Source organism: Lactuca sativa, chromosome 7 (assembly GCF_002870075.4).
Source record: "Lactuca sativa cultivar Salinas chromosome 7, Lsat_Salinas_v11, whole genome shotgun sequence".
NCBI lineage: Eukaryota > Viridiplantae > Streptophyta > Magnoliopsida > Asterales > Asteraceae > Lactuca > Lactuca sativa.
In genome coordinates, this window is record NC_056629.2 from 188,778,751 (window position 1) to 188,850,839 (window position 72,089).

General features: G+C 36.1%; 3 protein-coding genes across 3 annotated transcripts; all 3 read left to right on the plus strand.

Annotated features, from left to right (window-relative positions):
- Nucleotides 1-20,986: 20,986 nt before the first annotated feature.
- LOC128127394 (putative F-box protein At3g16210) lies at nucleotides 20,987-22,414 on the plus strand. The gene is made up of 2 exons (XM_052765875.1): nucleotides 20,987-21,168; nucleotides 21,940-22,414. The coding sequence occupies exons 1-2, from the start codon at nucleotides 20,987-20,989 to the stop codon at nucleotides 22,412-22,414; spliced, it is 657 nt and encodes a 218-aa protein (XP_052621835.1).
- Nucleotides 22,415-30,913: 8,499 nt separating this feature from the next.
- On the plus strand, nucleotides 30,914-32,008 carry LOC128127395 (putative F-box protein At3g16210). The gene has a single exon (XM_052765876.1). The coding sequence runs from the start codon at nucleotides 30,914-30,916 to the stop codon at nucleotides 32,006-32,008; it is 1,095 nt and encodes a 364-aa protein (XP_052621836.1).
- A 15,772-nt stretch (nucleotides 32,009-47,780) lies between these two features.
- Nucleotides 47,781-48,890, plus strand: LOC111898436 (putative F-box protein At3g16210). Its single transcript, XM_023894347.1, has one exon. The coding sequence runs from the start codon at nucleotides 47,781-47,783 to the stop codon at nucleotides 48,888-48,890; it is 1,110 nt and encodes a 369-aa protein (XP_023750115.1).
- The last annotated feature ends 23,199 nt before the right edge of the window (nucleotides 48,891-72,089 follow it).

Here is a 72,089-nt window from a genome sequence, read left to right on the forward strand (position 1 = left end):
ATAACATTTTTTTATGTATAAAGGTACAAATACATACACAATGTTTTCATCGGTAAATTATATATATATATATATATATATATATATATATATATATATATATATATATATATATATATATATATATATATAGAATTTACCTACTAGGTGACCGACTCTAGCAGGTAAAATTTGGCTAATTCGACAATGCTGAGAATGAGTTTTGGAGATGAAGCTAACCTGATATCCATGCTTTCATTATTCGCGTTTTTTCGCTTCGCTCTTCAAAATATCATCGATTCATGATTTTGGAGGTTAGATTTTTGGTAGCAAAGAACACAATAACAAATATTATGAAAGGAAAAATTAGGAATCTTTTGAGCAATTCCTGAACGACATCTAGAATTTGAGCGGTAAAAGAAAAAAATGGTAGCCTAAGAAGATGACATTTCCGTATGCTAAGGAATTTCTCTTGACCGGAGTGTCGAGCCCCTGTGTCCCCTCTTTATGTGTTCCTAAAGTACTTCTCCATTGAGGTATGGGGTGTTTTATGATTGTAAACCAGCGATAGAGAGACCTACTATATGTAAGTCTTTAGTCGTCATAAATGGTGTTCTTTCGTTGTGATGCTACCATTTTCTTGAGAAGAGAAAAAGGTAGCAATGGTGGTTTTGACAAGAGAGAGAGAGAGAGGGCCAACGACTGAAGAGCGGCTGGATTAGGGTTTCAAATTGACGAGCTGCTGTCTCTCGACGATAACGAATGAATAAGAGGCACAAAGGGTTGTTTCGGAAAATTACATAAGTATTTTAGGTGGGATAAATTGTTGGGCAAGGGGGGGGGGGGGGGGGGGGGGGGGGCTAATAAAATGCCATGTGACAAATTTGTTATTATTTATTAGAATAGGGGATAGGTTGGGAAAAATGAAAGCAATCGTTTATATACATATAATATTGGTCTTGGTGAAAAAATCAAGGGCTATGGCCCTTAAGAGGATCTGACACAATTAGCATTTAAACAAGTGTCATTGTATGTAATTATTTATTTTTGTCAAACATTCTTATAATAAATAAAAACTATAGCTTCCAACTACCTGTAACTTGCTACCTACTACCGGTTAGACGGAGACATGGAGCGGTAATTAATGAAAATTGCAAAGCCTTTTCCAATAATGCGAGATAAAAATACCCCTTTAATATAAAATTCACAAATCCTAAACCGTGATCTATCTAAAGTTTTATAAAATGCCACAAAAATAGAGGAAAGAGGAAAACATGTCTCAAAACTTACCAAAAAGAAAAGCCTTTTCTAATGCGAGATTAAAATACTCCTTTAATAGAAAATCCACAAATCCTAAACATTATCGTGTGATCTATCTAAAGGTTTATAAAATGCCACAAAAATATAGAAAAGGGGAAAACAAGTCTCAAAACTCACCAAAAAGATAAAAAAAACCTTTAAATCCTACTCTCCTTACAACGTCAGGCCGTCACCACCGGACACCACCATTCCCCGTCACCGTTGCCCCTGCTATGTGCAGCCTCCGGTCTTAGTTGACAACCGTTAAAACCCCAATAGTCGATGCTGAATGCCATCCCTGAACTTATGCCTATCGACAGGTTTCGTCTCACAACCTTAATCTATCTCACGTCTTCTATTTGGCCATACGTAAAAATTTGTGATAATAAAGAGAAATGATGCTTCTACAGTTCTACCCAATATCCAAATAGGATACGCTACATATGACTATGAGAACTCTTATCTTAGTTTGTTGTTATGTTTATTTGTATATATATCTTGTGAACTTGTTAATTATTTGGCATTGGGACTCTTAAATCTGTAATACAAAATATCTAAAATGTCATAAATAAATAGATATTCTTGTTCATTAGTTACACCGTCAATCTTAGTTGATGAACATCTGGTGCATCCATTTACAAAATAACATGAATATATATATTGACAAGAATTCTAAACTTATTCAAACAGAGAAGAATTTTAATTGCACCTTATTACAACTGACTTTTATATTGTTGGAAAAATGCAGATGTCAGATTATTTATGCCAAGAGTTGATTGTTGAAATTTTTACAAGACTACCACCCAAATCCCTCCTTCGATTTAGATCACTCTCTAAATCGTTATATACCTGTATTTCTAGTCCCGGGTTCATACGCTTGCACACATTCCGATCCCCACAAAAAAATCCGCTTCACGCATGAAAATATTGACAATAATAAAATAGCAGAAGTCGTTTATACATTACACGGAGAAGACGAATTGCCCTTGTGTTTGTGTCCCAAACGTGGATATATTGGTATAACAACAACAATTCCGTTTCCTTGTAGCAATAGGTTCGGAACTGTTGGTTCATGTAATGGAACTTTCTGTTTGAAGACTAAAAATGGTTTGACTCTATGGAACCCTTCAATCAGACGCAAAGTAAGAGTGCTTGAATGTCCTCGGAGTTCTGAACTCGCTTCGGGAGGTATTGGGTTTGGATTTGACCCAATCAGTGACGATTACAAAATTGTTTGGATATCATATGAAAAAGACACTTCATTTGTTTATGCGGTGAAGACGGGCACTTGGTGTGAGATTGCTTCCCCTAAACCTGAGTTTACTTATGTGCGACGTGAGGCCTTTTTATTCAAAGGAGTATTGCATTGGGAGGTAAATCGTTTTGACTTAGACTTTTCTTGTATACTGACATTCGATTTGAGCACTCATGTTTTTGGTATGATTCCATTTCCTGGATCGGCTCTGGACCGGTTGACAACAAGACTAACAACCATCCAAGATTCTCTAGCTTTGATTTCTTATCGTATGGATGTTGATGATACTTGGATTCGGGTATGGAGAGATGCTTCTTGGTCTGTGGTTTTTAAATTGGGAACAGGTAAACTTCCAGTTGATGGAGCTTTTCAATTCCAACCACAACCGCAAACGACCAACGAGTGTAATTTGTTGCTCATTACTTATGGGGATGGGTTCCAAATTTATAATTCCAAGACAGGGGTGCAATCAGGAGTACTTGGATTCAATGCTTCTGCTAGTTTAATAGACTTTCGGGAGTGTGTCGAAACAATTCATTTGTTAGACATGGGGGAGGCTGCTTGCGAAACAACTCAACTATGAGGAAAAAATTTACAACATTTGGGTTTTTGATGCTTTTTGATTACCATTTTAGTCTTTATCATTGGTACAAAAGAGTTGATGTTACTTACTAATTCCTTCATTCTATTAATAAAAAACCGAATATGTAATTTCCCACTTCTTTGCCAATAAAATGAGATCTTATTGAGGCTGTTTTAACGGCTAGACTTTATATAAATTGAACTTCAAGAAGCAGGAATTACATTGTACAATATAGAAGGTTGTTGGCCCATGAGTTCCATATCAAATTCCTACACCTTTTAGCTTTATTTTTAAGCCATAAAATGCTCAAAGTCTTGACCTCATAACTTAGAGTAGACAATATCTACACTTTGCTATTGAAAATCATACCATGCCTATACGTCTATATGGTCAATAATAGCACCCTTGAAATCGCTTCAAAAATATATTGAGACCTGTTTTCACACCATAAGTAGAGTTTTCCCACACTATAAGTATATTATATCCCTAGGAAGACATCAAAGGAGTCGTTCAATATAAGAGTCCATGAAAGAATTGCAAAGCGGACACATGGTGCATGCGATGATTACCCCCTATGTGCGAGGTTGAACCTGGTGGACAATCTACCGAGTCTCAACCGCTAAATGAGGACATTTATTTTTTTCGGAAACTATCTTAGACCAATGAGGCAAAGTTGTTCATTGTTAACGGTCAAAAGGTAATAAAATTATGTTGCATTTGTTATAATAATGTCTTTTTGTCATCTTGATTCTAGGGGCCGTTGGCCCTAATGATTTCTAAAGTATTGTGGAAATAATTGTTTTTTTGCTACCTGTATTCTTGTAAATTAAATTACCAAATGGCTTCTAGCACAGCGGTATCCGGTATTCCCTCCCTCCTTGAGGTTAAATGTTCAAGTCTCGTCGTAGGCATAGATGGAATTAAGAGGTATTTTAGAAGTAGATAGGTTATATTATATTTTATGTTCAAAAAAGAAAAAGAAAAAAAAACTTAAAAGTAATGCAAATGATTTAGGATATTATTTCATTTTGCTACCTCATATTTCCAACCATTAGACTTTTTTAATCTGGCCTGTCTCATTCAATTTAACGAGTACTTGATGTGCATTAATGGTCTTATTTTGATTGTATGTTATTCATGCAGGCAAGCTCCAATCTAATGTGCGTCGTACAGATTAGAAGTTGGATTCTCTAACTATAGGACCACATGATTGATCGGTTATATCTATGACGAACATGAGAGAGAGATTTATTACTTCTTGTCATAAAAGGCTATTTCGTACAATACATTAGGATTACAATAAATGAGACTATTTATAGAGTGGTTGAGGGCAAAAAACGTCATGGGCCGAAGTTAGTGTTGGCAAAATTGGTCACAGTGCGAGTCAAAACTTGCTCTAAAAGAAAACATGCAATGCTGCTTGAGCATTTGTTGCACGCTTAAGGAATGTTAAGTTGGCTGCTGACTCATAAATAACCTACTCCTGCTAACAGGTGCGGAGCTTCTAAAGGGCCAGGGGGCCATGGCCCACTGATTTTGGACCTCCTTAATACTGATTTTATATATAAAAGATTGGTTTTATTTGTTGACTAACCATTTGACCCCATGTTCATGATATACGCATTTTTATATATGCATAAATAACTAATTGTAAAACAGAAACACCATCTATACAACAACGTATTTTTGCCCCAGAGACGCATCAATAATCAGAGACAAAAAATAGTAAGCTTATGTTATATTTTTTTTCAAGAATCTTTTCAAATTTCAAATTCGGGCCATATGATGTTTTTGAAAGTCAAGGGCATAATTGTAATTTGACAAATGTTAATTTTGGTTGTAGTAGCGTGCAACTGACTGTTAAATCTAAATTCGAGTATAATAAAATCAAATTGTATGCTTTATTGTTATTATCCCTATTACTCTCAGTTTCTAATTGGAATTCCCCATCTTTGCAGTGAACTGATTGTGTCACATATAAATAAAAAGAAAGGTGTGTAATTTATTTGTAATTTTGATTAAATTTTCTTTTTTTATCCATTTTCGTGGAATCTCCATTGTAATTAAAGGTGTGTATTCTATTTGTAATTTTGATAAAAGTATCCTTTTAATCCATTCTAATATTAGATTTAAGTTCAGTTAATGTTTCAGGCATAAGAAACATGACATGTTTATTGAAGCCTATGGTTACATATGCTAGGTATTTTAAAAAAGAAAAAGGATTTGATGCATGACATTTTAGGGAGTAGGGTAACCCCACCATCTTGCTTTACTGTGGACATCATTTGTGGGCTGAAAGGTCAAAAGCCTTATATAAAAAAGTGTCATCCTAAAAAATAGTGGTTATGTATATCATCATTTATGTTGTTACTCTTAAAATTCGTTTATTTTTATGTAGTTTTTGTTTGTTTTCATTTAAAAAAAAATAGACAAATAAACATGATTCGAAGATTGATGTAATTATTGTTTTACCCTTCAAGGATGGTTCAAGGTCACACATTTTGAATCTCATTTTTTTTCAGTCTGCAACTGCTGTCGTAGGAGGTGGAATTTTGTGAAAATGGGCTAGCAATGACTATCGGTGATCTGCATATGCTGATCTTCAACATAAGCTTGTTAAGAGGTGATATTTTGAATGAACGACATGCTGCTTGAAGTGTAAGTACGTTTCCATTATCAGTAAATGAATATAAATATCTTTTTATTATGAGTAAAGAGTAAAGTAGATTGTCTATATTGGTAAAAGGAGTAAATCATGTTTTTATTTCTCACAATTTGCCCAATAGGAACTAATATTTAATGTTTGTAATTTACTATTGAAAACATTATCATAAGTTGAAATGTTTTTTTGGGAAAGGATCCAACGATTCTTTTAGGATGAACTTCAAAATGTTTATTTTACCATTTTCTTTATTTTCTCTAGATTGCACAATAACCTTTTTGTGCCTCCTTTTGCATTTAAACGACTAAACTATTTTATGTTGTTATCAGTATCCTATTTGCTTCAAAAGTCAACATATTTTACTTTTAATTGAGGAACTAATGCATTGTTTTTCGGCTTCAAGGTATGATATTTAAAGTTGATTTTAAAAAAGACGAGAAATCCTTTCAACTTAAGGAAGGTCATTGGATGACCATAACCACAAATTACATAAATAAAGGAGATGTAGAGACTGTATCAACGAGCTACAAAAAAAGTTCAAGTGACTTTTAAAGCTAGGAAACAACATTGAACCATCCTCAAATTTAATGGTAGCCCTTCACTTGATTGACGTTGCACTTTTCATCAAGATATGTGTAGTCAAGTAAAGATGGGTAGAGTTAGCATGATCCTTCATTTTCACTGCAAAATCAGTTGATTTTTGTGACCTTTCTTGAAAAATGTTAAGTTTATGATGTTGATCCTATGTGACAAAATGGAACAATTTAAAAAATTACTTCATGAGACTTTTATATTAGAATCTTAGCATATGTTTGGTTGATCATAATATCTCAATTGTCGCAAACAGGGCTCAAGAGATCTCAACTGGTTTATGTCAACCTAATGTTTAGCATATGTAACTATGTCTAGGCATCTGAACATAGTTAAATTAATTTTCTCACTCCCATTAATTTTAAGACAATATGTATATGGTCATAGCATTTACATATAATTAAGCCATATATGTCCATATGAATATATGATGCATGCAGTTGCAATTATGAATATAATCCTGATTTATAAATCATATATGCTTCATTTAAAAATTAGCAAACACAAAAATTGAATGGATTTTTATTTTTATTTTTATTTTTTGTTTTCATGTTAGTGTTAGGGTTGGATACTTCTAACCTAGCATAACACAAAATCGAAAAATTATTGGCAAATGATGACATCAAATGGAATTTGACATTTCTTGTATTTAACCCATGATTTTTAGAAAATTCAACCAATGTTTTTTACACAAACTAAAAAGGTACGTACGATTCATTAGAATTGTGTAGAATTGCGTAAATATGGATGATAGTTTAACTTTGTTACCTAACCATTTTTTATTTTTTTTATTTTTTTATTTTTTTTGCTTTTTACTATTTTTTAGAAATTTTAATGATGAGTTATAAAAACTCTTTGATCGATTAGATCTTCGTAACAGGTAAGTAAAGAACGTAAAAAACAAGGAAATAAAACACAAGTATGGATCACAATGAGTCGAATGATTAGATTACTCAATCCTCAGCGGAGCTCGACTAAGAACTTCCGTTGTAGAGGACTTCTAGGGTTACAAAATAAGAACGATGAATATGCTGAACAATACTTTTCTAATCGTTTCTAATCATTTCGTTCTAGGATGCATGCAAGCATCTATTTATATTAAACCCTACAAAACTCACGGATGGACAGCCCATACCGGAGATAAACATGGACTAGCTAACGATCCCAATAGACGCAACACAATACTGGACCTAACAATCTCCCCCTTTGCGTCAATTTGGAGCGAGACTACTGTTTCTTCTTGCTTGGACCAGCAGCGGGAGCCTTCTTTGTTGTATCAAACAGACGTGAGATAAGTGCAAGGATAGTCTGTCTGAAGCGAATGTACCATTGAATCATATCATCAAAGTACTTTATATCATCCGCTGTGTTCTGCTTGCACCGATGGAAGATCCCTAAGACATGTTCCAAACAAGCAGTGGTATAGAGATGTTTGTCTGCCAAGGCGAAAAGACATTTCTGTCCTTCGTTTCTGGTAAACATGACGGGGTTTCTCTTTGGGTCAATCTTCCCCATCTGCATCTTGTTGAGATCACTGGCAGAGCCAACAAGAGATATGGTAGGCTTTTTCTTGAATACGCTCGCTATCTCCTGATCCATCAGGGCAACTTCCATGACATAGCATACAAGCATCCTCTTAAAGTAGTCGATGATCGGACCATATTCAGCTTCATTTGTAAGAAGGATGTTGTGTAAGATAATCCAGTCATGGGGATTAAGGTTGGGAAGATCTGCAAGTGAGATGGCATGTTCGGTCTTGGCAGATCCTCGTAGTATCTTGAACCGAATGTTGGTGAAGTTGCCTTCCCTGTACGGCTTTAGAACCCGAACATTGATAATCTTCTGAGCGCTCCATGTTTGCTACTGTGGTTGAGCGGCCCTCAGATAGAAATCAACTAAGTCCCTATCAATTTTTGGATGAGAATGAGGGAACTCAGCAATGTTGGCAAAGGCATGAAAGATAAACGCCTTTCGGGTCAGTGGCATATCGAAATAAGAGTCGACAGTGTTAGAACGATCTAAAGAGATCACGGGTTCTAGCCACAAGATACTGGGTGTTTCGATGGCTTCTTTAATCAGTTTCTTAAGAGTCCAAGGAGGAAAAAGGGTTTTCCTGCTCTCGAGAAGGTCATGGGCTTCTTTCTGTCTCCTTTCGGCTTCTTCGACCTCTCTAGCCACACGAGCGCTGATGTCAGCCTCTTTATCTCGACCCTGTCACTTCAAAAGGTCGGAAATTGTCTCCTTATCATCATCATCACTCTCCTCAGCAATTTTCTTGCCTTTGTCTTTCACACCGGAACATGAGGCTTGGCCTACTGGAGAAGGTTCGGTTGTGTGTGTTGCTGTTGAAGTAGGAGGCGGTTGAGACACCTTCTCTTTTTCTCCCCCTTGTTTCGGAATGGACACGAAATCAAGGAGCCCTTCAATTTTGCTCAGTAGAGAGAGGGCGGGAGCAAGCTTCTCTGCAAGGTCACGCCTCACAGAATAATTGAGGATCGGGTCATGTGCTTCAAGGATGTTTGAGATAGCTGAGTGGACATCCGAAACACACGATTTAACCACCTCTCTTTCAGATCGAAGAGACTCAATCTACTGTTGAGAGTTGAATACTCTTGACCTTCAGAGCAGTAGTCTTCCTTGCGAGAGCATCCATGAGGGTGTTCTCAGCAGCTAAGTCTTCTTGAAGCTTGGCAAGGCGCTCCTCAATGGTTGTTCTGAAAGCTGAGTTGTCGTCAGAAATAGTTTGACGAAGTGAAGCGAACGACTTCAGCTCCGATGCAACTGTTGCAGCCAACTGGTTGACAATTGGTTCCAGCGTTGTTTTGGTGGCTGCAGCAGTTTCTTGTAGAGATTGTAACAGGGTAGAAGCATCAGTAAATAGTTTATCGACTTTTTCGGTCGCTGCCTCACAAGCTTTGGTTGAGGCATCAATGGCGTCAGTGGCGGAATCAAGGGAAACTTGATGAGCTTTGGAAAAAGCATCAACAGTTTTCTGAATGGCAGCTTCAGAGATGGAGGACTGAGATGTAGAAGATGAGGCGATGAGCGAATCGATTTTATCATGTAGCTCCTTGAGATGTCTTTTTGTGACAGGAGCATCGTCATCATCGTCACTCTGAACTTGAAATGGACTGTAATAGACCGAATCGAAGGTCATGTCCTCCTCGCCAAGGAGTGGTTCTTCACTCTCTGCTGCATGAGCAGGAGAAGATGGTGGTAGTGAAGCTTGAGGCTCTGTAGTAGTAGTAGGTTCGGGTTGGGTGGTATGTTCGGTTGTTGGTGTGGGTTCGGGTGCTGAGGTGGATTTGGGTGCATCAGTATGAGCCCCCGTATCAGATACGTTGGTTCTTACTTCGGCAGTGGTGGTGGTTGCTTCGGTAAAGATGGGTGGTGGTACTGGGATGGAGGTGGATGGTATTTGAGTGGTGGAGGTTATGGGGGGAATGGAAATAGGAATTGTAACTGGTGGAGAAGAAATTGGAGAAGTGGAAATATGAATCTCTGGTGTAGGAGAGCGTGGTGGAGTGTTACCACGTTGAGATCCTTCAGAATCAGAACCCTCTTCCTCAGATTCGCTTGAGGACGAAGCGATGATCAGCTTTCTCTTTGGTTGGGTTCTTCGCTTCTTCATAGGAGGGGATTGGGCGGCTTTGGTGGTTTTCCTCTTCTTGGGAGATGGGCCTTTCGCTCCCTTTGCAACCTGCTTGCCCTTATCAGTCTTCTTTCCTCTTGGGGCAGGCTTGTCAGCATCGTGAATTGACTTGAGCATCTTAGGAGTAAGGTCTCTCGGACCAGAACGTCGGAACTCCTTGTATGTTTTGATAATCCGACTGTCAGCAGGAACATCACCGTACATTGATTCAGGGATTGAACCGTTAAAGGGAAATTTTGATGCGTTAGAGACAATGATCTTCGTGGTATGGAAGCTACCAATCGAAGACATTGGAGAACCAGCAACAATGGGGATGTGGTACTTGTCCATCACCCATTTAGTGACAAGAGTCCAGAACCGGGCGTATGAAATCTATGAATGTCGAGAAGTGGAAGATAGGCTCTGAATGAGCTGTTGCCAAAGGACCGACCCATAGTCCATATTGATATCGTTGTAGATCCCGTACATGATCGAAAGGAACAGACGACTTGCCCCGTCTGATCCAGCACTCCTTTCAGACAGCCCTTTGAAAAGCACTGTAAACATCCCATTCCACTGAGGGGGTAGGCACGATTTCTTGAACTTCGTGACTGTGGTCAACACCTCAGTATACCCCATGTTGTAGAACATGTTGAAAAGATGACGCATTGAAATGGTTTCAGGGTTAACCCTCGACGAATCAGGTTCAAATCCTAACAATGAGCAGAATCTCTGCTTGGAAATCGACGCCTGGTGCTCGAATACGTCGAAGAAAATCCGGTCGACGACCTTGTCGTAGTGAGCAGTAGCAAATATCTGGGACAGGAACTCCATGGGAACTGCTTCAGCTCTGGTGAGAGCAGGAGCAATCGGCGAGTACTTCAAGCATTCGATAATGGGGAACATGAAAGCATCGTATGCTTGAGGAGTAAGATCAATTATCAAACTTTGCTGGGGACGAATCGGCAAGATGTGTGAAGTAGCGTGAACTGATGAAGAATCTGCCATTGTTGTGAAGAGAATGGGAGAGATGATGAACAGTAGAGTGTTGGAGAGGGTTTTCTTGCTCTCTGGAAATATGGGTGCAGTAAAGAGGTAAACAAAGGTTTACGTTACCTTTTATACTATGGGTAAAGGAGAGAGAAGAATCCTTCCCAAATCTTCGAGTGAAAAACGAAGAGTTTTTCAGAGGCGATTGACGCGTGACAGTTGTTATTGCCGATGATTACACATGAGAGAGAGTGTCAGTCCCGATTTACACGCCTTCCCATCAAGCGCCATTTTCAGATGAAACGGTTCCAATTCGCACGTGTGGCCTTCTAGCGCCGTTTGAAATCTAATCGATTGGACTCCCGCCTGAGTCAGCTTTTTATAATCTTATCCCTTTAGAGTTAACGGCATCTTTAAAGCAAAAAATTACCCACGTGGATTAATGTTGACCACAACCCGTTAATAACTGCCAATCCCATTAAAATGCCTTGTAACTAATGAAACCTGAATTTTGGAAAATCAAAAGGATTTTCGTGCTAAGTGTGTAAAAGAAAAAGAAATAAAGCAACACATTTGAGGGATTATGTGATGTCAATAAAGACACGAAACAATGGATCCCGGGCACGAATCTCTTCCTTCAAAGTCAAGAGAGACCTTAAAGTGTTTGTGTGGTTTCCCGTTGAATAACAATCAGACACTTATTAAGAAGTGTTGAAAGGCTTCTTTTAATTAGGCTTAATTGGGTGGCTTTCGCTTCAATTCAGAGTTCCTGATCTTGATATAAGACAGAAATCGAACGATGTACTTGTGAGACCAGTGTAGTCTGTTGAACAAGTAGGATGGAGATAATTTAAGTGGCAAGGTAAAAAAAAAATATGTAAAATCTCAAAAGAAAATTAAAACTGGATTCCAAGGGAAGAAATGTTATTGGTTTGAACAATTTCATAGAAATCACTCAAAAGGAAATTAGAGATTTTACTTTGTATCCCCATGGATAAGTCCATCAATTCATTAGTGAAAGCTAGAGCAAATTTATTGTTCACCGTCAATGCATGGTAGGTATTGAATTTTGGGTTTCACTTAGCACGTAGTGACATGAGGCTAAGATCATTAACACAGAAATTGTGTAACCATAAACCTCAGTGATAATTTCTGAGAGTCTCAAGGGTTACGTTTGTGAAGCGAATAAGATGGAGAAAAATAATGTAGATGGTGTAAAGAAACCAAAGTATCTCTGTTGTGAAAAATAGGGACCAAGCAGAAAACTCTTATCTCATGTGAGAAGAGAGTTAGGTAGCTCATGATTAGAATAAATATAAGAGCCTAATTGGGAAGACAAGGTTTGTTTGTACCAAGTCAGTAAGGCAATTATTCAGAATCAGGTGAGGCTTTGGACACATACAACAGCATGTTTCTAGGGACACTTAACTAGTGAAATGATTTTCCCACAAATAGACATACAAAAAGATAAGAATAAAATAAAATAAAATTATTTTTGGAGTTTTTGAATTTACAAAAAGAGAAAAAAAATAAAAAATATTTTTGGAATTTTTGATAAAAAAAAAAAGAAAAATAAAACATAAAAAAATGAATACAAAAAAAATGTTGGAACCGAACCCGAGCGTTCGGTCTATTTCGGTTGAGAAAAATTTTGGAACCGAACCCGAGCGTTCGGTCTATTTCGGGTGAGAAAAATTTTGGAACCGAACCCGAGCGTTCGGTCGGTTGCCAAAAAAAAAGTTTGAAAAAGAAAAGAACTTCGACAATAAGATAAATAAATTTGAGAAAATAATACAAAAGAATTACAACCAAAGAAACTACCTTTGAGTGATAAGCGAAGATCAGATGATACAACCGAACTCGAGCGTTCGGTTCATTTCGGTATACCAGAACAAGACACGAACCTGAGCGTTCGGTTCATTTCGGCATACATGAGACCTGAACCCGAACGTTCGGTCTATTTTGATTCTAACTTTCGATCTAGAGAAGTAATCTTTGGTACTGAATCCGATTCCATCATTCCTAGCCCTTGTAGAATTTTGTTGAATGAAGCTTCAGGAAGAGCTTTAGTGAAGATGTCATCCAGTTGATCAGTGGTTCGAACAAAGTGAATTTCGACGTTCCCATCTTCCACATGATCCTTAATGAAGTGATACCTCAGGGCTATGTGCTTAGTCTTGGAGTGTTGCACTGGGTTATGACATATCCTAATTGCACTTTCTGAGTCGCAATATAGTGGGATCTTTTTCATATTGAGTCCATAATCCCGGAGCTGGCTTTGGATCCAAATCACTTGAGATGTACAGGAGGCAGCTGCGATGTATTCTGCTTCAGCTGTAGACAGAGATACACAAGTCTGTTTCTTTGATTGCCAGCTAACCAACTTCCCGTCAAGGAATTGGCAGCCTCCAGTGGTGCTTTTCCTGTATAGTCCACAACCTCCAAGGTCTGCATCTGAGTAGGCTTGAACGAAGAAACCTGAGTTTGATGGATACAATAAACCGAGAGAGGTAATTCGTTTCAGATACCGGAGTATGTTCTTCACTGCAAGCATATGAGGTTCACGAGGATTCGCCTGAAATCTAGCACAGTAACAGACAGAAAACATTATCTCAGGCCTGCTAGCAGTAAGGTACATTAAAGAACTGATCATCTGGCGATATAGCGTAATATCAACTGCCGGTTTATCCAAGGATGGTGTGAGCTTGGTGCCGAATGCCATTGGAACTTTAACTTTTGAGTCTCCCATCATGCCAAATTTAGCAAGAAGAGTCTTGGTATAAGCTTACTGGTTGATAAAGATGCCTTCGGGTCCCTGTCTAATATTTAAACCAAGGAAAAAGTTAATTGGACCCATTGAGCTCATTTCAAATTTAGTCTCCATCAGCTTTCTGAATTCAACCGTTAAGCTAGGATTCGTTGAGCCAAAGATGATATCATCGACATAGATTTGAACAATCATAAGGTGGTTACCTTCCTTCTTACGAAAGAAGGTTGGGTCAACCGAACCTTGTTTGAATTTAGACATCTTTAAAAACTTGGTTAGCGTTTCATACCATGCCCTAGGTGCTTGTTTCAGACTATAAACCGCTTTGTCAAGAATATAGCAGTGATTAGGGTATTTTTCATTAACGAAGCCTGGAGGTTGCTCCACGTACACGGTTTCTTCAAGTTCTCCATTCAGAAATGCGCACTTTACGTCCATTTGGTAGACCTCAAAGTTCCTGTGTGCAGCATAGGCAAGAAATATTCGAACAGATTCCAGCCTAGCTACAGGAGCAAAAGTTTCCTCATAATCAATTCCTTCCTCCTGGCAGTATCCTTTCACCACTAGACGAGCTTTGTTTCTTATCACATTGCCTTCCTTGTCTATTTTATTTCTGAAGACCCATTTGAGACCAACAACTGAGGCGTCTTTAGGAGTTGGAATGAGGCACCAAACCTTATTTCTTTCGAACTCGTTGAGTTCGTCTTGCATAGCTTGAACCCAGTCAGAGTGATCAAGAGCAGTATTTACTGTCTTCGGTTCAACTTTTGAGACGAAAGAGTTAAACATGCAGAACTCTACTTTTAAGAATAGAGATGCTTGCTTTTCCTTCAGTTGAGATCGGGTCAGGACATTTTCGGAGACATTACCCACTACCTGTGAAACGGGATGATCTCTGGTCCACTTGACAAGAGGAGGGTAATTTGGATCATAGGATGGATCCAATTCAGCATTCACCAATTCTTCTAATTCAGATTGGCTATCATCGTCGTAAAATACATCGACATTCTCCCCCTCGAAAGATGAGCTTTCAGGTGTAGCTGGACTTTCTGGTGCTACAGGACTTTCGGATGGTGTTGAGCTTTCAGATGCTACAGTACCTTCGGGTGCAGTAGAGCTTTCGGGTGCAGCTGAAGTAGAGATCTCACCCTCAACTTGTGAGCTCGGCTGTTTTGGAGAAGATGGATTCTCCCCCTCAACTGAAGCGCCTTGCTGATGAGGTTCGTTTGGAACTTGTTCTCCTTTACTCATTCGTTTGGCAGCATCTTCGACGATTTGCTTCAGATGGTCGACTTTGTTGTCTGCTGCCTTGGCTTCCGATAGAGTAGCTTTCTCCGGTTCATCGAATAATTCCACAAACTGCTCAAACAAATTAGCAATTGAGGCCGTGACTTGACCTGTTTGAGAGAAAATTTCCCCAATTGTTTCTGCAGAGGCCTTCAGCTTCTTGACGTAGCTGTCATCGAAAGTCACATAATACGTTTCTTCAATCTTCCTCGAATGCTTATTTAAAAACCGATATGCTTTTGAAGTGAATGAATATCCCAGAAAAATTCCTTCATCAGCTTTAACATCAAACTTGTTGCGATTTTCTTTAGAGTTGAAGATGAAGCATCGTGAGCCGAATACATGGAAGAATTTAACGTTCGGCTTCCTGTTGTTGATGATCTCATAAGGAGTAAGAGTGAAACGCTTATAGAGATAGGATCTGTTCTGCGTAAAACATGTTGCAGCAATAGCATCAGCCCAGAAATATAAAGGTAGAGAAGCAAAACTTAACATGGTTCGGGCCGCCTCACACAAAGATCGGTTTCGTCTTTCGACAATTCCGTTCTGTTGAGGGGTGTAGGGTGCTGAGAAGTTGTGACTGGTTCCTTTTTCTGCCAAAAAGTCTTCAAATTCTTTATTCTTAAACTCCAGTCCATTGTCGCTCCTGATGTTGCGAACAACTTTCCTCAGTTGCACTTCAACCTGCTTAATAAACATCTTTAGCTTGAGAGTGGCCTCAGATTTGTGCTTCAGAAAGAACACCCATGTAAAACGTGAAAAGTCATCAACGATAACAAGAATATACTTGCTACCACCAATTCTTTCGATAGATGATGGACCACACAAGTCAATGTAAAGTAACTCAAGTGGTTCAACAACTTTAGTGTTTATAATGGATGGGTGACTTTGACGACTCTGCTTCCCCATTTCACACGCAACACACAAATGTTCTCGATCAAACTTGAGCAATGGAAGACCCCTAACATGACCTCCGGTGACAAGTTTGTTGATATCCTTGAAGTTGAGATGAGAGAGCCTTCGGTGCCACAACCAGCTTTCATTAGAATGTGCTTTGGATAACAGACAGATAGCTGGATTTCCTTTGATAGGTTTGAGATTGAGAGGAAACATTTCGCCTTTACGCTCTGATTTGAGAATTACCCTTTTTGTTTTCTTCTCTATTATTTTCGAACCCTCATCGTCAAATGAAACTTTAAGACTGGTACCTCCAACAAGCTGAGATACACTGATGAGGTTATGCTGTAGCCCTTCAACGTACGCAACCTTTCTAATTGTGAAGTCACCATTTGTTATCATCCCATAACCTTTTATCGTTCCATATGAGTTGTTCCCGAACTTAAAATTTCCATCATTTTGAAGAGATCGAAACTCCCTTAGCTCCTCTTTCCTCCCTATCATGTGACGTGAGCAGCCACTGTCAATATACCCTTCTTCGTCGAACTGAATAACCTGCAAAAATTAAGCAGATTTAGGAACCTAAAGTTTCTTGGGTCCACGTGAGCCTTTCACAGGAACAGGAATAGTAAGAGAAATGTCAACAAGATATGTTCTTTTTATTAAAGTTGTTTCATCTTTCTTCTTCATAGTGAATACTTTAATTTTGTTAGGATTTGTTACATTCGGTTTGGATTCAGGTTTTGGCGTTTGGGCCTTGGACTGCTGTTGATCATTCTTGAATGAGGAAACCTTCGATTTTCCTTTCAAATCTGTTGAAGATTTTGGATTTTGAGTTTGAACAGAATTGGGTTTAGAATGAGGTTGAGAGGAATTAGAACGAGAGAATTTGGACTGAGAAGTTTTCTTGACTTGAGGTTCTAAGTGACCCTTTTGTTTTTGGTCACTAGTGGGACCAAACCTTGAACTTTGGTAGCTTTTGCTTTTGGGACCAAACCTATGCTTTCGGTAGCTAGTGCTCTCTGAATCGAACCTGTCCCTTCGGCTGTTATTCCGTTCCGAACCGAACCTGTCCTTTCGGTTGTTGTTACTCTCTTGCGGCCTGACAACACTTTTCTTTGACTTTGAATTTTTGTCATGATAAGAGAAATGGACGTTTTGAGATCGCCAAAATTGTCTTCGTTCTGAGGGATTCTTTTTGTATCTCAGATTCCTTTGCTGCTTTTGATCCTTCACTTGTTTCGGCTGTCGGTGGATGTTGGCCTTTTGCTTCTGCTTCCTGTCAGCCGGTTCACTTTTAACAGATGATGTTTCGCTTGTAGAAGTGACTTTTTCTACAGGAACTTCTTTTGTACCACTAGTGCTTGGCACATCGAAGTTGTCAGGCTTGTTTAGTGGCTCTGGCACATATCTGCCTTTGGTTTTCCAGGACGTCCGCTCTGACAGACCGACAGTTTCGTCAGCATTATTTATAGGAGCAGACCAGAAAAACTCATCACAACCATCTGCATTATCTTCGTTCACTATGGCGGTGAGTTCGGCTGTCTGATGTTCGGTTACTCCTGTGACCTTATACACCTGATTTGGTGTTGTTCTCACCTTTTGGTACACTACAGCCTTTTCTTCAAGAATCGGGGACTTATTTTGGGATAAACGAGCAAACTCCATTGAATTTTCAGAAATAAGATTTTTGTGGTTTTCGGGTTCGCTCTTGACAAACTCAGAACAGTCAACTTCATCCTCTATAGAAATTACGCTGATATCATCATCCTCATTAAGTTCAGATGCGTTTTCAACATCAATTTTGTTTTCTGAACTTAAATTGGCATTCAACGAGTCAAATTTTTGTATGGTTTCGATCCTTAGTTTCAGCTTATCGTTTCCATCTAAAAGGTTTTTCAGCATGTCCTTATGGTCCTTGGACTTTATGAAAGATTCAATTTTGTCCAGTCCATACATATAAGTCGGATTCACATCATCAGACGAAACTACACTTTCACAATTATATGCTTCAGCATTGATTTCATCCTCCTTAAACTCAAGGAAGGGCAAAATCATGCGATGAATTTTCTGCCCTATTTTCACAATTCAGATGAAGTTGAGTGATGTTAGCATAAAGACGTTTAGCAATTAAACAAAAAACATTTCTCTGTTTCAAAAGTTTTAAATTGTCTCTTTGTAAATAAATGTTTTCGTCTTTAGATTTAATCAGCTCCGACTCCTTTAGCTCTATCCACATCCTCTGTTCCTCACTCTTGGATGACACCCTGCTTATTTGGTTAGTTAGGTTAGAATTGGTGAATCTTGTTTGAGTTAAACAACTATCCAAATTTGAGATTCTTGAATTTAAGCTATTTAATTCTTTTTCATATGATTTCTGTGGGACTTTGAATGAAACAAAAAGAGATTGTACCTTCTTGATCAATTCATCAAACTCATTGATCTGCACACTGAGAGGTTTTGCTATGAAGCATAAGTCCTTTCGCTCCTTGGTGTCCTCTTTTCCGCCATCAGTATTGTATCCCCTCACGTGAGATACATCAGTCACCATCAAACATTTCCCACTGCTTTCGTCACCTCTTGCCACATACGCCTTTCCATGCGAAGGCCTTCTCACTTCATCATTCTCAGAGTCGGTAGACCATACTTACACGCCACCGAACTCGTCATCCGCTGCCGAACCCTGTACAATAAGAGCATTCATAGAAGGGTTAGTAGCAGCTTTCTTCCTCTTGATCTCATCCAGCTTTTTCATCAACACAACTTCTTCATCTTTCTCCTCATCCTTCTTTGTCATTTTCTTCAGAACACAGTCTTTGGCATAATGGTTCTTTCCTCCACAGTAGTAGCAGTTCACACCAGAATCTCCTTCAACTTTCGCCTCTTTCTTTGGTTCCTCTGTCTTCGGCTCCTCCTTAACCTTTTCAGAACTATAGCTTCCCTGCCAATTTCGGTTCTTATTGGTAGGGAACCTTTTCTTGATGAACCTCTTTGGATTAGATACCATCATTGCATAATCTTCAGAAGTAAGATCATAATTTTCTAAGTTGAGATCTTCATCTTCTACCATACTTTTGCTTTTAGACAGGAGGGCCAAGGACCCCAAACTTGAGACCACATTTTTCTCTTGCAAGACAATCTTTTCTTGAGATTTCAAGATTCCCACCAGCTTGGCCAGTGAATAAGACTTGAACTGCTCATGGGCTTTAACAGTGGACACGACAGCCCTCCACTCGGATCTTAGGCCATTCAAAAAAAGGTGACCTTCTGTTCAGTCAGCTTCCTTTCTATATCATGTTTGATCATATTAATAAGAAGATGATTGAAGCGATCGAACGTCTGAGTAACAGTTTCATCAGAATTCTGCTTAAATTCACCAAACTCAGACAACAGCAACGTCTGAATGGAATGCTCCAAATCTTCATCTGTGGAATAAAGCTCTCGCAACCTATCCCAGATTTCTTTAGCGGTACTGCAGGAACTCACTAACCTGAATGTATCAGATTGAAAAGCGAATCGGATTAGTCTCAATGCTTTATGCAACCTAACAATTTTTTATTAAGTTATATAAAAAAGTGGGGTTCTTAACAATTTATTCAGTCGTTCTAATTTGCTTTCTGTTTATACCATAAAAACATTTTTCTTATAAAATAAAGATAACATCTTAACATAAATAAATTAATCTCAATAGTAAAAGCTAAAATATTTCAACCAACTCACCAACCCCAACATATATGTCTACAATCCAAATATGTCAAAAAAAAAAAAATACCGTTCAGCCTTAAAATCTCCACATTCGCTTCATTTTATTACGTGTTTATATTTTCCGAATATGACATGTTTTCGAAAAAAAAATGAATGAAGGAAAACTAATGGTCGTCCGCCGCTGTGCGTGGGTGTCCTGCTAGTGTGTGTGTGTTTATATATATATATATATATATATATATATATATATATATATATATATATATATATATATATATATATATATATATATATATATATCATTTGCATTTAAAGCAAAAACATCTGTTATATAACTAATTTTAAATAACAAACGCAACAAAAATATATACGAAGTAAATATGAAATAGATACAAGTATAGGGCCCTTGAGGAATTGGTCTTACATCCCAACATAAAACCAAAAATATATACGAAGGAAATATGAAATAGATACGAGTTATAGGGCCCTTGAGGAATTGGTCTTACATCCCAACATAAAACCTATCTTTTCTTGCTAAATCTTTTTCCTTCTTCGTCGTGTTCCGGTGTTCCTCTTCTTCCTCTTCTCTGGTGAGTGGTTTTGTTAATTCCCCATTAAGATCTTTTTTTTTTTTTTTTTTTTTTTTGCTTTCAAGTTTATGTATTGATGGCTGTAAAGATATTCAGATTTACCGACATTATAATCACGTATGGAAGATATTTCTTTTGAAAGTTTATTAGATAATGTAGTTAATCATAACGACGATCAAACTTTGGTAATTTGAATCTGTTTTGTATACATAGGACATGAGCAATCGGTTCATTGCATTTTAATAAATTTATCGATTGCAAATATGAAGAACAAAATTAAATCGAATTGTATCTCAGTTGCAAATACGACAAATCAAATTAAATCCAATATATTTATACATAAATAAATATGCATATAATTGCCCTGTGGCTTTCCTTCACAACCAATTACTTTTTCCATTTTCTCTCAGTTTTGAGTAAGTTTGTTAACATAGATGCATAACAATTGGACCTAGATCATGTAACATAACTCTATTATTATTAATTTTTTTATTGTAAATATATTAACTACTTGTGTTGGAGTTATTCTAGCTCATTAGTAACACCGTCAATCTTAGTTGATGAACATCAGGTGTATCCATTTACAAAAACATGAATATATATATATATATATATATATATATATATATATATATATATATATATATATATATATATATATATTGACAAGAATTCTAAACTTATTCAAACAGAGAAGAATTTTAATTGCACCCTATTACAACTGACTTTTATATTGTTGGAAAAATGCAGATGACAGATTATCTATGCGAAGAGTTGATTGTTGAAATATTTACAAGACTACCACCGAAATCCCTCCTCCGATTTAGATCACTCTCTAAATCGTTATATACTTGTATTTCTAGTCCCCAGTTCATACGCTTGCACACATTCCGATCCCCACAAAAAATCCGCTTCATCAACATTATAATCATGTATGGCTGTAAAGATATCCAGATTCATCAACATTATAATCATGTATTGATGATATCTTTTGAAAGTATATTAGATAATGTAGTTGATCATAACGAAGATCAAACTTTGATCATTTGAGTATCTGTTTTGTATACATAGGACATGCACAATCGGTTCATTGCATTTTAATAAGTTTATCGATTGCAAGTATGACAAACAGAACTAAATAGAATTGTATCACCAATATTTATACATAAATAAATAGGCTTATATATGCCCTATGGCTTTCATTCACAACCAATTACTTTTTTCATTTTATCTCAGTTTTGACTTTTGAGTTAATTTGTTAATTTAGATGCATGACAATTGGACCTAGATCATGTAACTGGGAACATAACTATTTTATTATAAATTTTTTGTGTAAATATATTAATTACTTCTGTTGGAGTTATTCTTGTTCATTAGTTACACCGTCAATCTTAGTTGATGAACATCTGGTGCATCCATTTACAAAAAACATGAATATATATATATATATATATATATATATATATATATATATATATATATATATATATATATATATATATATTGACAAGAATTCTAAACTTATTCAAACAGAGAAGAATTTTAATTGCACCCTATTACAACTGATTTTTATCTTGTTGGAAAAATGCAGATGTCAGAATATATATGCGAAGAGTTGATTGTTGAAATATTTACAAGACTACCACCCAAATCCCTCCTCGATTTAGATCACTCTCTAAATCGTTATATACTTGTATTTTTAGCCCTGGGTTCATGCGCATGCACACTTTCCGATCCCCACAAAAAATCCGCTTCACGCATGAAAATATTGACAATAATAAAATAGCAGAAGACGTTTATACATTACACGGAGAAGACGAATTGCCATTGTGTTTGTTTCCCAAACATGGATATATTGGTATAACAACAACAATTCCGTTTCCTTGTAGCAATAGGTTCAGAACTGTTGGTTCATGTAATGGAACTTTCTGTTTGAAGACTAAAAATGGTTTGACTCTATGGAACCCTTCAATCAGACGCAAAGTAAGAGTGCCTGAATGTCCTCGGAGTTCTGAACTCGCTTTGGGAGGTATTGGGTTTGGATTTGACCCAATCAGTGATGATTACAAAATTGTTTGGATATCATATGAAAAAGACATTTCATTTGTGTATGCAGTGAAAACGGGCACTTGGTGTGAAGTTGCTTCCCCTAAACCAGTTTACTTCTGTGTTATATGAGGCTTTTTTATTCAATGGAGTGTTGCATTGGGAAGTAACTCGTGATCATATCAAATCACAAGACATATACCTCCTTCCTATATACTGACATTCGATTTGAGTACTCATGTTTTTTGGTATGATTCCATTGCCTGGACCCACTTGGGATTGGTTAACAACACGAATAACAACCATCCAAGATTCTCTAGCTTTGATTTCTTATCGTATGGATGTTGATGATACTTGGATTCGGGTATGGAGAGATGCTTCTTGGTCTGTGGTTTTTAAATTGGGAACAGGTAAACTTCCAGTTGATGGAGCTTTTCAATTCCAACCACAACCGCAAACGACCAACGAGTGTAATTTGTTGCTCACTACTTATGGGGAAGGGTTCCAAATTTATAATCCCAAGACAGGGGTGCGATCAGGAGTACTTGGATTCAATGCTGCTTCTAGTTTAATAGACTTTCGGGAGTGTGTCGAAACACTTCATTTGTTAGACATAGGGGAGGTTGCTTGCAAAACAACTCAACTATGAGGAAAAAATTTACATCATATATTTGGGTTTTTGACGCATTTTGATTACCATTTTAGTCTTTATCATTGGTACAAAAGAGTTTATGTTACTTATTGATTCCTTCATTCTATTAATAAAAAACCGAATATGTAATTTCCCACTTCTTTGCCAATAAAATGAGATCTTATTGGGGCTGTTTTAACGGCTAGACTTTATATAAATTGAACTTCAAGAAGCAGGAATTACATTGTACAATATAGAAGGTGTTGGTCCATGAGTTCCATATCAAATCCCTACACCATTTAGCTTTATTTTTAAGCCATAAAATGCTCAAAGTCGTGACCTCATAAGTTAGAGTAGACAATATCTTCACTTTGCTATTGAAAATCATACCGTGCCTGTACGTCCATATGGTAAATAATAGCACCCTTGAAATCGCTTCAAAAATATCTTGAGACCTGTTTTCACACCATAAGTAGAGTTTATCCCTAGGAAGGCATTAAATGAGTCGTTCAATATAGGAGTCCATGAAAGCATTGCAAAGCGGACACATGGTGCATGCGATGATTACCGCCTACGTGTGAGGTTGAACCAGGTGGACAATCTATCAAGTCTCAACCGCTAAATGAGGACGTTTATTTTGTTGGAACTACCTTAGACCAATGAGGCTAACGTTTTTCATTGTCAACAGTCGAAAGGTAATAAAAATATGTTGCATTTGCTTATAATAATGTCTTTTTGTCATCTTGATTCTACATGCTGTTGGCCCTAATGATTTCTAAAGTATTATGGAAATAATTGTAATTTTGCTACTTGTATTCTTGTAAATTAAATTACCAAAGAGCTTCTATCTCAACGATATCCCGTGTTGTCATCTGTCCTTGAGGTTGAGTGTTCAAGTCTCGTTGTGGACATAGATAGAATTAAGGTGTATTTTAGGAGTAGACTTTTTTGCTACCTTAGATTTCCAACCATTAGACTTTTTTAATCCGGCCTTTCTCATTCAATTTAACGAGTACTTGATATGCATTAATGGTCTTGTTTTGATTGTATGTTATTCATGTAGGCAAGCTCGAATCTAATGTGCATCATACAAATTAGAAATTGGATTCTCTAACTATATGACCACATGAATGACCAGTTATATCTATGACAAACATGAGAGAGAGACAGATTTATTACTTCTTGTTGTAGAAAGCTATTTCGTAAAATACATTAGGATTAAAATAAATGAGACTATTTATAGAGTGGTTGACCTAATAATAATGGGCAAAAAAATCATGGGCCGAAGTCAATGCTGGCAAAATTGGTCCCAGTGCGAGTCAAAATTTGCTCTCAAAGAAAACATGTTATGCTGCTTTAGCATTTGTTGCCCGCTTAAGGAATGTTGGCTGCTTACTCATAAATAACCTACTCTTGCTAATAGGGGCGGAGCCTCTAAGCCAGGGGGCCATGGCCCCCTAATTTTTGACCTCCTTAATACTGATTTTATATATAATAGATTGGTTTTATTTGTTGACTAAGCATTTGGCCCCATGTTCATGATATACGTATTTCTATATATTCATATAAATAACTAACTATAAAATAGAAACACAATCTTATTTGATGTTTGTTAGTTTCTAAGCTCATATTTATTTAAATAAAAGAATATTATAAAGATTTAAGAAAAATTAAAATTATTGAAAATAATTTGATCTGGTAATTGAAAATGTATAATTATTAATTCTGTAAAATAATTTTTTGTACCGAAATATAAATATTGTTATTATATTTTACTACTTTGCTAACTATTAGTAAATCATAGTCTACGTCTAAATGGTAAAACAATGACTATTGGTTTCAGCCCTTCCGATTGTCCGTGTTTCCCCGTACTTGCTAATTGCCATACGCAACCTGCTTAAGCGGACTATCAATACGTAGCCATGCTTATGATAACTCCAATAAGCAACTCAAGCCTCTACACTCAACAAATTTGTTCATTTTTACCCCCTAGCTAGATTTTTCATTTAAAGGGAGGCCACACCTTAGCTGACACACTCAACAAGTTTGTTCATTTTTACCCTATAGCAGGAGTTTACCTTTAAAGAACGGTCACACTTTAGCTAATGGGATGAAGTTGTTGGGTCGAAGCGTTGCTTTATTCAAGGGAGAAAAACAAAAGTAATTGACTAGAAATGGAGGAGGGCGTAAAAGTTTTTTGGCAGGATTTGAATTTATAAGAGTTGAATTTTTAAGTGGCCTGAATTTCTAAGAGGGTCTGAATTTTTAACATCTGAATTTTCAAATGTTGTTTGGTTGGAACCTCTGAATTGTAGTGCTGAATTATAAAATTGCCATTTTACCATTCTATGTTATTTTTTGCTAAATTTAACATTTTTTTTATAAAATAACTGAATAAACTTCTTGAATAATTATAAAAAATTTCCAAACACCATATAAAATCCAGATTAAACATAAATCCAAATCAAACATAACATTATCATTTCTTGATTATACCCAAAGCTCATGTTTCGTTGCTTTGTGAAATCTTTTAGAACCATCACCATCCATAACAAATCTAATGTTAATGAGCTCCGTAAACTTGTGGGTATGAAATCTCCTCTACTAATAGACACCACATTTTCAAGATATAACATTGTACTTTCATTTAGTGAATCCATATCATGCTAATAATCAGATTTCATCAAGCAAAACATCAAAGCATATGATTTCATCAGCAAAATATTATCATATTTCAGAAGGAAAAAAAAAGCAAAGCATATGATTTCACTAGCAACATTAACAAATTTCAAAGATCAACAATAGATGTCAACGACAATTCAACACATAATAACAAGATCCCCAACAAATTTTAGCAAATGAACAAAATCAGCAACTTATATTAGCAACAAGGAACACATTTTCAATAAAAAAGAACAATGAGAAACTAGTAACATATTCTCAGCAATATATTTCACCAAATAAACACAATCAGAAATCAACCAATATATTTCAGAAATCAACACATTATCATAAATCAAAACTGAACCACAACTAACCTCAAAGTAAGGTTCTAGTTTGGTGGAACGACTTCAAAAGATGCTTTGAATTTAGAAAAAAAAAAAAACTTTCACTGTAAAAAAAAGAGCAACAATTCTCTGATACTCAAATTACAGGGGAAACATACTCGATTTTCAAGCATAAAACTTGAAATACATAACAATAGAAAAAGAAAATTTTACATGCAGAAGATTCTAGAGGCGAAGGCGACAAAGGTGAAGCCACCGGAGGTGGAGGCGGAGGCGGCACATGTGAAGCAACAACAAAATTTGCTTGAAAACATTCTAGAAAGATTATACTTAATATCTAACATGTTATTATGATTATAATTATTATTATTACTATTATTATTTCATGAATTTATAAATGTATTTTATATGTAAAAGAAACGCATTTGTTTATTTAAAATTGTATTTATACCTTTAAAAATAAATAAAGACACTTAATACTATATAAAAAAATTTGTAAAGGTATATAAATATAGGTATATGCATTTTTCATTTTAAAATTGTGTATAAATATTTGTATGCTTTTTATTTATGTTACTTATTAATATGTATATATAATGCAATTTATATGTATTTGTATCTATAAATATGTATATAACATTTTTACACGTATAGAGATATTAATAGGATTTTTATACGTTTTTATATGTATATTTTTAGATATATAACATTTTTATATGTATAAAGGTACAAATACATACACAATGTTTTCATCGGTAAATTATATATATATATATATATATAATTTACCTACTAGGTGACCGACTCTAGTAGGTAAAATTTGGCTAATTCGACAATGCTGAGAATGAGTTTCGGAGATGAAGCTAACCTGATATCAATGCTTTCATTATTCGCGTTTTTTGGCTTCGCTCTTCAAAATATCATCGATTCATGATTTTAGAGGTTAGATTTTTGGTAGCAAAGAACACAATAACAAATATTATGAAAGGAAAAATTAGGAATCTTTTGAGCAATTCCTGAACGACATCTAGAATTTGAGCGGTAAAAGAAAAAAATGGTAGCCTAAGAAGATGACATTTCCGTATGCTAAGGAATTTCTCTTGACCGGAGTGTCGAGCCCCTGTGTCCCCTCTTTATGTGTTCCTAAAGTACTTCTCCATTGAGGTATGGGGTGGTTTATGATTGTAAACCAGCGATAGAGAGACCTACTATATGTAAGTCTTTAGTCGTCATAAATGGTGTTCTTTCGTTGAGATGCTACCATTTTCTTGAGAAGAGAAAAAGGTAGCAATGGTGGTTTTGACAAGAGAGAGAGAGAGAGAGAGAGAGAGGGGGGGGGAACGACTGAAGAGCGGCTGGATTAGGGTTTCAAATTGATGAGCAGCTGTCTCTCGACGATAACGAATGAATAAGAGGCACAAAGGGTTGTTTCGGAAAATTACATAAGTATTTTAGGTGGGATAAATTGTTGGGCAGGGGGGGCTAATAAAATGCCATGTGACAAATTTGTTATTATTTATTAGAATAGGGGATAGGTTGGGAAAAATGAAAGCAATCGTTTATATACATATAATATTGGTCTTGGTGAAAAAATCAAGGGGCTATGGCCCTTAAGAGGATCTGACACAATTAGCATTTAAACAAGTGTAATTATTGTTTTACCCTTCAAGGATGGTTCAAGGTCACACATTTTGAATCTCATTTTTTTTCAGTCTGCAACTGCTGTCGTAGGAGGTGGAATTTTGTGAAGATGGGCTAGCAATGACTATCGGTGATCTGCATATGCTGATCTTCAACATAAGCTTGTTAAGAGGTGATATTTTGAATGAACGACATGCTGCTTGAAGTGTAAGTACGTTTCCATTATCCGTAAATGAATATAAATATCTTTTTATTATGAGTAAAGAGTAAAGTAGATTGTCTATATTGGTAAAAGGAGTAAATCATGTTTTTATTTCTCACAATTTGCCCAATAGGAACTAATATTTAATGTTTGTAATTTACTGTTGAAAACATTATCATAAGTTGAAATGTTTTTTTGGGAAAGGATCCAACGATTCTTTTAGGATGAACTTCAAAATGTTTATTTTACCATTTTCTTTATTTTCTCTAGATTGCACAATAACCTTTTTGTGCCTCTTTTTGCATTTAAACGACTAAACTATTTTATGTTGTTATCAGTATCCTATTTGCTTCAAAAGTGAACATATTTTACTTTTAATTGAGGAACTAATGCATTGTTTTTCGGCTTCAAGGTATGATATTTAAAGTTGATTTTAAAAAAGACGAGAAATCCTTTCAACTTAAGGAAGGTCATTGGATGACCATAACCACAAATTACATAAATAAGGAGATGTAGAGACTGTATCAACGAGCTACAAAAAAAAGTTCAAGTGACTTTTAAAGCTACGAAACAACATTGAACCATCCTCAAATGGTAGCCCTTCACTTGATTAGCGTTGCATTTTTCATCAAGATATGTGTAGTCAAGTAAAGATGGGTAGAGTTAGCATGATCCTTCATTTTCACTGCAAAATCAGTTGATTTTTGTTAACTTTCTTGAAAAATGTTAAGTTTATGATGTTGATCCTATGTGACAAAATGGAACAATTTAAAAAATTACTTCATGAGACTTTTATATTAGAATCTTAGCATATGTTTGGTTGATCATAATATCTCAATTGTCGCAAACAGGCTCAAGAGATCTCAACTGGTTTATGTCAACCTAATGTTTAGCATATGTAACTATGTCTAGGCATCTGAACATAGTTAAATTAATTTTCTCACTCCCATTAATTTTAAGACAATATGTATATGGTCATAGCATTTACATATAATTAAGCCATATATGTCCATATGCATATATGATGCATGCAGTTGCAATTATGAATATAATCCTGATTTATAAATCATATATGCTTCATTTAAAAGATAGCAAACAAGAAAATTGAATGGATTTTTATTTTTATTTTTATTTTTTGTTTTCATGTTAGTGTTAGGGTTGTATACTTCTAACCTAGCAGAACACAAAATCTAAAAATTATTGGCAAATGATGACATCAAATGGAATTTGACATTTCTTGTATTTAACCCATGATTTTTAGAAAATTCAACCAATGTTTTTTACACAACCTAAAAAGGTATGTACGATTCATTAGAATTGTGTAGACTTGCGTAAATATGGATGGTAGTTTAACTTTGTTATCTAACCATTTTTTATTTTTTATTTTTTATTTTTTTATTTTTTTTTATTTTTTTTGCTTTTTACTATTTTTTTAGAAATTTTAAAATACTTGAATTATTCCTTTATTTTTAGACAATATGATGTTTTTATATAGTTAACAAAATCAAAGACATTTTTGTAATTTTTAAAATTAACGACAATTTTTCATCTTTATAATAAAGGAAGCTCAATATGCGAAAAAGAAATTAGTGACCATTTCGTTTAAGATGAAAAAGAAGTTACATAACAATAAAATTTAGGCTTTAGTTATGTATTTATGCGACCTAACAATTTTTTATTAAGTTATATAAAAAAGTAGGGTTCTTAACAATTTATTCAGTCGTTCTAATTTGCTTTCCGTTTATACCATAAAAACATATTTCTTATAAAATAAAGATAACATCTTAACATAAATAAATTAATCTCAATAGTAAAAGCTAAAATATTTCAACCAACTCACATACCCCAACATATACGTCTACAATCCAAATATGTCAAAAAAAAAAAATACTGTTCAGCCTTAAAATCTCAAGATTCGCTTCATTTTATTACGTGTTTATATTTTCCGAATATGACATGTTAGTGAAAAAAAAAATGAATGAAAGAAAACTAATGGTCGTCCGCTGCTGTCCGTGAGTGTCCTGCTAGTGTGTGTGTGTATATATATATATATATATATATATATATATATATATATATATATATATATATATATATATATATATATATATATATATATATCATTTGCATTTAAAGCAAAATCATCTGTTATATAACTAATTTTAAATAACAAACGAAACAAAAATATATACGAAGTAAATATGAAATAGATACAAGTTATAGGGCCCTTGAGGAATTGGTCTTATATCCCTACATAAAACTAAAAATATATACGAAGGAAATATGAAATAGATACGAGTTATAGGGCCCTTGAGGAATTGGTCTTACATCCCAACATAAAACCTATCTTTTCTTGCTAAATCTTTTTCCTTCTTCGTCGTGATCCGGTGCTCCTCTTCTTCCTTTTCTCTGGTGAGTGGCTTTGTTAATTCCCCATTAAGATCTTTTTTTTTGCTTTCAAGTTTATGTATTGATGGCTGTAAAGATATTCATATTTACCGACATTATGATCACATATGGAAGATATTTCTTTTGAAAGTTTATTAGATAATGTAGTTAATCATAACGACGATCAAAGTTTGGTAATTTGAATCTGTTTTGTATACATAGGACATGAGCAATCGGTTCATTGCATTTTAATAAATTTATCGATTGCAAATATGACGAACAAAATTAAATCGAATTGTATCTCGGTTATAAATACGACAAATCAAATTAAATCCAATATATATATACATAAATAAATATGCATATAATTGCCCTGTGGCTTTCCTTCACAACCAATTACTTTTTCCATTTTCTCTCAGTTTTGAGTGAGTTTGTTAATATAGATGCATGACAATTGGACCTAGATCATGTAACATAACTCTATTATTATTAATTTTTTTATTGTAAATATATTAATTACTTGTGATGGAGTTATTCTTGCTCATTAGTAACACCGTCAATCTTAGTTGATGAACATCTGGTGCATCCATTTACAAAAACATGAATATATATATATATATATATATATATATATATATATATATATATATATATATATATATATATATATATTTATTGACAAGAATTCTAAACTTATTCAAACAGAGAAGAATTTTAATTAACTGCACCCTATTACAACTGACTTTTATATTGTTGGAAAAATGCAGATGACAGATTATCTATGCGAAGAGTTGATTGTTGAAATATTTACAAGACTACCACCCAAATCCCTCCTCCGATTTAGATCACTCTCTAAATCGTTATATACTTGTATTTCTAGTCCCCAGTTCATACGCTTGCACACATTCCGATCCCCACAAAAAATCCGCTTCACGCATGAAAATATTGACAATAATAAAATAGCAGAAGTCGTTTATACATTACACGGAGAAGACGAATTGCCATTGTGTTTGTGTCCCAAACGCGGATATATTGGTATAACAACAAGAATTCCGTTTCCTTGTAGCAATAGGTTCAGAACTGTTGGTTCATGTAATGGAACTTTCTGTTTGAAGACTAAAAATGGTTTGACTCTATGGAACCCTTCAATCAGACGCAAAGTAAGAGTGCCTGAATGTCCTCGGAGTTCTGAACTCGCTTTGGGAGGTATTGGGTTTGGATTTGACCCAATCAGTGATGATTACAAAATTGTTTGGATATCATATGAAAAAGACACTTCATTTGTTTATGCGGTGAAGACAGGCACTTGGTGTGAGATTGCTTCCCCTAAACCTGAGTTTACTTATGTGCGACGTGAGGCGTTTTTATTTAATGGAGTATTGCATTGGGAGGTAAATCATTTTGACTTAGACTTTTCTTGTATACTGACATTCGATTTGAGCACTCATGTTTTTGGTATGATTCCATTTCCTGGATTGGCTCCGGACTGGTTGACGACAAGACTAACAACCATCCAAGATTCTCTAGCTTTGATTTGTTATCGCATGAATATTGATGATAGTTGGATTCTGGTATGGAGAGATGCTTCTTGGTCTGTGGTTTTTAAATTGGGAACAGGTAAACTTCCAGTTGATGGAGCTTTTCAATTCCAACCACAACCACAAACGACCAACGAGTGTAATTTGTTGCTCACTACTTATGGGGAAGGGTTCCAAATTTATAATCCCAAGACAGGGTTGCGATCAGGAGTACATGGATTCAATGCTTCTTCTAGTTTAATAGACTTTTGGGAGTGTGTCGAAACACTTCATTTGTTAGACATGGGCGAGGCTGCTTGCGAAACAACTCAACTATGAGGAAAATTTTTACAACATTTGGGTTTTTGACGCATTTTGATTACCATTTTAGTCTTTATCATTGATACAAAAGAGTTGATGTTACTGATTCCTTCATTCTATTAATAAAAAACCGAATATGTAATTTCCCACTTCTTTGCCAATAAAATGAGATCTTATTGGGGCTGTTTTAACGGCTAGACTTTAATTAAATTGAACTTCAAGAAGCAGGAATTACATTGTACAATATAGAAGGTTGTTGGCCCATGAGTTCCATATCAAATTCCTACACCATTTAGCTTTACTTTTAAGCCATAAAATGCTCAAAGTCTTGACCTCATAAGTTAGAGTAGAAAATATCTTCACTTTGCTATTGAAAATCATACCGTGCTAGTACGTCTATATGGTCAATAATAGCACCCTTGAAATCTCTTCAAAAATATATTGAGACCTGTTTTCACACCATAAGTAGAGTTTATCCCTAGGAAGGCATAAAATGAGTCGTTCAATATAGGAGTCCATGAAAACATTGCAAAGCGGACACATGGTGCATGCGATGATGACCCCCTACGTGCGAGGTTGAACCAGGTGGACAATCTATCGAGTCTCAACTGCTAAATGAGGACGTTTATTTTGTTCAGAACTACCTTAGACCAATGAGGCTAAAGTTATTCATTGTCAACAGTCGAAAGGTAATAAAATTATGCTGCATTTGTTTATAATAATGTCTTTTTGTCTTCTTGATTCCACGGGCTGTTGGCCCTAATGATTTCTAAAGTATTGTGGAAATAATATTAATTTTGCTACCTGTATTCTTGTAAATAATATTACTAAAAGGCTTCTATCTCAACGATATCCAGTGTTGTCCTTTCCTTGAGGTTGAGTGTTCATGTCTCGTCGTGGACATAGATGGAATTAAGGAGTATTTTAGGAGTAAAATAGAAACACAATCTTATTGTAAAATAGAAACACAATCCATGGAGGTTGAATGTTAACTAACAATTTGGCCCCATGTTCATGATATATGCATTTCTATTATTCTATATATGCATAAATATCTAATTGTAAACTAGAAACACAATCTTATTTGATATTTGATATTTGATAATCTTATAGAAATAGCAAGCCTAACAAACTTGGAAGGTAAATAAATAATTAACAGATTCCACTAAATACTAAAAACATCAAAAGGAATTATGAGTAAATTTAGGATTTTGATAAATTAGGAAACGAGAATTCTATAAAAAAAAAAAAAAAAAAAAAAAAAAAAAAAAACATCCAATCTATTAACACATACCTTGGGATTTGAGAAGATACACAACCCTAGACTAAAACTCACCGCTGCCGGAAAAAAATAATTTCTCACTGGAAACATAACAACCGTCGGACTTCCAACTAGAATATATCGCCGCCGCCGGAGTGCTCACCACCATCTCTCTTGTGTCCGCCTCTATTGGTCCATGTCTCTCCTCTCAGCCATTGAGTAGCCTGAAACTTCGACATCGACCACCGCTAGTCCTTTGTCGGAGGGCTTTCTCCACCGTATGCCACACTGCATCTCGGACCAGTGAGGCAACGACCTCCGTTGACATTGATTTCTATTGACATTGATCTGTAAGTTGCTCTTTTGTCTCTATCTTTCTTTCCATTTATTTCACGAGCATGTTACAATATCTATGTTTTAAAGAGTACTCGTTATAAACCTGCATCATTTTTAAGAGAATTATCTATTTAGCTAGTCTATTATGAGGCTTAAGTATTTTTAATATTATTTAGACAAAATTGTAAAAATAGTTCATGTGGTATGCATTTTTTACGGGGTTTTAGTCCGAATCCCGACTTTTTGGGCTTCGTGGTCATTTTGAGCTAGTTTCATTGCGGATTTGGTCCTCGGTAAACTGAAATGACTTTAATACTCTTGATTATTTATTTTCTATTTCTAAATTCATCTTTGTTAAGTTTTAATAATTATTTATTCATTTTAGTAATAAAAAAATGAAAAAACCTTGAGCTCGTCACCGCTAGCAGATCTGCAAACAGGATACTTGGATTTGAAAACGAGGTCCTCAGATATGAAAGTTATCATCTCCTTGAGCTCGTCTCGGCTAAAAGAGAAGACCTACGGCGGCGGCGTTAGGGCTTGCTTTAACTGGAGGAGGAGGAGCTCGTTAGCTGAGGAGGAGATCGGAGGCCCATGCACTCGATTTGATTTTTTCTTCTTGAAGGTGTTCATCCGAAATTCATTCATCGGATTTGAGTCCGTGTGTGTGGAGAAGAAGGAGATGGTGGAGGTTACCAGAAAAATCAATTTAAAGAAAAAATGAGGTGAAGGACACGGTGGTAGTGGGGGACGGTAGGTGGAGAGTGTATGTGTTCTTGAGTGTGTGTTCATGAATATGAATATATGTTCTTGAGTTTTGTATTGAGAGAGAGAGAGAGAGAAGAGAGAGAGAGAGAGAGAGAGAGAGAGGTGGGCCCCTCTTTTTATATTATTAAAAAATTATTAAAATAAATAAATAACAATTAGATTTTTAGAAAATTTGAAAGAAAAATGAAAAATAAATACCCCAAGCGTATTAAAGTCATTTCAGTTTACCGAGGGACCAAATAGGCAATAAAACTAGTTCAAAAGGACCACGAAGCCAAAAAAGTCAGAGTTTGGACTAAAACCCCCTAAAAAAAACCATACTACAGGGACCATTTTTACAATTTTGTCTATTATTTAATGTTTGTTAGTCCTAAACTCCTATTTATTTAAATAAAAGAATATTATAATGTTTAAAGAAAAATTAACATTAATGAAAATAATTTGATCGGCTAATTGTCAATGTATAATTAGTAATTTTGTAAAATAATTTTTCGTAAAGTTAAAATAATTAGTTGTACTGAAATATAATTATTGTTATTATATTTTACTACTTTGTTAACTATTAATAAATCATAGTCTGCGTCTATAAAGTGTCCATCCCGCCCTCCCCTCCCCCCCCCCCCCCCACCCCCCGGTCTGCTAACTAACTAGCATATGTAACCTGCTTAAGCAAACTGCCAATAAGTAGCCATGCTTATGATGACTCCAATAAGCAACTCAGCCTTTACACTCAACAAATTTATTCATTTTTACCCCTAGCCGGATTTTACATTTAAAGGATGGTCACACCTTAGCTGACGCACTCAACAAATTTGTTCATTTTTACCCCATATTAGGAGTTTACCTTTAAAGGTAGGTCACACCTTAGTTGATGAGATGAAGTTGTTAGGTTGGAAAGATGCTTTATTCAAGGGAAAAAACGCAAGTAATCGACGAGAAATGGAGGAAGGGCGTTCGAACCCATATATCCTCCCCAGAAAGCCAACATCTTTACTGCTAGACTAAAAGAGTTTGTTTGAAAATTTTCCTAAAAGATTATACTTAATATCTAACATGCAGGTTTATTATTATTATTATTATTATTATTATTATTATTATTATTATTATTATTATTTCATGAATTTATAAACGTATTTTTATATGTAAAAGAACGTATTTATTTATTTAAAATTGTATTTCTACCTTTAAAAATAATTAAAGATACTTTATACCATATAAATAAGTTTGTAAATGTATATAAATATAGGTATATGCTTTGTTTATTTTAAAATTGTGTAGAAATATTTGTATGCTTTTTTATGTATTTATACATATTTATATGTATATATGTATATATATAAATGCAATTTTATACGTATTTATATCTATAAATATGCATATAACATTTTTACATGTATAAATATATTAAAAGGATTTTTTTACGTTTTTATATCTAAAAATAGATATATAATATTTTTATACGTACAATGGTACAAATACATGCACAACATTTTTATATGTGTTTTGAAAGGTTAATTATATATATATATATATATATATATATATATATATATATATATATATATATATATATGTATGTATAATAACGTTATATATGTATAAAAATATTTCTATATGTTAATTAAATATGTATAAGAATTTATTTGACAAAACTGTAAGATTGGTCCCTGTGGTATTCAAAAAATTTTGGATAGGATACAAAAAGTTTCCAACTTGCATGGAAGGTCTAAAATCAAAATTTTTATGGCTTTTTGGTCCTAAGACACTTGAAAAGGCGATTTTGCCCTTTTCGTTTCTTTTTTCTATTTTCTTTATTTACTTTGGTATTTAAATAATTAAAAATAAAAAATAAAAAGTAAAAAGTAATCTCTCTCTCACACACAAAAACACAAATTGGTTTCTCTCTCAATAAGATGCATTCCTCAACAAACTACTTGTCGGAGCTACTCTCAATACACCACCGTTAACCACATTTCAAAATGGGAAAGAACTCGAAATTCTTCAAATCACTCCTCGGATTCAAGACCACCAAAGCCCCCCCCCCCCCCCCCCCCCCCCCACCCAATCTTCACGTTCAGAGCATAAACAACCAAAGTGACGGTGGAGTTTTGCGAAATTGCACAAAGAGATTCCTCACCGTCGACTCTGGGACACTTCCAAAAAATTCCCTTTTTTTTTTTTACCTCCGATGTTAGATCTGCGCGTTCTTAGGCCTCTGATTGTGCTCTGTAACTCAACTTTAGATTTCATCTTCTCCCATAGAGTTGCCCCGACAGATAGAATTTGGTTCAAAACTCGATTTCAGACGTTCAACCCTTCCAGATCAAAAATTGATTAAAAAAATAGATTGGAGATTTCAAGAAGATGATACTGTTGTATATTTGCCCATTGATGTTCCTAAATCGAGGTGGAGGTAGATAGAGACAAAGTTTTGTTGAGAAATCGATATCTTACCTTCGATTTTCATTTCGTTTTTAGGGTTTTGTTGAGATATAGGCTTCGCACCGCCGCCTGCCATGGAGGTTTACTCCGGAATTGCAACGTTAGGGTTTCCAACGATGGTGAAATAGTTATGGTTTTTTTGCTTCATCTTTGTTTCCCAGTGCGAAATAAATGAACACGAGTACGACAAGGCAAAGGTGTGGATCGGAAGAGAGGAATGTATCTTACAACCAATTACAAAGCAAATACTTACCTGAGCTGGAGTCGAGAGAGAATGTGAGCGAAGAAGATACAACGGTGTTCTTGAATGTTGAAGAACAAAGCAATAAATGTGAGTGTTATTGGTTGCTGACGAGAGAGAGAGAGAGAGAGAGAGAGAGAGGTACGGTGGGTGGAGTCAGAGGGGTAGGATGATATTTTTTATTTTTTATTTTTTTATAATTTTTTAAATTATAACACAATAAAAAAATGGAAGAAAGAAATAATAAGGGTAAAACGGACATTTCAATATTTTCAGGACCAAAAGTAAAGAAAAAACCTTGATTTTGGACCATCCATGCAAGTTGGAAACTTTTTGGACCCTATCCAAAGTTTTTTGAATACCACAAGGACCAATTTTGCAGTTTTGTCACCTTTATTTTACATGTATAAAAACGTTATATATATATATATATATATATATATATATATATATATATATATATATAGACTTAGGTTCAAATATTTTCGCTATCTATTGTGTGCATATATGATTAATTCTAGACCAATCATTTTAGTTATTTTAAGAAAGTAATTAATGCATATTAAATGCTGAAGATGTAATTAATATCAATTATATCTTCAACATGTAATATGCATTAATTACTTTCTTAAAATAACTAAAATGATTGGTCCACAATCAATCATACATGCACACAATAGATAGTGAAAACAAAATAACTTAACCATATATATATATATATATATATATATATATATATATATATATATATATATATATATATATATAGGGTTAGGTTAAAGTGCTTCTTACATTTATTGTGTGTTAGAATACATCAATAGGAATTTAGTAAAATTATATTATTATTTAATAAAATAATTTATAGATATTAAATGGTTTCCATAATTGTATGTATATTAAATGGTATCCATAATTATAATTTTCTCTTTATGTAAACTAATTAAATTCGTCATTAATGTCAGCAATAATATTCTTTCAGAATGAATTCGTATCTAGGTTTTTATGTCAGCAATAACATTCTTTCAAGACTCACTCACTTAATATACAATAAAGTTGTATGGAATATGAAAAATGAGGGTGTATTCTAGTAGAATATACTCTCGTTCTGCTAGAATACACTCATTATTCTATATATGAATTCATTATGAAAGAATATTATTATTGACATTAACGACGAATTAAATTAGTTTCTATAAAAAAGAATTATAGTTATGAATATCATTTAATATACATTTAGTGTTTACTCAATTCTTATTGGTGCATTCTAGCACACAATAGATGTGAAAAACATTTGAACCTACCTCTCAATATATATATATATATATATATATATATATATATATATACACACACACACACACACACTAGGTGACCGACCCTAGTAGGTAAAATTTGGCTAAGAGTAATCATATTTTCTAGCATTTGAGACATTAACATACAAAAATCCAATTTTGGGCATAAACGAACATTTTGTTAAATATTAGAGGCTTTTATATCAATAACCCATATATATAACTGAGTTTGTAGGGCCTTGAGTATAAATAGAGTTTGGGTTAGGCCTACACCCAAACATATTTAAGTCGTCTAAAGCTTTCTTCTTCGTCGTGTGATCCACGGTTGTCTTTGATTGTTCTATGTTAGGTGGTTTTGTTAATAGTCAATTCCTCTCTAAGATTTTATTTTTTTCTCCTATTATTTTATGCGAGGATGGATACTAAAATGTTTAGATTAACCGACCTTATAATCTTGTAAGCTACATTTATTGAATATTTCTCTTTGAAATTATATGTTATGATAACATAACTTTTTTATTACTAAAATTTAGTGTAAATATATGCAAATGTATTATTGTCTTGGATTTACTCATGCTCATGGTCGTAGCGGATGTTTATAAATTGTATTCAATGTTGAATTGAATGGTTCCAACTTCTTAATGAATGGGCTTACATCCAAACATAAAACCTATCTTTTTTTGCTAAATCTTTCTCCTTCTCCATCGTGATTCAGTGCTCCTTCCTTTCTCTTATCTGTTGAGTTGTTTTCTTAATTTCCCTTTAAGATCTTTTTTTGCCTTATAGTTTATATGATTATGGCTGTAAAGATATCCAGATTCATCGACATTATAATCATTTATTGATGATATTTTTTGAAAATATATTAGATAATGTAGTTGAGCATAACGACCATCAAACTTTGGTTATTTAAATATCTATTTTGTATACATAGGACATGCGCAATTAGTTCATTGCATTTTAATAAGTTTATCCCTATCGCTTTCGTTCACAACCAATTACTTTTTTCATTATCTCAGTTTTGAGTTAATTTGTTAATTTAGATGCATGGCAATCGGAACTACATCATATAACTGACAACATAACTATTTTATTATTATTTTTTTATTTAAAGATGTTACTTCTATTGGAGTTGCTCATGCTCATTAGTTTCACCGTCAATCTTAGTTGATGAATATCTTGTGCATCCATTTACTTATGTAAACTATCAAGACATAAAACGGCTAGGGTTTTATATTATTATCAAATGAGAAATACAAGATATAATGAAATGAAAATACATACTAGCTAATTTCAGTTTTCTAGCTAATGGGCCAACATAAGACCCAACACAAAATAAAGTCCATCATCTTATTATCTTAATATCCCCTTCAAACTCACAATGTAACAAAGCAATATGCATTGAGAGTTTGTCAGATATAAAATGAAATCGATGAGCAGTCAATGGCTTTGCAAGAATATCAACAATCTGCAAAGTGGAGGAAACATAAGGAAGAGTGATAGTGCCATTCTGGAGACGATGTCGTGTGAAATGACAATCAATCTCAATTTGCTTTGTACGCGCATGAAACACTGAATTCTTGGCAATGATTATCGCACTCTCGTTGTCATAATACAAAGTGGTAGGCTGAGAGATGTGAATGCTGATATCTGCAAGAAACCATTTCAAACAATTTCTCAAGTAGCGATAGCCATAGCTCGATGCTCAAATTCTGTAGAAGATCGAGAGACAATATCTTGTTTCTTGCCTTTCCATGATATCAATGAATCTACAAGAAAAGCACAATACCCAGTAGTGGACTTACGATCATAAATATGACTATCCCAATTTGCATCACTATAGGCATATAAATCAAGAGAGGATGTAGATGGAAACACAAGAGTGCGGAATTGAGTACAACGTAGATATCTCAAAATACAAAGAACGATTCCCCAATGAACAGTAGTAGGAGCAGTGACAAACTAGCTAACCACACGAACTGCATGAGCAATATCTGATCTAGTGATAGTCAGGTAAACCAAAATCCCTACAATGGTACCATAAAGGCTTGGATCTGATAATGGGACACCATCAGTTGGAGAGTACTTTTCATTACTCTATATAGGCATATCAACTGTCCGATTATCCGTGAGTCGTGCACGTTCAAACAAATCAGAAATATACTTCGTCTGAGATAAAAGATAACCATTTGGAGACTGAGCAACTTCAATCCCCAAGAACTACCGTAGCAAACCCATGTTTTTCATAGCAAAACGGTGAGCCAAATCACGCTTTAAAGACTCTATACTATCATGATCATCATCAGTAATAATCATGTCATCGACATATAAGGAAAGAATAATCCGAACTGCATTCGTATATCGAACAAATAAAGCCGAGTCATTGTTACTTGGTTGAAAACCAAACGAAGTAATCACCATAGAAAATTTCTCAAACCAAGCACAAGGGGCTTGTTTGAGGCCATATAATGTCTTCTGAAGCCGACAAACTTCACCTGATTGGTAAGCAATACCAGGGGGGAGGAGACATGTATACTTTCTAATGAAGATCACCATTTAAGAACACATTCAACCATATATATGGTCTAGCTCTGCCATTGTTCACTACCTTTCATATTTGCATAAAAGTGAACCAAAGAGTAACAATCATGATAAAACATAAATATTAAATATGTAACACAAGATGTGGCTGAAACAAGTCGCATTAATTACTAGACAAACAAAATGTTGAAAATGTGCTAATTACATTAATATAAACCTACAATTGTGCATCTAATATGTAAGTCACGATAGAATCAACCAAAATGTAGGTATGATTATGATCACGAAGTTTAAGCTTATAGTCTCATTGACCGAACCAACGTCTCATGGTGAACAAGGGTTTCCAAATAATTTGAAAATAATAAATATAAATCATTTAAATACTGAATCATACTCGTCTTTTTCCTACGGAAACAAACAACGGTTATTTTTCGAAAGCAGTCCCTGTGTCTATTAAATGAAGGCTTTCAACACATTTAAAAATGTTTTGTATGTGAAAAGCATCATTGAAGTTCACTAGTCTTGATTATTGCACACCCGTCTTGGAATTATAAACTTGGACCCCTCCTTATAAGTGTTGATCAACAAATCACCATTGTTGGTCAGTTGCACAGCTCCTTTGATTGAAATCAAAGAACCATTTGTTTTCAATTTTAAAACCACAAACCAAGAAGCATCTCTCCATACCTAATTAAACAAATTTCACAAGAAATCAAAGCTAGAGAACCATGGATGGTTGTTAGCCTGTTCACTACCCAACTCAAACCGGGTACAGGCAATGGAATCATACCAAAAACATGAGTGTTCAAATTGAAGGTCAGTATACAAGAAATGCCTTTGTCTTGTGATTCTGTATGATAACCTTGTACCTCCCAATGAAACTCTCCACAGAAAAAAATAGGCCTGATGTGACACATAAGTAGACTGAGGTTTAGGGGAAGCAATTCCACACCAAATGCCACTCTTCACAGCATAAACAAATGAATGGGCTTTGGCACATGATATCAAGACAATTTTTTTTATCATTACTGATTGGATCGAATCCAAACCCAATACCTCCCAAAGGGAGTTCAGAACTCCGAGGACATTCAGGCATACTTAGTAAGAACCTAATTGAAGGGTTCCATAGACTCAAATGATTTTTAATCCGCAAACATATGATTCCATTACCTGAATCAACAATTCTGCCATTAGGAAACTGAACTGGTGTTATACCAATGTATCCACGTTTAGTGCACAATGGCAACTGGTCTTCTCCATGTAATGTATAAAAATATGTGTCTTCATTTCTGTAACTCTTTCCATGTCTGAATAGAATTTTTTGTGGGGATCGAAAAGTGTGCATGCCTAAGAAACTGGGGCTAGAATACAACTACATAACGACTTAGAGAGTGACCTAAATCCGAGGAGAGATTTAGGAAGTAGTCTTGTAAATACTTAAATAATTAACTCTTCACATAGATAATCTGACACTGTTTAGTCCTGCATTTTTTTTAACAAGATAAAACTCAGCTGAAATATATAAAACTATTTGTGTTAGCTTTTCAATGAATCAAATTCTTGACTGAAATCAAACAAAATCAGTTAAGTTTAAATTTGGTTTTCCTTATTCCTTGTATAAATATGCCATATTCTTTATTGATGCAACAATACTGTTCATTTGCTACCTCTCCATGACAGAAGATAGAAAACTTGAAATTTTAATAGCCATCATCGAATAAATTGATATGGAAAAAGCTAAGATCTTAAAAGGGGAATTGACTATTAACAAAAGAAGTTACCAGAGAAACGGAAGAAGAGGAACGGCAGATCATGATGAAGAAAAAAAGCTTAGACGCCTTAAATATGTTTGGATATAGGCCCAACCCAAATTTTATTAATTCTTAAACTCTTTAAAGTTTAAATTATTTTCTATCTGATATTTATTTCGTTTATAAAATTTAATTTTGTTTATTTTTTGAAGTGTTTATATATAGAATTACTTATTTAAGAGAATGATTAATGTTATTGCAAATAAGAAATTCTTATGAAATGTATATTTACTATTTAGTTTTTCACCAAACACACATATATACTATTCCAACGTTTAAATTTAGTTAATTGTTTTAATTAATATATGTTTATTTTTTTTCTTTATTTTAGGAAAAGATTCAAAGGGAGAAGAGGAAGACGCAAGAAGCGCTCGGGAAGGGCAAACACTTAAATGAAGAACATTGTTTCCTTCATGCCCTTAGTGAGAGTCGCGTACAAGTTCGTGGAGTTGGAAGGAAACCAAGCATCAACAATCATTTAATTCCAAATCCACATTACAAACCTTTTATAACACCCCAAATTCTAGTATGTTATTTAAATAATTATTTTTCAAGTTTTCAAGTGGAACTCAACGAGTCAGTAGCCAGACTCGTCGAGTAGAGTCGGGATATTGAGCACGTTTAAGTTGGCTACTCGGCGAGTCCTTATTCTGGACTCGGCGAGTCCGCCAGTCTGGATGAAACCCTAATTTCAAGGGTTTGCACCCTATTTAAACAACTTTTTAGGACCCCAAGTCAGCCCCCAACACCCCCAGAGCATCCTTCTCGAAACCCTAGAACTCTCTTAGCATTTTTGTGTGTTTTGGTGTGATTCTTTGAAGATCTTGAGAGAAGAAGGAAGGTAGATCAAGAGGAGAAGAAGGAGATCCAAGATCTTTGTGGCATTTCAGAGTATAGTGAGGTATAACTCGACCCTTTTCTGTCGCTATGCTTTAATCCCCTTTGGAACGCCATTAAAGCTATTCTTGAACCATTTCTTGGCTTGGTAGTAGCATAGAGGACTCATTGAGATGAATAGCCTTCGGATTTAGCTAGGTTTGAGTTCCAGAAGCTTAGATCTAGTAACTTTATGGAGCCATTTTGCATGAAAGCTCTAGATCTACTCTTATAGTGTGCTTTGAGCCTTAAAACCTTCATTTGATGTTATTTACACGTAAAGTTGGAAACTTTACGTGTTAATCAAGCCCTAAGAACCCATATCTATGAATGGAATGAACTGGGTTCAAGCAGAATCGAGTATATAGTGTTTGCATGTATACGACTCGGCGAGTCGTTCTTCAAACTCGGCGAGTCGAGTCGCGAGTCCCCTGTTTTCCCCATTTTCGAGTTATTCTGAGTGGAACCAGTGAGTGAGAGATGGAATCAGTGAGCTAGAGGTTAGACTCATTCGTGGAAGAACTCGACGAGTCAATTCCCTGACTCGGCGAGTCCAAGGCAATCTGCATGCCTCAAGAACAGACTCGACGAGTTGTTCATACAACTCGGTGAGTCACAGTCAGAGTGTTCATATGTTGAAGGAGAACTCGACGAGTTGTTCATACAACTCGGCGAGTCGGATGCAGATTGACTGAGTGTTAGTTTCGAAGAGGAACTCGTCGAGTCTATGCTAAACTCGACGAGTAGTAACGGGCTGAAGCAAGAAAGTGAGAGTAAGGACTCGACGAGTTGGTGACCCAACTCGACGAGTCAGATCAACTGAATGTTGACTTTGACCGATAGGTTGACTTTGACTGAGGGTAAGATAGCCTTTTCACCCTCAGTATTATTATCAGTATTTGATTGAGGGTACTTATGGAAATTGTAGCCGGGGTGAAGCCGGAGCCGCAGCCGACAGATTCCGGAGTAGTTCTTTCAGCAGCTAGGCTACGAGGTGAGTTTCCTTCCAGTTGGAACGAGTCTAAGGCCATAATTCCGGCCCGATTAATTAGTAGTAGTTTCCGGACTTCGGTCCGATGCAGTAGTTAGAATGTTTGATGCCTTCGTGGCCCAGACAGGTTTTGTGTGTTATGTGTTTCGGGTATGGCCCGACTCAATATGTAGTCCATGTTGTTATGCTAGTTGATATGTGCGTGCTATGTTATGTTCAGTAGTTCCGGACTTCAGTCCGATGCAGTCAAATCCGAGCTTAGGCCTGATGCAGTTAGTTCCAGACTTCGGTCCGATGCAGCTAGTTCCGGACTTTGGTCCGAGGCAGTTAGTTCCGAACTTAGGTCCGATGCAGAGGGTAGGGCCCTGGTTAGTTACTGACTTCGGTCCGATGCAGTTTCCGGGCTTCGGTCCGATGCAGTGGGCGGGGGCCCAGTAGTTGTTTATATGTTTGTTTGGTATGAGGTAGTTTGGGGGAGCTCACTAAGCTTTGTGCTTACAGTTTCAGTTTTGGTTTCAGGTACTTCCGCAAGTAAAAGGAAGAGCTCGGGATGATGGCATCGCACACACCACAGCTTCAGCTTTATTCCTAGGAGTTTTGTTCAGATACTTAGACATGATTTGAGACAGTTTTTGATATGACATTTTATTATGTCTTTTGAGATACCCGACGTATGGTTTTTATTATATGACATTTAGTGTTATGACGTTATTATATGTAAAAACAAAAAAAAAAAAAATTGGGTCGTGTTTTTGGGATGTTTCACCTTCCAAATCCAAATATCAAAATACGGATAATTCCCAAGTTGTTGGATTAACCCAACAAATGCAATTTCAAATGCAACAATACATGTAACAAATGCAACAAACGTACAATAATTCATTCGTGTCCGTAATTCCTTACTTCCAACCACCAACCACCAACAGTGCCATAATTTTCATTTAATCCCAATATGTTTCAACAAATTACCTTTGAACCAACCAACAAGACCGATGAGAGCAATGAAGATTGTGATTAATCTTTTATGTTATTTTAAATAATGTTTGTTGTAGACTTTTTATTTTATTTTATTTTGTTATATAGTAGATCTTGAATTTAAACTTTGATGGTTTGTTATGTTTGTTTAGTGTTTGACATTATGTTGCATATATAATGGCTAGATTTGTTTTTAAAAATAGGTTTGGTATATATAACAATATTTGTGAAAAACATTTAAAAAAAAAGACTTTACCGACGACATGTCTTCGGTATAAGTTATAAGTCAGAATTGTAAAAACGATTATGACTTATACCGATGGCATGTCGTCGGTAAAGCTCAAATGAAAAAAAAACGGTTAGCATCATTTCCCGACGATAAGTCATCTGAATAGGTTGACCTTTCCCGATGACAAGTTGTCGATACAGGGTTGCCTATACCGGCGACAAGTCGTCTGCTAAAGTATATAATAAAACTTTCTTTGTCTTGAAAATCACTTCCAACGACCATTTTCAGACGACAAGTCGTTGGGATTGGTTGACCTATACCAACGACATCTATACCGACGATATTGTCCACTTATGTAGACGGAGTTGTACAGACAACTTTTTCCAGAAGACTTGTCGTCAGAATAGGGTTTACCGACGACTTGTAGTCGGCATAGGGATAGAAAATATCATTGGTACATGCTACATCCTTGTAGTTAAGTTTTAGCAAAACATGTTTTTAAAATTTTTTTTATTAAAAATAAAAACTTCACTCTATTTTCTCTATTTTCTTAAAACGTTTTCTAGAAAACAAAAAGTACAAAAGTAATGTTTAACAAAAAGTACAAAAGTAATGTTTAACAAGCAAACACATCCTGGGTCTCTCACTTTAATTAGACGGAGACATTGAACAGTAATTAAGGAAAATTGCAAAGCCTTTTCTAATGCAAGATAAAAATACTCCGTTAATCCAAACAAAATCCACAGATCGTAAACATATCGAGATCTATCTAAAGATTAAAAAAAAAAAAATCTTAAAACCCTACTCTCCTTACAACGTCATGCCGTCAACACCAGACACCACCATTCCCCGTCACCGCTGCCCCTGCTATATGCAGTCCCCGGTCTTCGATGACAACGTTTGAAACCGCAATAGTCGATGCTGAATGCCATCCCTTAACTCATGCCTCTCGTCAGGTTTTGTCGTCACAACCTTAATCTATCTTATGTCTTTTATTTGGTTATACGTAAAAATCTGTGATAATAAAGAAAAATAATCCTTATACAGTTCTACCCAATATCCAAATAGCCAAATAGGATACGCTAGATATGACTGAGAATTCTTCTTTTAGTTTGCTGTTATATGTGTTTATTTGTATATATATCTTGTGAACTTGTTAATTATTTGGCATTGGGACTCATAAATCTATAATACAAAATATCTAAAATGTCATAAATAAATAGATATGATACTAACGTTAAAAATGAATTCACACCAAGTAGCCTTTGAAGCCTTTATTCATATATAGCAGATTCATTCCGGCTTTTTTTTATCTCTTCTCATTTGAAACCCATGGTTTGCCTGCCTGCCTGGCACCCATCTAAATCCCAATGCATCCCCTTATTAAGTGAATCGATCTAAGGAAGATCACAAAAGACAAAGTTGGGATTATGGCTGAAAAGATATTCAGATTCATCGACATTTTAATCATGTATTGATGATATGTTTTTGAAACGATATTAGATGATTTAGTTGATCAAAACGAAGATCAGACTTTGGTCATTTGAATATCTGTTTTGTATATATAGGACGAGTGCAATCGGTTCATTGCATTTGTTCATTGCATTTTAATAACTTTATCGATTGCAAATATCACAAAAGAAAACTAAATAAAATTGTATCACCAGTATATGTACATAAATAAATAGGAATATAAATGCCATATCGCTTTCATTCACAAGTCACAACCAATTACTTTTTTCATTTTATCTCAGTTTTGAGTTAATTTTTAATTTACAATTGGACCTAGATCATGTAACTTAGAACATAACTCTTTTATTATAATTTTTTTTTTGTAAATATATTACTTGTGTTGGAGTTATTCTTGTTCACTAGTTACACCGTCAATCTTAGTTGATGAACATCTGGTGCATCCATTTACAAAAAACATGAATATATATTGACAAGAATTCTAAACTTATTCAAACAGAGAAGTATTTTAATTGCACCCTATTGCAACTGACTTTTATATTGTTGGAAAAATGCAGATGTCAGATTATCTATGCGAAGAGTTGATTGCTGAAATATTTACAAGACTACCACCGAAATCCCTCCTCCGATTTAGATCACTCTCTAAATCGTTATATACTTGTATTTCTAGTCCCCAGTTCATAGGCTTGCATACTTTCCGATCCCCACAAAAAATCCGCTTCACACATGAAAATAATGACAATAATAAAAATGCAAATGACTTTTATACATTACACGGAGAAGACGAATTGCCATTGTGTTTGTGTCCCAAACGTGGATATATTGGTATAACAACCAGAATTCCGTTTCCTTGTAGCAATAAATATTTCAGAACAGTTGGTTCATGTAATGGAACTTTCTGTTTGAAGACTAAAAATGTTTTGACTCTATGGAACCCTTCAATCAGACGCAAAGTAAGAGTGCTTGAATGTCCTCGGAGTTCTGAACTCCCTTTGGGAGGTATTGGGTTTGGATTTGACCCAATCAGTGATGATTACAAAATTGTCTGGATATCATGTGAAAAAGACACTTCATTTGTTTATGCGGTGAAGACGGGAACTTGGTGTGAGATTGCTTCCCCTAAACCTGAGTTTACTTCTGTGTTATATGAGGCTTTTTTATTCAATGGAGTGTTGCATTGGGAAGTAACTCGTGATAATATCAAATCACAAGACATATACCCTCCTTCCTATATACTGACATTCAATTTGAGTACTCATGTTTTTGGTATGATTCCATTGCCTGGACCCACTTGGGAATGGCTAACAACAAGAATAACAACCATCCAAGATTCTCTAGCTTTGATTTCTTATGGTATGGATGTTGATGATACTTGGATTCGGGTATGGAGAGATGCTTCTTGGTCTGTGGTTTTTAAATTGGGAACAGGTAAACTTCCAGTTGATGGAGCTTTGCAATTCCAACCACAACCGCAAACAACCAATGAGTGTAATTTGTTGCTCAGAACTTATGGGGAGGGGGTCCAAGTTTATAATCCCAAGACGGGGATGCGATCAAGAGTACCCGACTTCAATGTTGCTTCTAGTTTAATAGCCTTTCGGCAGTGTGTCGAAACACTTCATTTGTTAGACATGGGAGTGACTGCTTGTGAAACGAAACAACTATGAAGAAAAATAATAACATTTTGATTTTTGTCGCATTTTAATTACCATTTTCGTCTTTGTCATTGATACAAAAAAGTTGATGCTGTTAGATTCTTTTATTCTATTAATAAAAAAATTAAATATGTAATTTCCGGCTTGTTGGCCAATAAAAGGAGATCTTTTTGAGGCTAAAGTTGTTGATGGTCAATTGTCGAAAGGTAATAAAATGATGTTGCCTTTGACCTTTGTTTATAGTAATTTGTCTTTTCATCATCTTGATTCTACAGGTCTAACTCGGATTCCTTGGCCCAATGATTTCCAAAGTATAAAGTATAGTGGACATTATATTCTCATTTTGCTACCTGTGGTCTTGTAAATTAGTAGACCTGACAACTTAAAAATGATGTAATGATTTAGAAATCTTCTATTTATAATAAGACTAAATTACATAAATTGCCCTTTACAAAAATATCACAGATCTGAACCCCCTTGTTTTTTTTTTTGGTGGTGCCTAAGTTCACGAGCAGTTAAGATGGCTTGGACTATCCAAGCTCCAGCCATGAGACCATTTGCTTGATCAAGGGTATCGCAAGCATTTGTAGTTGTTGGAGATTCAAAGATTCCTCAAATTTCCTCTCCAGCATCAAATTTTATTTTAATTCTTGTAAGAGCATCTACAAGAATCTACTTTTTTTTTTTTTTTTTTTTTTTTTTAAGTTTTTTACTAATTGAATAAATGGAAAAACATTTTTTGATGTAGGCGTAATTCAGGGAAAAGCCCACAGAGGCATTTTAGGAAAGTTGCCTTTATTAATTTTGGTTCCCAGTTTTAGAGTATGAATCAAAGTCTTTTTGTTTTAGTATAAATATGTTATTCAGAATCAAGTATTCAGCAATAAAAGTTTCTTTTCCAGCAACTAATTCACAGCTTTCGTTTTTCTTTCTCCCCTTGTTACTTCTTCACTGTGCTGATTTTTTCTTTCATCCTTTCTGTGTTGTTTTTCTTAAGCACCAATATATCATCCAATAGATACCTTACACTTGGTATCAAAGCTTAGAAAAAGCCAATCGATCACAGCCCCACCATGGAAGGACCGAAGATGCAAATATGCAATATCATGTCTTGACCAGAACCATCTAGTTGCCTGGGTGATTAAGTAGAAGGTGTTCATGCAAGCACAAGAGGTTTCAGATACTATTGAACCTAAGAATCCCCACAAAGTGGTTGGTGTCAAGAAGGATAATATGGCTATGGCAGTGATTTACCAAGCCATCCCGAAAGAAATCCTTTTGTCGATAGTGGAGAAGCAAACCGCAAAAAAAAGTATGGGAAACACTCAAGACTATGTATATGGGTGCAGATCGAGTTCAAACACCAAAGGTTCAGTCAATAGAGGCTAAATTCGAGATTCTTAGCATGAAAGAATCTGAGACGGTTGGTGATTTTTCAGCAAAAAAAGCAACATTGTGAGAAACATCCGGCCATTAGATGATATCATGAACGAAGTGTACGTGGTCAAGAACATTCTATGAGTCGTGCCCTCTAAGTTTGTTCAAATTGCATCGACAATCAAGCAACTTGATGATCTAGATACAATGATAGTTGAAGAAGTCGTTGGTAGGCTCAAAGCACATGAAGTGTGCATTCAAGCACATCAAGAAGTAGACGAGAAGAAATTGCTCTTAATCCATGAAGGTCAGAAAGAAACAAGAAGCGATCGAATGAGCAAGAGTCAAAGAACAATCAAGCAACCCTGAAGGACGAGGAAGAGGTCGTGGAAGAGGAAACCGGAAACCAGAACAATTCAGGTTGTGGAAAAGGCGGAAATCATCGGAATAGAGGACATCATGGGCAAAACCAAACTCAAAACCCCGACAAAAGCAAGATTCAATGCTATAATTGCCAAGACTACGAGCATTATGCTTCCGAATTCAAGAACCCACGGAGAGAAAGGAATCAAGAAGCAAATATAATTCGGGAAGTCAATGATGTCAAATTGTTACTTGCAGTCGTGAAGAGTAAAGACGATAAAGATGAGACCATGCTAAACGAAGAAAATGTAAATCCAACCCAAAGACATTAGTAATAAGTATACCATCAGTTACTTACAGTTGCGAAAGTGAAGATGATAAAGATGAGATCATGCTAAATGAAGAAAAAGTAAATCCAACCTTGACAATGGAGCTAGCAACCACATAACGACTGAAAGTGGTAAATTTCAAAAACTTGATACCTCGGTCAAAGGTTTTGTCAAATTTGGGGATGCATCTAGAGTTCGAATAGAAGGAAGGGTTCTATCATTTTTAAATGCAAGAATGGTGAACATCGAGAACTCAAGGAAGTATACTTTATACCAAGACTTTGTAACAACATTATTAGCTTAAGACTTTTGGCTCAAAATGGTGACATAATTGTTATGTATGGTACTTATATTTGGGTTGAAGATGAAAAAGGAAGATTATTAATAAAAGTATTGCAATCTAAAAATCGTGTGTGCAAAATCATGCTTGAAGAAGAAGAGACCATGTGTCTACTTGGCGAAACGATACAACCAACATGGTTATGGCATAATCACTTGGACCATGTAAGTTTTTCAGCCCTTAAACATATGTCTGATGCAAATATTATGGGATGATTACCCAATATCGATAACCCCACCGGCCCGTATGAAGGATGTTTGGCTAGAAAACAAACACGGAAACAGTACCCCACGCAAACAACCTTTAGATCAAAAATGAGACTTGAACTCATGCATGGTGATCTTTGTGGTCCCATCTCGCCACCTACACCACGCGGAAATAGGCATTTCATGTAGCTAGTTGATTATTGTACAAGAGTTATGTGAGTGTATTTAATGAAGAGTAAAGATGAGGCCTTGCAAGTATTTAAAGAATTTAACGTTAAAATTGAGGTGGAGACCGGTTAGAAGATTTTAACACTTCGTACGGATCGGGGTGAGTTTATTTAAAATCAATTCGCCTCTTTTTGCAAGGAAAATGGCATAAACATGCACTACACGACACTCTACTCTCCACAACAAAATGGGGTCATAGAAAGGCGTAATTACCCTGTTGTGGAGATGGTAATAAGTAATTTGAAAAACATGAAAGTACCTAATGTGTTATAGGGTGAGGCAGTGAGCCAAGCAATATACATTCTTAATCGTGTAACCACAAAGCTCTTAAGGATGTTACACCATACAAAGCTTGGACCGGTAGAAAACCACAAATTGATCATTTAAAAATTTTTGGCTGCATTGCACATATGTGAATAACTGGAAGGTATTTAAATAAATTAGAAGACCACAGCAAGAAACTAGTTCACTTGGGAGTAGAAATATGTACGCAAGGTTACAGAATCGTTGATCATGAAACTGGATCAATTCAAGTTACCAGAGATGTGAATTTCGAAATAGGAATGGGGAAAGCAATGATGTTCAAAGAAACATCAAACAAAATCTTCACCTTCGACATATTACATCTCAATGAAAACACCCCCCGTGATAACAAACAAAATGTTGAAAAATCAAATGAAGACAATGCAAATTGGGATAAATATGTACCTAAAGGCCCTCATAATATTACCTCAGATCTCATATCTTCTCATGAAAGTGCAACTAGCTCGACCTCATCTACAAGTGAAGCTCCACCTAAACTTCCCACCTTGGCTGATATATATGAAGATTGTAGTGAACTATTGTTCTTACAAGATGACAATGAACCCACATCTTATTCCACGGAAAAGGGAATTGTTGAATGGGGAGATGAAAAGAAGAGTGAGCTAAGCGTAATCGAGAAAAATAAAACCTTCCGGCAGAGTTGCTAAAAGGAAGAAAACCCATTGGGTAAGATATTCCAACCCGTTTAAATAAACGGATTGACACGACATGATACAAAAATGAAATAAGTAAGGTTAAGGTTGAAAATTTCAACTCAAATATGACCCGTTTATTTTTAAGCGAGTTTTTTGAATTCTTTAACTAAACTAGAAAGATCCAAAACCAAAAACAGAAGTAAAGAAAACCTTTGGATTGAATCGTTTTGTAATCTGTATATCACTTAGCCGTCTAGATTAAGACTTCATTTTAGTTTTTTCATTCTCTCCCAAACTACAAAATCTCATCCTCATGATTCTATCTTCTGCCACCTCATATCCTACTTTTTCCATTTTGTCACATGAAAGTTGCTATGACTTTATCTATTTCGCCTCCTAACTATTACTTTTTCCTATCATTTTGGATACCAAACTCCAACTCCTTAACATGTTTAGTGTTTCAACCTCAAATGACAGGACATATTTCAAGGTATACCACTAACACGAAAATAAACGGGTTGACTCAAAATGACACATCAATTAAACGGGTCGGGTTAGGTTGAAGCACTTTCAACCGGTTTACTATTTCGACACGACACGGTTGCCACTTCTAATTTAGGTTACCGGATAATGTACCAAGCTAAATGATTGTTACCCACTAACAAAAATGAAAAAGATAAATGCACAAAAGAATTGCAGTAACTTTGCTAACATTCTCATCCAAGGTCTTCTAGACAGTATATGCAATTTCCATACCAAATTTTCCATCAACCGAAGAAAAAAAAAATGCAGTAACTTTGGTAACATTCTCATCCAAAATCTTCAAGGCTGTATAAGCAAGCAGTCTTCTTACCAAATTTTTCATCAAAAGAAAAAAAATAAAGGCAGCAACTCTCCTAGCATTCACATCTAAATTCTTCATGACTGTATTTGCAATTTTTCAAGGATTCTTTTTGTAAGAAAAACCGCAAGAGCTTTCCCTATGAGCTTTCCTTTTACTTTTCTCTTCCTCTGTTTCAGCAGGGTTGACCTCAGGAGCAACATCTATCTTGACTTCTCCTATCATTGCAGTGTCAGTTTTCTTTCCTTTTTGCTCCTCAGGAACCACATCCTTAGTATCTTCACCAACATCTATCTTAACTTCTCCTACCATTGCAATGTCAGTTTGCTTTCCTTTCTGCTCATCAGCAACCACATCCTTTGTTCTTCATTAACATCTATCTTGACTTCCACCATTATAGTTTCAGTTTGCTTTCCTTTCTTCTCATCAGTAACCACATCCTTAGTTTCTTCACCAACATCTATCATGACTCTTACCATTGTAGTGTCAGTTTTCTTTCCTGTCTCGTCCTTAACAATCACATCCCTAGTTTCTTCACCAACATCCATCTTGACTTCTCTCACCATTGCAGTTTCAGTTTCATTCTCAACATCTTCATCCTCGGTTTCTTCAGTAGTCTTATCCTCAGCAGTTCCTTCAACTTTTCTTTTCTTATTTGAAGGCTCAACATCAACTACATCTACTGGTTTCTTTGGTGAGAAAGTCTCCACAAAAACACTATAGCATAACTTACGATGAAGTTGGAAAGCTTCTCCCTTAGTCTTGAAGCTTTCTTGCAGATATTTAAGGAGGTCCTCCAGCTTTGTATAGGAATATGGACATTTCTCATCCTCCATGCCCATACACTTACTTATTTGTGTTGCTATTGCAAACCAATGAGCATCTTTAAATGATTCCAGAAACACCTTAATTTTTGCCCTTACCATTATCACAAACTTGAGCAAGAACTCATCGTTGATTGGAGGAATGTCTACCATTTGAATTTGCCTACAAAAACACATCAAGTAGTATTACCTTTATGGTCCTCCGTGTTATATACTATTTTCTATTTTAACCCTTTCAGCAAGGGCAGTCCTTAACATTTAAAATGTGGTTAAACTAAACATATTCGATTCAGATTAATAGCATACACAAGCGAAATAAAATCAATTATGATTATGACAACTAAAATCCAGAAGCATACACCTAATACATGTGATTAGCTATTAATCTAATTACCTTCAAAACGTCAATGAGTTCTTACAACTCAAATCCAAATTGTGTTATATGTAATGTTAAAGATCATCACTAGCCCAATAGAGCCAATATTGTTATCTAGAAGAAGTTATCTTGTTTTAGAACAATCTGGAAGATTCTAGAGCATTATGAAAGAATATGGAAGACTCCGGAATATACCGGAAGAGCCTATAAAACTCTAGTACGACATGGAAGACCCTGGAAGATTATGGATCATTCTAGAAGACATTGGAGCATCCTAAACCTCTCCAAAACATGGTAGAACAATCTAGAAATATATGGAAACTGATAGAGTATGTTAGATAGTTCTAGAGTTATCTAGTAACTTGTAAGTGTATACTAGAATCTAGAACCTTTCTAAGAGGCCTATAAATAGGTGTGGAACTCATTTTCTCCAAACCATCCAAGAAAAGCCTCGAAGAAAGCAAAGAGTGTGGTAGTCTCTAAAATTGTAAGTTCTTCTTAAGTGTCTTAATAAAAGTATTGTTGTTTCCCATATAAAGAGTTGTGTTCAACATGTAAACCATCAACAAGAAAAAAACCTGGAAAAGAAACATATCAAGACTACATGCAAGGCTTTAGCAATTGTGCATTCAAATGGTTCAATGACATTAGAGCTATATTAGGCAATTAGGTTTATGCAATGAGAGTTAGGGCTTTACCAATTAGGCATTAGAATCATCAAATGGTTGAATCACATTACCGAATAGGCATTCAAATGGAGAGAAACATTACTAATTGGGCATTAGCAATTTTGAAGAATGAAAACTCACATTACCAAGCAATTTTGTCCAACTGTTTATTCTAAATTAAACTCAGATTAAGTATTAATCTGGCATAACAAGAAACTATTGCTTTCAGATTGATAACTTAGTGGTAGTTGTGTTGGATGAAGCTAAATCTGAAGCCATAAGCTAAATATAGACGAAGATGCAGCAGAAATCTTAGTAGAAACCGATTTACGCTCTACACAAGCAACATAGAGTCATAAACTGTTCTTGTGGTGTGTGAACTGTCTACATTGGAGATGCACTTTGTTACTCTAAAGATAGACGAAGATGGAGGTCGAGTACTCACTTGCACGCTGTGAATGCTGACACGAAATTAAAAAGAGATGGAGATGTTGCAGATGAAACTCACTTCAATCTTCACTTCATGGATTCATCATAGAACACATAGCTTAATCGCATTCTTGCTTATGGTTCGCCGAGAGGGAGAAGACTAGGGCACTGTATCATGAAAGACACAAACAAAAGGGGATTCAGATCGGGTACTTGGGTTACTATCGGGCGTATAGCCATTCTTCTGTATTGTTAGGTGTTTAATTTTTGATAAAATTACAAAAATGTTCCTTGTGATTTGTCCAGAAATCTAAAAAATTCTAGACTTGAACCACTAGTCCAAAATAGGATATTTATCAAATTTGAAAGTGCTTGAAATCACATTTTTACCTTTTCTATTTTTTTTTCTTTTTATTTATTTTACTATTTATTTGAATAAAAAAAAATAAAAGACAAAACAAAGCATACCCCACCCATATCACTCTTTTAACACACTTCATTCCTCTCCCCTTCTACATATGTCTGTCGGAGAATTCACTGGCCACCGACATCAACATGTGTGGATGTGTTTCATTTATTGTCGACAATCGTCGTTAGTCATATTCATATCTTCCTTATGATTATAAATTAATTCTATCCCTACCCTTTCTTTTATTCTTTGGTTTTTTTTTATTTAGAACATTTTTTCTTTGTACTTTTGATAGCTTTATCCATTTTCCCTTACATGGTTGTTCTTTTTACTTTTGATAGATTTATCTATTTTTATTTGAGATGTTTGGAATGTGGCTTAAGTTCCTCCTAGTTCGTTTTTCTTTGAAGTGTTATGTGTTTATGGCATTCATTTGACACAGTTGTGCCCTAACGTTGTATCAAAAATCGTTGTCTTTGAAGTCTTATGTGTATTGTCTAGTATTCCCCTTGATGTTTTTTTGGTACTTTTATCGTTTGAAGAAGTACTCTGATTGGTTTGCCTTTTCTAGTCATCATTTTCCTTTAGTGAACGATCTTCCCGATACGAACAATATTTGGAAGATCAAGTTTTGCTTTGTGGATGCATCAAGTCTTTGTTTGGCACTCGTATTTAACTCATTGTCGATTGTGGATGATGAACTCAAGTTAGATTCTTGTTTGCGTGTGTTTCTATGACGGTTCAACTGTTTATGTATTAAGACTTGTTGCTTTCCTGAGATAGTTCTTTCCATTTGCGATATGAGCCTTTATTGGAAAGCTAAATGTGAAGTTCCAATGGTGTCACTAGCTTCTCCGGGTGAAATGACTTTAGTTGTAACACGCACGAACTAGGGTTAGATTTGTAACACTTGGATTTTTAGGTATGTTCCTTTTAGCCCTTCTATATTTAATTAATCGTATTTTGGTCGTTGGAGTAGTACGCAGGGCGTACCACATGGTACGTTTCGCGTACTACATGGTACGCTTAGCGTACTAAGGTGGTCTGATGGGTTTTGAGGAATACAACAATCCTATGGTGCACATGCAAACCCTAAAGTTTTGGATCTAGGTTTCTTTATTGTACATGAAAAATTATGCAAAGCTTTTAAACTCTAGATCTAGCATACCAAATCCGAAAATAACAAATAAAACAAGTTTAGATGATTACCTTTGATTGTTGCAAGAATCTTCAAGCTTTGAGAACCTAGTATCACAAATGTAATACCTTTAATCGATCATAAACACCTAGGCAAGAAGGATGATCTTGGAGAGAGAGGATGAGAGGCTCAAAAATCGGCTCTAAGACTTCTTACGGTTTCTGGGTGCCGATTTTTGAAGCCCTAGGGGTCCTTATATAGTTGTGCTGCTAAGGTTTCAGTCAAAACCCTAATTGGATAGCTTAGGCCTTAAGCAGTCCAAAGGAACCTTCTGGAATAAGGGCTTGGACGATTTCAAGGTGGCCTTCCACCCTAATTCGTCCACCCATTGATCCATAAGATCTACAACCCAAAATCCAATTATCTTATAATTGCAATTCTAGTCCCCTAAGTTTAATTAATATCTTTTGATCACAAAATCAATTTCTTAATTAATTCTTGACCAATATTAATTAATAAATATGATTTCTCTTTTAATATATTATTCATATAATATATTAATAAAACATAATATCCTCTTTCTCTATTAATCATCCAGTCAAGTTGCTCTCGTGAAGGCAGCCCAAAAGGACCATACTACAACTGGGTCAAGTACATACCAAATATAGTTATGCTCTTAGACACTAATCCAACAGTGTCCCATTTGGATAAGTCTAATAACTATAAATGCAAGTATGACTTCAGGATTCGATTAGCAATCGTAGCTCTCAAAAGCCACTGTTGAACTCTGACTCGTCCTTTAGATAAGGGATCGTATAGTCCTTTGTTCTCAAGATATTGTGCGCACAATTACATGGAACATAGGCATACTAATTGTCCAATAGTTTGTTTCTCGATCTCTGATTTGTGTGACATAGAACTTAATTGAACACATCAACTTAGTCCTGACCGGGCCCGACACATAAGTCAAACCAAATCATCGAGGGCCCCATATATCGCTTTTACCCTCTTAGGATAAAAGGAACATATAAATTTCGACTTATATGCATTTACTATTCACTCATCAAATCATACACAACAATGCGTTTTATAACATAAGTTACTGATACGTTTACGCATTATCAATGCACAACCAACTCGCAAGCAATAAACCATATATCTAGGTTTAAAGACTATATGATATTATTGTCTTACGATCACTCGTGAATGAATCCCATGAAGTGATACAAGTAAGCGTGGGTTTAATCCAATGCTCAAATCTTATTTCATAAGCACTCATGAATGTTGCAACAAGCCTTTGCTATGTCTAATATAGTTTAGACAATCTACAACCCAATTCATGACAGTCTTCTTTCATATCTACTTCCAACATATGAACGAATGTGGACTGTTCGAATAATCTTATTATTCAGGAAGTCAAAACATGCAAAGTGAAATAATAGGTAAAAAATTAACACAAGACATTAACTTTACTTATAAATTAATAATACCCTTTTATTTAATCATCAAATGTTAATTACAATTTATCTATTACATGTTTCAAAACTATCTAATCACTAAAAATTATATTGTCCTTCAGCCCAATGCTCCTAGCATGCGGCAAGTGCTTAACCCTACTCAGTCCCTTCATAAGGGGATCTGCTGGGTTATCCTCTGACGATAACCTCTTCACTATGAGGAGTCCCTCTTCTACCTGATGTCTAATAAAGTGATATTCCCTGTGGATATGCCTGAATCTGCCATGATCCCTTGGTTCCTTAGTTAAGGCAACTGCACCTTTATTATCACAGAAAATCTCCATAGGCTCCTTTATGGCTGGTACAACTCCAAGGTCTCCGATGAAATTCTTTAACCATATCGCCTCCTTCGACGCTTCACTCTCTGCTATGTACTCTGATTCGCACGTTGAATCAGCCACGATCTCTTGCTTGGAACTTTTCCATGTCACTGCTCCTCCATTCAGGGTAAAGACCCAGCCTGACTGAGATCATCTCGGTCTGTCTGAAAACTAGCGTCACTATGCCTTCGTACCCTTAAGTCATCACTCCCACCGAGGATAACAAACCATTCCTTGGTCCTCCGAATGTACTTCAGAATATTCTTGACTATGGTCCAATGCACTCTACCAGGGTTCCCTTGATATCTGTTGAACATGCTCAAAGTGAAGGCCACATCAGGGCGAGTATAAGTCATAGCATACATGATCGAGCCGACTATGAAAACATAAGGTACTCGACTCATTTCTGCCATCTTGACCTTAGTACTCGGGCTTTGAGTCTTACTCAACTTGGTATTGCTTTGGATTGGTAACTCCCCTTTCTTGGAATTCTCCATACTAAAATGTTTTAGTACCTTATCCAAGTAAGTATTCTGACTAAGTCCTATTAGCCTTTTACTCCTGTTTCTCATTATCCTTATTCCCAGAATATAGGCATCCTCTCTAAGGTCCTTCATAGCGAAGCACTTCCCATGCCAGGACATAAACTTCTGCAGGGTCGGGATGTCGTTTTCTATGAGCAGTACGTCATCGACATACAATACGAGGAAGCTAACTATACTCCCACTGGCTTTGACATATACACATGACTTATCCTCGCTTCGCAGGAAGCCAAACTCTTTGACTTTCTCATCAAAACAAAGATTCCATTTGTGAGATGCTTGTTTCAATCCATAAATGGATTTCTCAAGCTTACACACTCTATTAGGCTGCTTCGCATCGACAAAACCCTCTAGCTGACTCATGTAAACATCCTCAGCCAACTTCCCATTAAGGAAAACGGTTTTGACATCCATTTGCTATATTTCACAGTCATGAAATGCAGCAATGGCTAGCACTACCCTAATAGACTTTATCTTCGCAACTAATGAGAAGGTCTCATCATATTCAAATCCAGGAGTTTGAATAAAGCCCTTCGCAACCAATCATGCCATATAAGTGTGTACCTTCCCATCCATGTCAGTCTTCTTCTTGAAGATCCATTTGCACCCGGCCGTCTTACAACCTGGTACATTGTCAACCAAATTCCAAACTTGGTTGTCATACATGGACTGAATCTCACTATCCATAGCCTCTTTCCGTTTGGCAGACTCCGGGCTTGCCATGGCTTCCTTGTAGCTGTTAGGTTCATCCAAATTTACTAGTGTACTATCACTAATAAACGTATCACCTTCAGTAGTAATATGAAAACCATAAAACTCCAGTGGAACACTAACTCTACTGGAACATCTAAGAGGGAGGGACTCATCAATCGGTTCAGCAGGAGTTTCCTCCTCCGGTTTACCACCTGTGTTAGAGGTTCCTTCATCGCTTGATTCTTGAATCTCTTCAAGATCAATTTGCCTCCCACTATCCTCTTGGCTTATGAGTTCTCTTTCTCGGAAAACCCCTCTCCTCGCAATGAAGACAACATTGTCCTTCAGTCCATTTAAAAGATATCCAAAAGACTTCTATGGGTAGCCGATAAAAATACATCGCTCACTACGAGGTTCGAGCTTGTCGTGAGTCTCTCGTCTTTTGAAAGCCTCACTACCCCAAACCTTTATATGTGCCAACGAGGGAGCTTTCCCTATCCACATCTCGTGAGGAGTTTTGGCAACCTTCTTGGTAGGGACTAGGTTAAGGATATGGGTGGCAGTCTCTAAGGCGTACCCCCAGAATGAGATAGACAACGAAGCCTGACTCATCATGGAACGAACCATGTCTAACAAGGTCCGATTGCGCCTTTCTGCCACACCATTTAATTGGGGTGTCCTAAGAGGCCTCAATTGTGAAACAATTCCACATTCCCTTAGATAGTCGTGGAATTCAGCATTAAGATACTCTCCTCCTTGATCAAATCTTAGCATCTTAATTTTCCTACCCAACTGATTCTTCACTTCTGACTTAAACTCCTTGAATTTTTCAAAGGTTTTTGACTTTTGCTTGATCAAGTAGATATACCCATATTTGCTATAATCATCAGTAAAAGTCACATAGATGCGATATGCATCCTTTGTGGTGGATCTAAAGGGTCCACATACATCAGTATGTATGAGATCCAATAAACCCTCGTCCCTTTCACAAGTACCAGTGAAGGGTGACTTGGTCATCTTTCCAAGTAAACAAGATTCGCACACGTCATCGTCCCTAAGGTCGAAAGACTCCAACACTCCACAATTTTGGAGTTGGGCTATGCATTTCTTGTTGACATGTCCAAGACGACAATGCCACAAACATGCTTTGTCCAAACTATTGGAAGAATCGATATGTAAAACATTATTTCCTAAATTATCAACAACCATCACAGTTTCATAGATTCCATTACAAGGCAATGCTTCAAAATAGAAAACACCATTAAAGAAAGCATTAATAGAACCCTTTTCATTATCAAACGAAAATCTAAATCCATGTTTATATAAACCATGAAAAGAAATGATGTTTCTTTCCATTTTTGGCGAATAGCAACAATTATTCAAATCTAGTCCTAACCCATTACTAAGCACTAAAGAGTAAAATCCAATCTTGGTGACATGCGCCGCTCTTTTGTTTCCCATGATCAAGTTTATCTTCGCATGCTCCACATCCCTACTTCTTCTTAGGCCCTGCAAATCAGAACAAATGTGAAAACCACACCCTGTATCGAGAACCTAAGAAATAGCATGTGATGGGTTATTAGATTAAATAGTATAAATACCTGCGAAGGATGGTTTTATCTTTCCATCATTGATGTCCTGCAGATACTTCGGCCAACTTCGTTTACAATTCCCTTTCTCGTGGCAGTAGTAGCACTCTGCATCCTTCAGGTTGGAGGAGGGTGCAATAGAACTAGCTTTGGTCCCACTTGAAGAGGTGCCATATCGGGACTTTCCTTTATGGTGGATCTTGGAAGGGCCCTTCCTCTTCTTACCCTTCCCCTGCCCAATTGCCAAGACTCGGGGCAGCAGTAGGAGTTGATGCAATGGATTTGTCCTTGAGGTTACTCTCAGCAGTCCTCAGTAGACCTTGAACCTTGCTCAAGGTGACCTCTTCCTTGTTCATGTGGTAGGTCATCCAGAATTGGTTGTAGCAAGGAGGCAAGGAGTGAAGAATGATATCAATCGTCGGCTCCTCATCGAAGTTAACATTTAACTTCAATAGGCGGTCTACATATCTCTGCATCTTCTGCAGATGGGCCACGACGGACTCTCCGTCCTTCATCTTGGTAGTGATCATCGAAGTGATGATCTTGTACCTCTCATGCCTGACACTTTGGTGGTACATGTCCAGTAAATCCTGATGCATCTCATAGGGGTAGTAGTCCTCGTAATACTTTTGGAGTTCGTCAATCATGGTCGCGAGCATGATGGAATGGACTTTTGTAGCATCTCGCTCGTGGGCCTCAAAGGCAGCGATCTCCTCGGGAGTAGAAGCGTTGACATTCACTTCTTTCATATCCTTGTCGAGGACATACTCCTTGTCCTCGTAGCGGGTAGCCATTCGAATGTTTTGGATCCAATCATTGAAATGGGACCCATCGAAAATCACCCTCCCACACAAATTCATGAGTGAGAATGAGCCGGAAGAGTTCGAGCCAGAAGCGTTGTTGTTGTTTGGCCTAGACATCTGAAAAGAAAAGAGACAAAGTTTGATTGGATAAGAATCCCCAATTAAACACCCAAATGAGAAATTAGGGCTAGGATCCAACAACATTATTCACAATTTAGAAGAGAGATGTTGTAATCTAAATCGCAAATAATTTGAAGGTAAGTGAATGACGATTCACTAATTTCCACCATGAAAAACAAAAAGAGATTAAGTTTTAGTTGTATTGAAACTCCTAGATATTTTGAGATTCATTGAACTTTTCAATGGCATATTTAAATCTCGATATGCCCTTCAAGTTTGTGACTGGGATACCGAGGATTACAAATAAGGTGTGAATAACCATGCAAATGTACTTGGTGCCCTCAATGTTACAGTCACCTAATCAGTGTGCCGATTAGCCCCACACGCTCCTTAGATCTATGACAAACATCAAGTCACCCTTTGTCACCTTTTCTAGACCCAAATTAGTGTGCCGGTTAACCACACACGCTCCACTAATGTCTTGGCAAGGCTACAAAGTGTAATTTCATGGAATAGCATCATTTTCGCATTTTTCCTAAAGTAACTAAGAATGAAAATTTTATAAAAAACATTTAGTTACTTTAATAAATTCATTAAACTTATTAATGAAGCAGTTGCCCTATCCTACCCGTTCGGCTAATGACCCTCCACCAATCAAGGAAGCGGTGGGTGAGAATGGACACCCATTAAACGACTATTTTATAGGTCATAACCTTATACCCCCCTTATAGACTGGATTCGTGAATGAGGCCTACTAACGGTAAGACTAGCCATGTTCTTATATATATATATATAATCATTATTCTTATAATATTGTAATAGGATAAGGTTTGAATTTTAAACTTGTAAAATTTTAGGGTTTAGGATTTAACTATTTCAAAATTAAACTTTTTAATCAAAATTTAAAATTTCAAAACTTGATGGCAAGTTTTGAAACTTTTCAAAACTATCTAGATCAAAATTCAAATAATTTAATTAAACAATTAATTGGTGATTATCTAATTTTGACCTAATCTAATTCCATGCAAGATATTTCAAACAAATAATTCAAATAATTAAAGATTATCATATAAGGCAATAATTATCTAATTAATTGAAAAATGTCTTTTATTTTGATAAGGATAATCACATCATATTAATAAAATTTCGATTTTATCAATCAAAAACATTTTTGGTGACTATCACAAGTCAAAATAGGCCAAAATCCTGAAATTCCCTATGTCTGACTCTCCGACTCGCCGAGTAACCATCTGGACTCGTCGAGTTCATCTGACTCGTCGAGTTCATCAGGTGACTCGACGAGTTGGTCAGGCAGAGAGCAAAAATTTCGATTGTAAGAAATGAATAATCATACAATGCATCAAATACAATAGAAACCAAGCAAGGCTCTGATACCACTGATAGGTTTTGAGCAATACAACAATCATATGGTGCACATGTAAACCCTAAAGCTTCGGATATAGGTTTCTCTATTGTACATGCAAAATTATCCAAAGCTTATATACCCTAGATCTAGCATACCAAATCCGAAAATAACAAATAAAACAAGCTTAGATGATTACCTTTGATTGTTTCAAGAATCTTCAAGCTTTGAGAGCTTAGTATCCCAAATGTAATACCTCTAATCGATCACAAACACCAAGGCAAGAAGGATGATATTGGAGAGAGAGGATGAGAGGCTCAAAAATCGGCTCTAAAACTTCTTAGGGTTTCTAGGTGCCGATTTCTGAAACCCTAGATGTCCTTATATAGTTGTGCTGCTAGGGTTTCAGTCAAAACCCTAACTGGATAGTTTAGGCCTAAAGCAGTTCAAAGGAACCTTCTGGAATAAGGCCTTGGACGATTTCAACGTGGCCTTCCACCCTAATTTCGTCCACCCTTTGATCCATATGATCCTCAGCCCAAAATCCAAGAATCTTATAATTGCAATTCCAGTCCCCTAAGTTTAATTAATGTATTTTGATCACAAAATCAATTTATTAATTAATTCTTGACCAAGATTAATTATTCAAGATGATTTCTCTTTTAATATATTATTCATATAATATATTAATAAACCACAATATCCTATTTCTCTACTAATCATCCAGTCACGTTGCTCCGGTAAAGGAAACCCAAAAGGACCATACTACAACCGGGTTAAGTACATACCAAATATAGTTATGGACTTAGACACTAATCCAACAGTAGTGTCGCAGATCCGATGCCTCGTATGTTGGGCGTACGAGGAGTACGCTTGGCGTACGAGGAGATTAAGAAATCCTATTTTTAGGGTGTTGTAGCCTATATAAAGACCTTAAGTCCCTAGGGTTGGCCTCTTTTCCAGTCCCCATATCTTCTAAACCCTAAAATTGACCCATAAGACTTCATTGTGGTGTTTTTAAGCTCTTAAGAAGAATTTGGCGGTTATTTTGCTCTTTGTGAAGGAAGTAAAGAATATTGAAGGTGCTTTGCTTTGTGAGAAGTTTTAGATCTTGAATCCTTTGCAAGTCTTTTGAGGTATCAAGTTCATACATTGTCTTCTCCTTTCTTAGATCTATTCATATCTTGGTTTTGTTATGCTTTTTTTTTCCCTTTTTGGGTTAGTTAGCTTGATGGGTTAAGTAATTTGAGCGACTTATCCTTTTAGATCTGAGCATGTTATGAGGTTCTCAAGCATAAAGGTGCAAGATTTGTGGGGTTTATGGTCACATACATGAATTAAGTGTAACATCCATAAAATTCATGAAAATTTTAAACTTTTAAAACAACCCGAAAATCATCATTGTTTACAAATAGTTTCCAAAACAGGTTCAATATCAGAGTAGTCCCAAAATCATGAAACAAAATATGAGGAGGTGCACGGTCATGCCTTCACCTTCCCACGATCCTCTGAGCTACCAGAAACATAATCCAAAACTATAAGCCCAAAGCTTAGTGAGTTCCCCAAAGTACCAATACGCACAAATAACACAAATATAATGACAACATGAAATGGGTCCACAGCTAACAGACTGGATTACCCCTGAGGCGACATCATAAGTTTGGCTTACCCCTGGGCCCACAGCTTATGTCTGGCTTGCTCCCCGGTTGGTTCAGTCCTCAAACTGAATACCGCTAAGCCCTCGGTACGAGTCTGACATGCTCTTCCTAGCCGTCAACTCGTATCTAGAATGCTCATGAGCCCTCAGCATGAGTCTGGCATGCCCTCCCTGGCCCTCAGCTCATATCTGCTATGATACATGGTTTGTTAAGCCCAAACTTCAGATCCATGGTCCGAATGCACCTTAGAGTCATAAAGTATCTAACTTTATGACTTTAGACATCCAAAAAGTCCTTAATACATGGTCTTAATCCATTAAAATCTTCCATAAGAAGCATGGACCCAAACTAGCTAAAGGGACCTCATTTTTATGGCATAAAACCCTTTCTAGGGTCTGAAAGGACAGCCCAAAACGTCCAACACCAAGCATGTACAGCAATAGGAATTTTAGGACAAAAGAACACTATAAAGCTACCAAGATGAGATCTAAGAAACCAAGCATAAAGGTAGCAACTTTTTACCTCTTGGAGCTTCCTAAGAGGATGATGGTCCAAGATCCATAGGCTTGTTTTCACTTCTAGACTCCTTGATGCACTTCCTTCTCCTTTAAGCACACAAATAACACACTTTAAGCTCAAAACACTCTCTTATGGGGTTAGGGTTTTCTAAGAACAACTCAAGGGCTTGGAGGCTGAAAGGGTGAGGCTAAATGATCCATAAAGGTGTTTAAATACTCCTCAAACCCTAAAAATTAGGGTTTCAACCGAACATTAGTACGCCGACCATAGATATGTGTACGTCCAGCGTACTAGGGGGCGCCCTAGTACGCTTAGCGTACTCACATGTACGCCCATCATACTACTCCTACTCTGAAAATTACCATTTTGCCACTATGGCATCTTAGGGCTACATCTTTACAATCCAAGGACCCAAAAATGACATATTTAAAAAACAAAGGAAAGGATTTGAAAATACCTGAAACCCGAGATGTTACAACTCTCCCCCACTTTAACTAGACTTCGTCCTCAAAGTATGCTATCGCGAACAAATCCAAATAATGCTCCTGCATCTCTGCCTCTGGCTCCGAGGTCAACTCGGAGCCCCTCCGATGCCGCCATCATACCTTTACCAAAGGTACTTCCTTGATGCACAAAACCTTCACCTTCCTCTCTAAAATAGCCATTGGCCTCTTAACATAGTTCAAGCGCTCATCAGTCCGAATATCATCCAAAGACACCACTACATCCCCATCCAATATACACTTTCGTAACTGTGAAACATGGAAAGTGTTGTGAATCTGGTTGAGCTCCTAAGGAAGATCCAACCTATACGCCACCTTGCCAACCCTGGCAATAATCCGGAATAACCCAATATATCGAGGACCCAACTTTCCCATCTTCTGGAATTTCTTTACACCTTTCCAAGGTGAGACCTTCAGTAACACCCTGTTGCCAACGTGAAACTCCAACTCAGATCGATGCCTGTCGGCATAGCTTTTCTGCCGACTCTAGGCAGTCTGCAATCTCTGCCTGATCTACTGAATCATCTTTATAGTCTGAAGGACTACCTCGATCCTCCCCATAACCCTGTGACCAACTTCTCCCCAACAGACTGGAGTACGACATCTCCGTCCATACAAGAGCTCAAAAGGCAGAGCACAAATGCTGGAGTGAAACATGTTGTTCTTGGAGAACTCCGCAAAAGGTAGGTAGGAGTCCCAGCTCCTACCAAAATGAATGAAACAGACCCGCAACATGTCCTCAAGGGTCTATATCGTCCGCTCACTCTGACCGTCGGTATGTGGATGATAAGTCGTGCTGAAGTGGAACCTCATGCCTAGTTCCTCATGGAACTTTTACAAAAGACGATAGGGTGAACCAAACATCATAGTCTGAAACAATCGAAACAAAAACCCCATGGCGACCAACTATCTCGCGAATATAAACATTAGCCAATTTCTCGGCTGAAGAACTCTCCCGAATTTCCAGGAAATGAGCACTCTTCTTCAAGCGATCCACGATGACCCAAATAGCATCGAAACCTTTTGCCGTCCTCGGCACATGGGAACCTCTAGAGGCTGCAGCTTGCCATACAGCCTCTAATGGTAAGCCTTGACCATCCTGTAGGTCATGCATCTCTCCACATACCATGCAATCTCCCTCTTCATACACGGCCACCAATAACTCAATCTCAAATCCCGATACATCTTAGTGGCCCCTGGATGGATAAAAATCAAGACTTATGATCCTCCTCCAACACAATTTATGTAACCTCACCAGACATAGGAACCCATACCCGACCACATCGGTTTAACAATCCATGGCTATCCGGAACAAATCTGGTGATGTCACCCCTTGTCCTCTCAATCTTCCAGTTCTCCTACCGAATACCCTCGGCGTGAGTCTTCGTAATCAATCCCAAAATCGGGGAATCCACTGATATCCTCATACATGATACCCCATCTGAATAATCAGCTAACTTGTGGCTCAAAGCATCCGTCACCACATTCGCTTTAAGTGGATGGTAAATGATCTCACAATAGAATAGCATACCTTTAGTTGTAGTTGAAGCCTTGAGTCTTTAAGAACCTAGCACCAATAATGCGAATGCCTCAAATGGAACCACAAATCACCACCAACAATTAGAAGACTAGAGAGAGGTTACTTTGCTCACAAAATCGACAATAGCTCTCACAAGAACACTTCGGTGCTGATTTCATGCACACATGGGTTCTTTATATAGTGTGGCTACATTTGGGTTACACCATGAAAGCCCTAATGTGCATGACTTTTCATTTCCCTCATGCTCCATGGGTTAAAACCTCCATGGAGTATCCATGGATCACACCATGTAAGGAATCATGAATCATTAGCCCATTATACAAGAATGAATGATTTCACCAATCAAGCCCATATATTTAATTAGTCTCTTTTGATCACAAAATTAATTCCAAATTAATTCTTGATCAGTACTAATTAAATAATATGCTTTCGTATTAATATATTAGAACTTGTAATATAGTAATAAATCATAAATAAACTCTTCTCAAAAGTCCATCCTACAAATTGTCCCAGTGAGCTGCAACCTAAATGTACCATGCTACTCTCGGGTCGAGTACATACCAAATATATTTATGGACTTAGACACCTTATCTAACAGTCTCCCACTTGGATAAGTCTAATAACTATAGTTGCAAGTATAACATCAGGACCCAACTAGCAATCGTGGCTCTTAAATTCCTTTGTCGAACTTAGACGTACCATTTTAGATAAGTGATCATGGAATCCTCTGTTTTCAATATATCAGCCGGACAGACACATGGAACACAGTCGATGTTATTGTCCAGCAGTTTGTTTTGCGATTTTTGATTTATTTGACATAGAGCTTAATCGAACACATCAATTTAGTTCTGACTGGGCCCGACACATAAGTGAAAAAAATCATTGAGGGGCCCAAGATATCACCTTTAATCCTCCAAGGACTAAAAGAAACAGATATACTTCGACAGTATATGCTTGTGCTAACTATTCATTAAGCCATACATAACAACACATTTTATAACATCGATTTACCGATGCGGTTTCGTACTATCAATGTACAACCAACTTATAGTCAACAACTCATCTATATAGGTTTTAAGATTATATGATATTATCGTCTCACGATCACTCAAGATAAATTCCATGAAGTGATGCAAGTGAGTGTGGGTTAAATCCAATACTCAGACCTTATGAACACTCATGAATGTTGTATAAATCTGTTGCTATGTCTAACCACCTTAGACAATCTACAAGCCCAATTCATGACACAATACCTACTTCCAAAGTATGATTGACTGTGGATAGTTTGAATAATTGAATTATTCTGGAAGTCAAAGCATGCAAAATGATATAATAGTAAACAACTGACATAAGACAGTACCATACTAGTAAATAAAAACACCGTTTATTTAATCATTAAATGTCAATTAAAAATTATCTATTACAAGCTTCCATAAGCTATCTAATCACTAAAAAATAATATCATCCCTCAGCCCAATGCGCATCGCATGATGTAAATGCTTAACCCTACTCAGTCCCTTCGTGAGGGGATCTGTCGGGTTCTCATATGATGATACCCTCCTTTATAGTTGGTATAAATCCAAGGTCTCCGATGAAGTTCTTTAGCCATATCACCTCCTTTATTGCTTCGCTCGCTGCTATGTACTCTGATTCGCACATTGAATCAGCTATTGTCTCCTGCTTGGAACTTTTCCAAGTAATTGCTCCTCCATTCAGGGTAAACACCCAACCTGACTGAGAGCGGAAATTATCCCTGTCGATCTGAAAGCTGGCATCGCTATACCCCACTACTCTTAAGTCATCACTCCCACCGAGGGTAAGGACCCAGTCCTTAGTCTTCCGTAGGTACTTGAGAATGTTCTTCACCACAGTCTAGTGAGCCTTAACAGGTATCTCTTGATATCTATTGACCATGCTCAAAGCCAAAGCCACATCAGGGCGAATACAACTCATAACATACATGATCGAGCCAACGGGGGAAGGATATGGTAATCGACTCATCTCAACTATCTCAGCCTCTGTACTCTGACTCTGAGCTTTACTCAGTTTGGCATTGCTCTGGATCAGTAAGTCACCTTTCTTGGAATTATGCATGTTGAACCTCTTCAACACCTTATCCACATAGGTACTTTGACTAAGTCCAATTAGTCTCTTACTCTTGTCTCTCAATATCCTAATCCCAAGAATATAGGCAGCCTCTCTGAGGTCCTTGATAGCGAAACACTTCCCGAGCCAGGATTTCACCTCCTGCAGGGTCGGGATGTCATTTCCTATGATTAGTATGTCATCCACATACAACACCAGAAAGCTAACTATACTCCTACTGCCTTTGACATATACACAGGACTGATAAGTCTAATTTATGAATGTACTAAATTGTCATAAATTTGTTGAATTGATGTATAATTGTCCAAGAATGGCACTACTTTGATGAGTTGTTGAACTTCATATGTAGGTAAATATTTATTGCTAAAGTGGGTGGAACCTGCAATAAAAACGAGAAAAAGGAAGCTAACAAGCATGGGAGACAAATTGCTAAAAGAATGAAGAAAAATGGTGCGGAGAAATTTGACCACTCTTCCATGTTTTGATCATATCTCAAGATCTAGAGCTCCGATTGACATGAATGAAGAAGTTATGGAAACTAGACAAAATTTCCTACAACTTTCATGTTTTGCGTTTTTACTCATTCTATCGTTTTCATCAACAAAAATGGGATACAAAGATGATGGACGTCCTAGAATGCGTCAAAGACGCCCCCTAGGATGCCAACGCGTTTTAGGCTATTTTTAAGTGCAAGTCAAGGATGAAAGAAGGCATGTTAAATGCTACAAAGGATGCCCTAGCTTCCTACATGACTTCTAAGATGCCTACTAGGATGCCGACGCGGAAAAAGACCCGAAAATCAGTTTTTTAGCACCTATTTAAGGGAGATTAAACCCTAATTGACTTTGGACTTCTTCCTTGTGATTTTCCACAGTTTTGGAGGGTTCCAAACACATTCAAAGCTTCTACAAACAAGTTTTTGATCATTAACTTCCAAATCCAAGACGAGAAATCACCAAATTCATTATCATTCAACGTCTAAAGATCATTTAAACGACGGATCTACATCAACTCAATCATGCTCCAAATTTGATTATTTCATCCCCAAGGTTTCATCGTTCCATAGTTGATTGATCATTATACTTCATTGATTTTATGATTATAAGTTGGTTTGTGAATTTTTAGCATTAATTCAATTGTTTATATTGAAGTTGTGTGTTTTGTTAATCATATGGAAGGCTAAACGACCTAGGTTACTTCCGGGAATGTTGGAGGATGTTAGGATGAACACGTTTTGATTATTACTTCTATTCTAGTCAATTTCAGTTATTGTTTCATTCTTAAAGTTATGATTTTTACTTATAGTAATTGGAGTTGGGTTTTCTTATTGTGTGATATTGCAACTAAGATAGTGTATTGTTATTTCACTAATCATTCTGAATTCAAGTAGTTTAGGAACTAAGATGATCAGTTGAACCCACATACATTATTCCGAATTTGTAGTATCAGTG

Coding starts and splice junctions, on each gene's coding strand:
- LOC128127394 (XM_052765875.1), top strand. CDS start 20,987: ATGACAGATTATCTATGCGAAGAGTTGATTGTTGAAATATTTACAAGA. Junction 21,169..21,939: donor TTCATCAACATTATAATCAT/GTATGGCTGTAA, acceptor TTGTATTTTTAG/CCCTGGGTTCATGCGCATGC.
- LOC128127395 (XM_052765876.1), top strand. CDS start 30,914: ATGCAGATGACAGATTATCTATGCGAAGAGTTGATTGTTGAAATATTT.
- LOC111898436 (XM_023894347.1), top strand. CDS start 47,781: ATGTCAGATTATCTATGCGAAGAGTTGATTGCTGAAATATTTACAAGA.